Source organism: Cololabis saira, chromosome 4 (assembly GCF_033807715.1).
Source record: "Cololabis saira isolate AMF1-May2022 chromosome 4, fColSai1.1, whole genome shotgun sequence".
Taxonomy (NCBI): Eukaryota; Metazoa; Chordata; class Actinopteri; order Beloniformes; family Belonidae; genus Cololabis; species Cololabis saira.
Window position 1 is genome coordinate 42,790,146 of NC_084590.1, and position 72,089 is coordinate 42,862,234.

Below are 72,089 nucleotides of genomic sequence, written 5' to 3' on the forward strand. Positions count from 1 at the left end.
ACCTAAATATTCACATGTTCTGCATTGCATCATTTTAAAAGACGGAAACTGCTTATTCACACAACTCACATAAGAATGATCTGGGTCGGTGGTATCGGTCTGAATTCCCAGAACGGTTCGGCTCCCGTATCGCACAAGAAACACAGTTATCTGAAACGAGTGAAGAGAGAGTTTGATCTGAAGTGTTTCAGGAAGCAGGTGACAGTTTCTTCTTTTTAGCTTTTTTTTAAAATATCAAACAGTGTAAACTAAAAATATTTAATAAGTGTGATAAAAGTTATAACCAAACAACAAAACTTACCGAAACACCTTCAAGGGTAGTATAACTCATTTGCACGGAGCAGCTCATTTCTCCTTCCATAGTGGGTATTTTGCTCTGTACTTTGTTCTCAAGAGCGACGTCACGTTGTGTCCTTTGGAAAGTAACTTTTCCAGAGGCGGAAGGACCACTCATTTTCTCCAGGCAGTCGGCGCTGAAACAGAAAGAAGTCCTACCGGAGCCGTCCACGTCCACCTGTTGAAAATCAAAGGCACAAATCAAATCGAGAAGTTTCGTCTGAAAGTTTCCTGCAGAGACTAATTGGATCCATGTCTGCTGCACACAAAACGGAACAGTCCTGCAAGTCAGAGATTCACTTTCAAACATGTTGATAGTTGAAGGACACGCCTCCGGCTGATGTGAGGGGAGTTTGTTGTAGTTTTGTGGAGTTGAATATATGTGTGGTGATCGCAGGACCTTCATGGGTGGAAATATGTGCACGCGGCAGTCTGAGCATCTTTAATCTCTAATGGGACGTGGTTTCAACTCTGAATCCACGATGTTACAAAAGAATTGATGAATCAGCATTTACTGTATGAGCTATGTTTATTGTTCTGATGTAACTTGAACTAGTTTCCTTAGGAACAGTTACGATCTTTACATTCCCACTGTCGTCTGCTTGTTAAATCTGGACACCAGCAGGTGGAGGATTAAAACGTGCCAAGATCATCTTCATCCTACTCACTTTGAGAGTGCGGTAGACCACCTCAAAGAAGGTGATGGGACATGAGCTGAAGTCGTACGTATGTGGCAGAGGAAAACTCCCAGAAGCATCTGGACTCTCCGCCTCGGCACCTGCAGAGATGAAGACACAAACGGGAAGTGGTCTGGGTCTGAGGACGACAAGTAAAGCTGCAGAAACAAACTTTAGCAGAAGTTAACTTTCTCCATGTAAGAGTAGTTGCTTTAACGGAGGACTTGTAGGACTTTTACTGAAGGGAAGTGTTGGATATTTCTGTCTCCAGCAGTAGGCGAGTGTCTGACTTACCTGTCCCTATCACACTGATGTCCATGAAGTTGACTTTTCGTTCAGAATCCACTTCTACCATCCCCAAACTTTCATATCGGTAAGACTCAGGAGCAATGGACTAAACGGGAACAAACACAATCAATTAATCACAACCATGAAGCTGAATCAACAGATTTTAGGCAAAAGTTTTAACTTTCATTCAGAAAGTAATTTGTTATGCTCTCCTGTTAACTGCAGTGGAAAGAACACCAAATAAATCTGAGTCAACTTTAGATTAGACCTAAATATTCACATGTTCTGCATTGCATCATTTTAAAAGACGGAAACTGCTTATTCACACAACTCACATAAGAATGATCTGGGTCGGTGGTATCGGTCTGAATTCCCAGAACGGTTCGGCTCCCGTATCGCACAAGAAACACAGTTATCTGAAACGAGTGAAGAGAGAGTTTGATCTGAAGTGTTTCAGGAAGCAGGTGACAGTTTCTTCTTTTTAGCTTTTTTTAAAATATCAAACAGTGTAAACTAAAAACATTTAATAAGTGTGATAAAAGTTATAACCAAACAACAAAACTTACCGAAACACCTTCAAGGGTAGTATAACTCATTTGCACGGAGCAGCTCATTTCTCCTTCCATAGTGGGTATTTTGCTCTGTACTTTGTTCTCAAGAGCGACGTCACGTTGTGTCCTTTGGAAAGTAACTTTTCCAGAGGCGGAAGGACCACTCATTTTCTCCAGGCAGTCGGCGCTGAAACAGAAAGAAGTCCTACCGGAGCCGTCCACGTCCACCTGTTGAAAATCAAAGGCACAAATCAAATCGAGAAGTTTCGTCTGAAAGTTTCCTGCAGAGACTAATTGGATCCATGTCTGCTGCACACAAAACGGAACAGTCCTGCAAGTCAGAGATTCACTTTCAAACATGTTGATAGTTGAAGGACACGCCTCCGGCTGATGTGAGGGGAGTTTGTTGTAGTTTTGTGGAGTTGAATATATGTGTGGTGATCGCAGGACCTTCATGGGTGGAAATATGTGCACAAGGCAGTCTGAGCATCTTTAATCTCTAATGGAACGTGGTTTCAACTCTGAATCCACGATGTTACAAAAGAATTGATGAATCAGCATTTACTGTATGAGCTATGTTTATTGTTCTGATGTAACTTGAACCAGTTTCCTTAGGAACAGTTACGATCTTTACATTCCCACTGTCGTCTGCTTGTTAAATCTGGACACCAGCAGGTGGAGGATTAAAACGTGCCAAGATCATCTTCATCCTACTCACTTTGAGAGTGCGGTAGACCACCTCAAAGAAGGTGATGGGACATGAGCTGAAGTCGTACGTATGTGGCAGAGAAAAACTCCCAGAAGCATCTGGACTCTCCGCCTCGGCACCTGCAGAGATGAAGACACAAACGGGAAGTGGTCTGGGTCTGAGGACGACAAGTAAAGCTGCAGAAACAAACTTTAGCAGAAGTTAACTTTCTCCATGTAAGAGTAGTTGCTTTAACGGAGGACTTGTAGGACTTTTACTGAAGGGAAGTGTTGAATATTTCTGTCTCCAGCAGTAGGCGAGTGTCTGACTTACCTGTCCCTATCACACTGATGTCCATGAAGTTGACTTTTCGTTCAGAATCCACTTCTACCATCCCCAAACTTTCATATCGGTAAGACTCAGGAGCAATGGACTAAACGGGAACAAACACAATCAATTAATCACAACCATGAAGCTGAATCAACAGATTTTAGGCAAAAGTTTTAACTTTCATTCAGAAAGTAATTTGTTATGCTCTCCTGTTAACTGCAGTGGAAAGAACACCAAATAAATCTGAGTCAACTTTAGATTAGACCTAAATATTCACATGTTCTGCATTGCATCATTTTAAAAGACGGAAACTGCTTATTCACACAACTCACATAAGAATGATCTGGGTCGGTGGTATCGGTCTGAATTCCCAGAACGGTTCGGCTCCCGTATCGCACAAGAAACACAGTTATCTGAAACGAGTGAAGAGAGAGTTTGATCTGAAGTGTTTCAGGAAGCAGGTGACAATTTCTTCTTTTTAGCTTTTTTTAAAATATCAAACAGTGTAAACTAAAAATATTTAATAAGTGTGATAAAAGTTATAACCAAACAACAAAACTTACCGAAACACCTTCAAGGGTAGTATAACTCATTTGCACGGAGCAGCTCATTTCTCCTTCCATAGTGGGTATTTTGCTCTGTACTTTGTTCTCAAGAGCGACGTCACGTTGTGTCCTTTGGAAAGTAACTTTTCCAGAGGCGGAAGGACCACTCATTTTCTCCAGGCAGTCGGCGCTGAAACAGAAAGAAGTCCTACCGGAGCCGTCCACGTCCACCTGTTGAAAATCAAAGGCACAAATCAAATCGAGAAGTTTCGTCTGAAAGTTTCCTGCAGAGACTAATTGGATCCATGTCTGCTGCACACAAAACGGAACAGTCCTGCAAGTCAGAGATTCACTTTCAAACATGTTGATAGTTGAAGGACACGCCTCCGGCTGATGTGAGGGGAGTTTGTTGTAGTTTTGTGGAGTTGAATATATGTGTGGTGATCGCAGGACCTTCATGGGTGGAAATATGTGCACAAGGCAGTCTGAGCATCTTTAATCTCTAATGGGACGTGGTTTCAACTCTGAATCCACGATGTTACAAAAGAATTGATGAATCAGCATTTACTGTATGAGCTATGTTTATTGTTCTGATGTAACTTGAACCAGTTTCCTTAGGAACAGTTACGATCTTTACATTCCCACTGTCGTCTGCTTGTTAAATCTGGACACCAGCAGGTGGAGGATTAAAACGTGCCAAGATCATCTTCATCCTACTCACTTTGAGAGTGCGGTAGACCACCTCAAAGAAGGTGATGGGACATGAGCTGAAGTCGTACGTATGTGGCAGAGAAAAACTCTCAGAAGCATCTGGACTCTCCGCCTCGGCACCTGCAGAGATGAAGACACAAACGGGAAGTGGTCTGGGTCTGAGGACGACAAGTAAAGCTGCAGAAACAAACTTTAGCAGAAGTTAACTTTCTCCATGTAAGAGTAGTTGCTTTAACGGAGGACTTGTAGGACTTTTACTGAAGGGAAGTGTTGAATATTTCTGTCTCCAGCAGTAGGCGAGTGTCTGACTTACCTGTCCCTATCACACTGATGTCCATGAAGTTGACTTTTCGTTCAGAATCCACTTCTACCATCCCCAAACTTTCATATCGGTAAGACTCAGGAGCAATGGACTAAACGGGAACAAACACAATCAATTAATCACAACCATGAAGCTGAATCAACAGATTTTAGGCAAAAGTTTTAACTTTCATTCAGAAAGTAATTTGTTATGATCTCCTGTTAACTGCAGTGGAAAGAACACCAAATAAATCTGAGTCAACTTTAGATTAGACCTAAATATTCACATGTTCTGCATTGCATCATTTTAAAAGACGGAAACTGCTTATTCACACAACTCACATAAGAATGATCTGGGTCGGTGGTATCGGTCTGAATTCCCAGAACGGTTCGGCTCCCGTATCGCACAAGAAACACAGTTATCTGAAACGAGTGAAGAGAGAGTTTGATCTGAAGTGTTTCAGGAAGCAGGTGACAATTTCTTCTTTTTAGCTTTTTTTAAAATATCAAACAGTGTAAACTAAAAACATTTAATAAGTGTGATAAAAGTTATAACCAAACAACAAAACTTACCGAAACACCTTCAAGGGTAGTATAACTCATTTGCACGGAGCAGCTCATTTCTCCTTCCATAGTGGGTATTTTGCTCTGTACTTTGTTCTCAAGAGCGACGTCACGTTGTGTCCTTTGGAAAGTAACTTTTCCAGAGGCGGAAGGACCACTCATTTTCTCCAGGCAGTCGGCGCTGAAACAGAAAGAAGTCCTACCGGAGCCGTCCACGTCCACCTGTTGAAAATCAAAGGCACAAATCAAATCGAGAAGTTTCGTCTGAAAGTTTCCTGCAGAGACTAATTGGATCCATGTCTGCTGCACACAAAACGGAACAGTCCTGCAAGTCAGAGATTCACTTTCAAACATGTTGATAGTTGAAGGACACGCCTCCGGCTGATGTGAGGGGAGTTTGTTGTAGTTTTGTGGAGTTGAATATATGTGTGGTGATCGCAGGACCTTCATGGGTGGAAATATGTGCACAAGGCAGTCTGAGCATCTTTAATCTCTAATGGGACGTGGTTTCAACTCTGAATCCACGATGTTACAAAAGAATTGATGAATCAGCATTTACTGTATGAGCTATGTTTATTGTTCTGATGTAACTTGAACTAGTTTCCTTAGGAACAGTTACGATCTTTACATTCCCACTGTCGTCTGCTTGTTACATCTGGACACCAGCAGGTGGAGGATTAAAACGTGCCAAGATCATCTTCATCCTACTCACTTTGAGAGTGCGGTAGACCACCTCAAAGAAGGTGATGGGACATGAGCTGAAGTCGTACGTATGTGGCAGAGAAAAACTCCCAGAAGCATCTGGACTCTCCGCCTCGGCACCTGCAGAGATGAAGACACAAACGGGAAGTGGTCTGGGTCTGAGGACGACAAGTAAAGCTGCAGAAACAAACTTTAGCAGAAGTTAACTTTCTCCATGTAAGAGTAGTTGCTTTAACGGAGGACTTGTAGGACTTTTACTGAAGGGAAGTGTTGAATATTTCTGTCTCCAGCAGTAGGCGAGTGTCTGACTTACCTGTCCCTATCACACTGATGTCCATGAAGTTGACTTTTCGTTCAGAATCCACTTCTACCATCCCCAAACTTTCATATCGGTAAGACTCAGGAGCAATGGACTAAACGGGAACAAACACAATCAATGAATCACAACCATGAAGCTGAATCAACAGATTTTAGGCAAAAGTTTTAACTTTCATTCAGAAAGTAATTTGTTATGATCTCCTGTTAACTGCAGTGGAAAGAACACCAAATAAATCTGAGTCAACTTTAGATTAGACCTAAATATTCACATGTTCTGCATTGCATCATTTTAAAAGACGGAAACTGCTTATTCACACAACTCACATAAGAATGATCTGGGTCGGTGGTATCGGTCTGAATTCCCAGAACGGTTCGGCTCCCGTATCGCACAAGAAACACAGTTATCTGAAACGAGTGAAGAGAGAGTTTGATCTGAAGTGTTTCAGGAAGCAGGTGACAGTTTCTTCTTTTTAGCTTTTTTTAAAATATCAAACAGTGTAAACTAAAAATATTTAATAAGTGTGATAAAAGTTATAACCAAACAACAAAACTTACCGAAACACCTTCAAGGGTAGTATAACTCATTTGCACGGAGCAGCTCATTTCTCCTTCCATAGTGGGTATTTTGCTCTGTACTTTGTTCTCAAGAGCGACGTCACGTTGTGTCCTTTGGAAAGTAACTTTTCCAGAGGCGGAAGGACCACTCATTTTCTCCAGGCAGTCTGCGCTGAAACAGAAAGAAGTCCTACCGGAGCCGTCCACGTCCACCTGTTGAAAATCAAAGGCACAAATCAAATCGAGAAGTTTCGTCTGAAAGTTTCCTGCAGAGACTAATTGGATCCATGTCTGCTGCACACAAAACGGAACAGTCCTGCAAGTCAGAGATTCACTTTCAAACATGTTGATAGTTGAAGGACACGCCTCCGGCCGATGTGAGGGGAGTTTGTCGTAGTTTTGTGGAGTTGAATATATGTGTGGTGATCGCAGGACCTTCATGGGTGGAAATATGTGCACGCGGCAGTCTGAGCATCTTTAATCTCTAATGGGACGTGGTTTCAACTCTGAATCCACGATGTTACAAAAGAATTGATGAATCAGCATTTACTGTATGAGCTATGTTTATTGTTCTGATGTAACTTGAACTAGTTTCCTTAGGAACAGTTACGATCTTTACATTCCCACTGTCGTCTGCTTGTTAAATCTGGACACCAGCAGGTGGAGGATTAAAACGTGCCAAGATCATCTTCATCCTACTCACTTTGAGAGTGCGGTAGACCACCTCAAAGAAGGTGATGGGACATGAGCTGAAGTCGTACGTATGTGGCAGAGGAAAACTCCCAGAAGCATCTGGACTCTCCGCCTCGGCACCTGCAGAGATGAAGACACAAACGGGAAGTGGTCTGGGTCTGAGGACGACAAGTAAAGCTGCAGAAACAAACTTTAGCAGAAGTTAACTTTCTCCGTGTAAGAGTAGTTGCTTTAACGGAGGACTTGTAGGACTTTTACTGAAGGGAAGTGTTGAATATTTCTGTCTCCAGCAGTAGGCGAGTGTCTGACTTACCTGTCCCTATCACACTGATGTCCATGAAGTTGACTTTTCGTTCAGAATCCACTTCTACCATCCCCAAACTTTCATATCGGTAAGACTCAGGAGCAATGGACTAAACGGGAACAAACACAATCAATTAATCACAACCATGAAGCTGAATCAACAGATTTTAGGCAAAAGTTTTAACTTTCATTCAGAAAGTAATTTGTTATGATCTCCTGTTAACTGCAGTGGAAAGAACACCAAATAAATCTGAGTCAACTTTAGATTAGACCTAAATATTCACATGTTCTGCATTGCATCATTTTAAAAGACGGAAACTGCTTATTCACACAACTCACATAAGAATGATCTGGGTCGGTGGTATCGGTCTGAATTCCCAGAACGGTTCGGCTCCCGTATCGCACAAGAAACACAGTTATCTGAAACGAGTGAAGAGAGAGTTTGATCTGAAGTGTTTCAGGAAGCAGGTGACAGTTTCTTCTTTTTAGCTTTTTTTTAAAATATCAAACAGTGTAAACTAAAAATATTTAATAAGTGTGATAAAAGTTATAACCAAACAACAAAACTTACCGAAACACCTTCAAGGGTAGTATAACTCATTTGCACGGAGCAGCTCATTTCTCCTTCCATAGTGGGTATTTTGCTCTGTACTTTGTTCTCAAGAGCGACGTCACGTTGTGTCCTTTGGAAAGTAACTTTTCCAGAGGCGGAAGGACCACTCATTTTCTCGAGGCAGTCGGCGCTGAAACAGAAAGAAGTCCTACCGGAGCCATCCACGTCCACCTGTTGAAAATCAAAGGCACAAATCAAATCGAGAAGTTTCGTCTGAAAGCTTCCTGCAGAGACTAATTGGATCCATGTCTGCAGCACACAAAACGGAACAGTCCTGCAAGTCAGAGATTCACTTTCAAACATGTTGATAGTTGAAGGACACGGCTCCGGCTGATGTGAGGGGAGTTTGTTGTAGTTTTGTGGAGTTGAATATATGTGTGGTGATCGCAGGACCTTCATGGGTGGAAATATGTGCAGGCGGCAGTCTGAGCATCTTTAATCTCTAATGGAACGTGGTTTCAACTCTGAATCCACGATGTTACAAAAGAATTGATGAATCAGCATTTACTGTATGAGCTATGTTTATTGTTCTGATGTAACTTGAACTAGTTTCCTTAGGAACAGTTACGATCTTTACATTCCCACTGTCGTCTGCTTGTTAAATCTGGACACCAGCAGGTGGAGGATTAAAACGTGCCAAGATCATCTTCATCCTACTCACTTTGAGAGTGCGGTAGACCACCTCAAAGAAGGTGATGGGACATGAGCTGAAGTCGTACGTATGTGGCAGAGGAAAACTCCCAGAAGCATCTGGACTCTCCGCCTCGGCACCTGCAGAGATGAAGACACAAACGGGAAGTGGTCTGGGTCTGAGGACGACAAGTAAAGCTGCAGAAACAAACTTTAGCAGAAGTTAACTTTCTCCGTGTAAGAGTAGTTGCTTTAACGGAGGACTTGTAGGACTTTTACTGAAGGGAAGTGTTGAATATTTCTGTCTCCAGCAGTAGGCGAGTGTCTGACTTACCTGTCCCTATCGCACTGATGTCCATGAAGTTGACTTTTCGTTCAGAATCCACTTCTACCATCCCCAAACTTTCATATCGGTAAGACTCAGGAGCAATGGACTAAACGGGAACAAACACAATCAATTAATCACAACCATGAAGCTGAATCAACAGATTTTAGGCAAAAGTTTTAACTTTCATTCAGAAAGTAATTTGTTATGATCTCCTGTTAACTGCAGTGGAAAGAACACCAAATAAATCTGAGTCAACTTTAGATTAGACCTAAATATTCACGTGTTCTTCATTGCATCATTTTAAAAGACGGAAACTGCTTATTCACACAACTCACATAAGAATGATCTGGGTCGGTGGTATCGGTCTGAATTCCCAGAACGGTTCGGCTCCCGTATCGCACAAGAAACACAGTTATCTGAAACGAGTGAAGAGAGAGTTTGATCTGAAGTGTTTCAGGAAGCAGGTGACAGTTTCTTCTTTTTAGCTTTTTTTAAAATATCAAACAGTGTAAACTAAAAATATTTAATAAGTGTGATAAAAGTTATAACCAAACAACAAAACTTACCGAAACACCTTCAAGGGTAGTATAACTCATTTGCACGGAGCAGCTCATTTCTCCTTCCATAGTGGGTATTTTGCTCTGTACTTTGTTCTCAAGAGCGACGTCACGTTGTGTCCTTTGGAAAGTAACTTTTCCAGAGGCGGAAGGACCACTCATTTTCTCCAGGCAGTCGGCGCTGAAACAGAAAGAAGTCCTACCGGAGCCGTCCACGTCCACCTGTTGAAAATCAAAGGCACAAATCAAATCGAGAAGTTTCGTCTGAAAGTTTCCTGCAGAGACTAATTGGATCCATGTCTGCTGCACACAAAACGGAACAGTCCTGCAAGTCAGAGATTCACTTTCAAACATGTTGATAGTTGAAGGACACGCCTCCGGCTGATGTGAGGGGAGTTTGTTGTAGTTTTGTGGAGTTGAATATATGTGTGGTGATCGCAGGACCTTCATGGGTGGGAATATGTGCACGCGGCAGTCTGAGCATCTTTAATCTCTAATGGAACGTGGTTTCAACTCTGAATCCACGATGTTACAAAAGAATTGATGAATCAGCATTTACTGTATGAGCTATGTTTATTGTTCTGATGTAACTTGAACTAGTTTCCTTAGGAACAGTTACGATCTTTACATTCCCACTGTCGTCTGCTTGTTAAATCTGGACACCAGCAGGTGGAGGATTAAAACGTGCCAAGATCATCTTCATCCTACTCACTTTGAGAGTGCGGTAGACCACCTCAAAGAAGGTGATGGGACATGAGCTGAAGTCGTACGTATGTGGCAGAGGAAAACTCCCAGAAGCATCTGGACTCTCCGCCTCGGCACCTGCAGAGATGAAGACACAAACGGGAAGTGGTCTGGGTCTGAGGACGACGAGTAAAGCTGCAGAAACAAACTTTAGCAGAAGTTAACTTTCTCCATGTAAGAGTAGTTGCTTTAACGGAGGACTTGTAGGACTTTTACTGAAGGGAAGTGTTGAATATTTCTGTCTCCAGCAGTAGGCGAGTGTCTGACTTACCTGTCCCTATCACACTGATGTCCATGAAGTTGACTTTTCGTTCAGAATCCACTTCTACCATCCCCAAACTTTCATATCGGTAAGACTCAGGAGCAATGGACTAAACGGGAACAAACACAATCAATTAATCACAACCATGAAGCTGAATCAACAGATTTTAGGCAAAAGTTTTAACTTTCATTCAGAAAGTAATTTGTTATGCTCTCCTGTTAACTGCAGTGGAAAGAACACCAAATAAATCTGAGTCAACTTTAGATTAGACCTAAATATTCACATGTTCTGCATTGCATCATTTTAAAAGACGGAAACTGCTTATTCACACAACTCACATAAGAATGATCTGGGTCGGTGGTATCGGTCTGAATTCCCAGAACGGTTCGGCTCCCGTATCGCACAAGAAACACAGTTATCTGAAACGAGTGAAGAGAGAGTTTGATCTGAAGTGTTTCAGGAAGCAGGTGACAGTTTCTTCTTTTTAGCTTTTTTTAAAATATCAAACAGTGTAAACTAAAAATATTTAATAAGTGTGATAAAAGTTATAACCAAACAACAAAACTTACCGAAACACCTTCAAGGGTAGTATAACTCATTTGCACGGAGCAGCTCATTTCTCCTTCCATAGTGGGTATTTTGCTCTGTACTTTGTTCTCAAGAGCGACGTCACGTTGTGTCCTTTGGAAAGTAACTTTTCCAGAGGCGGAAGGACCACTCATTTTCTCCAGGCAGTCGGCGCTGAAACAGAAAGAAGTCCTACCGGAGCCGTCCACGTCCACCTGTTGAAAATCAAAGGCACAAATCAAATCGAGAAGTTTCGTCTGAAAGTTTCCTGCAGAGACTAATTGGATCCATGTCTGCTGCACACAAAACGGAACAGTCCTGCAAGTCAGAGATTCACTTTCAAACATGTTGATAGTTGAAGGACACGCCTCCGGCTGATGTGAGGGGAGTTTGTTGTAGTTTTGTGGAGTTGAATATATGTGTGGTGATCGCAGAACCTTCATGGGTGGAAATATGTGCACGCGGCAGTCTGAGCATCTTTAATCTCTAATGGAACGTGGTTTCAACTCTGAATCCACGATGTTACATAAGAATTGATGAATCAGCATTTACTGTATGAGCTATGTTTATTGTTCTGATGTAACTTGAACTAGTTTCCTTAGGAACAGTTACGATCTTTACATTCCCACTGTCGTCTGCTTGTTAAATCTGGACACCAGCAGGTGGAGGATTAAAACGTGCCAAGATCATCTTCATCCTACTCACTTTGAGAGTGCGGTAGACCACCTCAAAGAAGGTGATGGGACATGAGCTGAAGTCGTACGTATGTGGCAGAGAAAAACTCCCAGAAGCATCTGGACTCTCCGCCTCGGCACCTGCAGAGATGAAGACACAAACGGGAAGTGGTCTGGGTCTGAGGACGACAAGTAAAGCTGCAGAAACAAACTTTAGCAGAAGTTAACTTTCTCCATGTAAGAGTAGTTGCTTTAACGGAGGACTTGTAGGACTTTTACTGAAGGGAAGTGTTGAATATTTCTGTCTCCAGCAGTAGGCGAGTGTCTGACTTACCTGTCCCTATCACACTGATGTCCATGAAGTTGACTTTTCGTTCAGAATCCACTTCTACCGTCCCCAAACTTTCATATCGGTAAGACTCAGGAGCAATGGACTAAACGGGAACAAACACAATCAATTAATCACAACCATGAAGCTGAATCAACAGATTTTAGGCAAAAGTTTTAACTTTCATTCAGAAAGTAATTTGTTATGATCTCCTGTTAACTGCAGTGGAAAGAACACCAAATAAATCTGAGTCAACTTTAGATTAGACCTAAATATTCACATGTTCTGCATTGCATCATTTTAAAAGACGGAAACTGCTTATTCACACAACTCACATAAGAATGATCTGGGTCGGTGGTATCGGTTTGAATTCCCAGAACGGTTCGGCTCCCGTATCGCACAAGAAACACAGTTATCTGAAACGAGTGAAGAGAGAGTTTGATCTGAAGTGTTTCAGGAAGCAGGTGACAGTTTCTTCTTTTTAGCTTTTTTTAAAATATCAAACAGTGTAAACTAAAAATATTTAATAAGTGTGATAAAAGTTATAACCAAACAACAAAACTTACCGAAACACCTTCAAGGGTAGTATAACTCATTTGCACGGAGCAGCTCATTTCTCCTTCCATAGTGGGTATTTTGCTCTGTACTTTGTTCTCAAGAGCGACGTCACGTTGTGTCCTTTGGAAAGTAACTTTTCCAGAGGCGGAAGGACCACTCATTTTCTCCAGGCAGTCGGCGCTGAAACAGAAAGAAGTCCTACCGGAGCCGTCCACGTCCACCTGTTGAAAATCAAAGGCACAAATCAAATCGAGAAGTTTCGTCTGAAAGTTTCCTGCAGAGACTAATTGGATCCATGTCTGCTGCAAACAAAACGGAACAGTCCTGCAAGTCAGAGATTCACTTTCAAACACGTTGATAGTTGAAGGACACGCCTCCGGCTGATGTGAGGGGAGTTTGTTGGAGTTTTGTGGAGTTGAATATATGTGTGGTGATCGCAGGACCTTCATGGGTGGAAATATGTGCACGCGGCAGTCTGAGCATCTTTAATCTCTAATGGGACGTGGTTTCAACTCTGAATCCACGATGTTACAAAAGAATTGATGAATCAGCATTTACTGTATGAGCTATGTTTATTGTTCTGATGTAACTTGAACTAGTTTCCTTAGGAACAGTTACGATCTTTACATTCCCACTGTCGTCTGCTTGTTAAATCTGGACACCAGCAGGTGGAGGATTAAAACGTGCCAAGATCATCTTCATCCTACTCACTTTGAGAGTGCGGTAGACCACCTCAAAGAAGGTGATGGGACATGAGCTGAAGTCGTACGTATGTGGCAGAGGAAAACTCCCAGAAGCATCTGGACTCTCCGCCTCGGCACCTGCAGAGATGAAGACACAAACGGGAAGTGGTCTGGGTCTGAGGACGACAAGTAAAGCTGCAGAAACAAACTTTAGCAGAAGTTAACTTTCTCCATGTAAGAGTAGTTGCTTTAACGGAGGACTTGTAGGACTTTTACTGAAGGGAAGTGTTGAATATTTCTGTCTCCAGCAGTAGGCGAGTGTCTGACTTACCTGTCCCTATCACACTGATGTCCATGAAGTTGACTTTTCGTTCAGAATCCACTTCTACCATCCCCAAACTTTCATATCGGTAAGACTCAGGAGCAATGGACTAAACGGGAACAAACACAATCAATTAATCACAACCATGAAGCTGAATCAACAGATTTTAGGCAAAAGTTTTAACTTTCATTCAGAAAGTAATTTGTTATGATCTCCTGTTAACTGCAGTGGAAAGAACACCAAATAAATCTGAGTCAACTTTAGATTAGACCTAAATATTCACATGTTCTGCATTGCATCATTTTAAAAGACGGAAACTGCTTATTCACACAACTCACATAAGAATGATCTGGGTCGGTGGTATCGGTCTGAATTCCCAGAACGGTTCGGCTCCCGTATCGCACAAGAAACACAGTTATCTGAAACGAGTGAAGAGAGAGTTTGATCTGAAGTGTTTCAGGAAGCAGGTGACAGTTTCTTCTTTTTAGCTTTTTTTAAAATATCAAACAGTGTAAACTAAAAATATTTAATAAGTGTGATAAAAGTTATAACCAAACAACAAAACTTACCGAAACACCTTCAAGGGTAGTATAACTCATTTGCACGGAGCAGCTCATTTCTCCTTCCATAGTGGGTATTTTGCTCTGTACTTTGTTCTCAAGAGCGACGTCACGTTGTGTCCTTTGGAAAGTAACTTTTCCAGAGGCGGAAGGACCACTCATTTTCTCCAGGCAGTCGGCGCTGAAACAGAAAGAAGTCCTACCGGAGCCGTCCACGTCCACCTGTTGAAAATCAAAGGCACAAATCAAATCGAGAAGTTTCGTCTGAAAGTTTCCTGCAGAGACTAATTGGATCCATGTCTGCTGCACACAAAACGGAACAGTCCTGCAAGTCAGAGATTCACTTTCAAACATGTTGATAGTTGAAGGACACGCCTCCGGCTGATGTGAGGGGAGTTTGTTGTAGTTTTGTGGAGTTGAATATATGTGTGGTGATCGCAGGACCTTCATGGGTGGAAATATGTGCACGCGGCAGTCTGAGCATCTTTAATCTCTAATGGAACGTGGTTTACACTCTGAATCCACGATGTTACAAAAGAATTGATGAATCAGCATTTACTGTATGAGCTATGTTTATTGTTCTGATGTAACTTGAACTAGTTTCCTTAGGAACAGTTACGATCTTTACATTCCCACTGTCGTCTGCTTGTTAAATCTGGACACCAGAAGGTGGAGGATTAAAACGTGCCAAGATCATCTTCATCCTACTCACTTTGAGAGTGCGGTAGACCACCTCAAAGAAGGTGATGGGACATGAGCTGAAGTCGTACGTATGTGGCAGAGGAAAACTCCCAGAAGCATCTGGACTCTCCGCCTCGGCACCTGCAGAGATGAAGACACAAACGGGAAGTGTCCTGGGTCTGAGGACGACGAGTAAAGCTGCAGAAACAACGCCGAGGTGATCCGAGGACAGGCAGACGGATGAGATGGAAACAAGTTAAACGTGAGAAAATGAAGTTCAAACTCCAGCTAACAGAGTAAACCTTCACGTTTATTCTGTTGACGTTAGATGAAGTGGAACTGCAGGAAGGAAAGAAGACATTTATGGACCAACGCCAAACACAAAGGCACAAGAAAAACCCCAATATCTGACTTTAGAAATGGAAAACCTTTTGAAGGAAACGGAAATACAATTTTCTGAATTTCTTGGGTCTTTTACAATAAAAATGTTTTTAAAATGTTTGAAAATTCACGTGAAAAACATTTGAAAATTAAAATGTATTGCCATAATTTTGCAAATGTTGAACAAACCCTGAATATTTATTTAATACAAAAACTCAGATTTTCCTATTTTTATTAACATAAATTGAAAGAAAGACTCTTGGATCACAAGACAGATGTTAGATATCTGAGTGAAAAGTTAAGATCTCCACAGTGAAAGACTTTAATGCTCAAATATCATGAAATGAACAGTCATTTTATTTCTTCTCCAAAAGCTGCACGTGGAGGTTGGTCTTGTATCTGTACCGCCCCCTAGTGGCTTCAGAGGCTCGATGCATCTACATCAGAAACATCTGGCGGCAACAGTCACACCCGGCTCTTTTAAGAATGCTGGACGGATGATGGATAATATATGAAGTAGCTACATTTACTGTGGGATGTTGACAAACTTTAGCAGAAGTTAACTTTCTCCATGTAAGAATAGTTGCTTTAACGGAGGACTTGTAGGACTTTTACTGAAGGGAAGTGTTAAATATTTCTGTATCCAGCAGTAGGCGAGTGTCTGACTTACCTGTCCCTATCACACTGATGTCCATGAAGTTGACTTTTTGTTCAGAATCCACTTCTACCATCCCCAAACTTTCATATCGGTAAGACTCAGGAGCAATGGACTAAACGGGAACAAACACAATCAATTAATCACAACCATGAAGCTGAATCAACAGATTTTAGGCAAAAGTTTTAACTTTCATTCAGCAAGTAATTTGTTATGATCTCCTGTTAACTGCAGTGGAAAGAACACCAAATAAATCTGAGTCAACTTTAGATTAGACCTAAATATTCACATGTTCTGCATTGCATCATTTTAAAAGACGGAAACTGCTTATTCACACAACTCACATAAGAATGATCTGGGTCGGTGGTATCGGTCTGAATTCCCAGAACGGTTCGGCTCCCGTATCGCACAAGAAACACAGTTATCTGAAACGAGTGAAGAGAGAGTTTGATCTGAAGTGTTTCAGGAAGCAGGTCACAGTTTCTTCTTTTTAGCTTTTTTTAAAATATCAAACAGTGTAAACTAAAAATATTTAATAAGTGTGATAAAAGTTATAACCAAACAACAAAACTTACCGAAACACATCCAAGGGTAGTATAACTCATTTGCACGGAGCAACTCATTTCTCCTTCCATAGTGGGTATTTTGCTCCGTACTTTGTTCTCAAGAGCAACATCACGTTGTGTAATTTGAAAAGTAACATTCCCAAAGGCGAAAGGACCACTCATTTTCTCCAGGCAGTCGGCGCTGAAACATAGAGAAGTCATACCGGAGCAGTGCACATCCACCTGTTGAAAATCAAAGACACAAATCAAATCAAGAAGTTTCGTCTGAAAGTTTCCTGCAGTGACTAATTGGATCCATGTCTGCTGCACACAAAACGGAACAGTCCTGCAAGTCAGAGATTCACTTTCAAACATGTTGATAGTTGAAGGACACGCCTCCGGCTGATGTGAGGGGAGTTTGTTGTAGTTTTGTGGAGTTGAATATATGTGTGGTGATCGCAGAACCTTCATGGGTGGAAATATGTGCACAAGGCAGTCTGAGCATCTTTAATCTCTAATGAGATGTGGTTTCAACTCTGAATCCACGATGTTACAAAAGAATTGATGAATCAGCATTTACTGTATGAACTATTTTTATTGTTCTGATGTAACTTGAACTAGTTTCCTTAGCAACAGTTACGATCTTTACATTCCCACTGTCGTCTGCTTGTTAAATCTGGACACCAGCAGGTGGAGGATTAAAACGTGCCAAGATCATCTTCATCCTACTCACTTTGAGAGTGCGGTAGACCACCTCAAAGAAGGTGATGGGACATGAGCTGAAGTCGTACGTATGTGGCAGAGAAAAACTCCCAGAAGCATCTGGACTCTCCGCCTCGGCACCTGCAGAGATGGAGACACAAACAGGAAGTGGTCTGGGTCTGAGGACGACGAGTAAAGCTGCAGAAACAACGCCGAGGTGATCCGAGGACAGGCAGATGGATGAGATGGAAACAAGTTAAACGTGAGAAAATGAAGTTCAAACTCCAGCTAACAGAGTAAACCTTCACGTTTATTCTGTTGACGTTAGATGAAGTGGAACTGCAGGAAGAAAGAAGACATTTATGAACCAATGCCAAACACAAAGGTACAAGAAAAACCCCAATATCTGACTTTAGAAATGGAAAACCTTTTGAAGGAAACGGAAATACAATTTTCTGAATTTCTTGGGTCTTTTACAATAAAAATGTTTTTAAAATGTTTGAAAATTCATGTGAAAAACATTTAAAAATTAAAATGTATTGCCATAACTTTGCAAATGTTGAACAAACCCTGAATATTTATTTAATACAAAAACTCAGATTTTCCTATTTTTATTAACATAAATTGAAAGAAAGACTCTTGGAATACAAGACAGATGTTAGATATCTGAGTGAAAAGTTAAGATCTCCACAGTGAAAGACTTTAATGCTCAAATATCATGAAATGAACAGTCATTTTATTTCTTCTCCAAAAGCTGCACATCGAGGTTGGTCTTGTATCTGTATCGCCCCCTAGTGGCTCCAGAGGCTCGATGCATCTACATCAGAAACATCTGGCTGCAACAGTCACATCCGGCTCTTTTAAGAACGCTGGACCGATGATGGATAATATATGAAGTAGCTACATTTACTGTGGGATGCTGACAAACTTTAGCAGAAGTTAACTTTTCTCAATGTAAGAATAGTTGCTTTAACAGAGGACTTGTAGGACTTTTACTGAAGGGAAGTGTTGAATATTTCTGTCTCCAGCAGTAGGCGAGTGTCTGACTTACTTGTCAGGGCCACGAGCCAGCCCAGGTAGAACAGGGGAAGGAGCATGTTGGAGGGGGCGGATCAGCCGACAGAGGGCTGTTGGAAGAAAAAAAATTTCAGTTGGAGAGTGAAGCTCAGTGATGGTCAGATACTGAATTGTTCAGCAGCCAGAAGAAACACGATCAATTGCAGCTGCGCAGTTCTGATCTGTACGTCACACTCAAAAATATTAAACTGCTTTTGGCAAATCATTTGTAGACAGACGACAGTTAGAGCAGTGAAGACCTGACTTTCTGAACTCAGAAACTGTAAAACACATTAATGTTGGTGTAAAACAAACCTGTGTTGCCGATGAAGGTGAACCTCTTGATTCTGCAGGAAATAAGAACAACAATATCAGTTAATTGCAGCTCTTCATAAATCCACATTGGCCACGGGTTACATGATGTTTTTTAATTCGGAATTAATAATTCGGAATTAAATAATTCTGAATTAAACTATTTTCCTTTGAGTTTACATGGAAATATTAATTCTGAATTGAGGTTTACATGGAAAACACGTTTGATGGTCTTTATCCAATTCCTCTACAGGTCTGGGGGGTTGGGAAGGTTCTGATTGGATAGGGGGACCGTAAGTTACATCTACCGGAAGGAAAACAAGCTTAGCCGCTACAACTTTGAAAAGCTCACCATTTTGATGTTTCCTGTTTCCATCTGTTCTTTTAATTATTTCCAGGTCCTCCAAGCTATTTATTAAATAAATGGTCTCTGCTCTTGACCAGCGTTTACTGCGTGCTGCCATCTTGAAACTTTGTTTGGAAAACAAGCCCAGCGCAGAATATAAGCGTCATGGAGACAGACGGGGGAGGGAACGAGCAATGCAGAAAGACCGGAATTAATTTAAAGAGGAATGAGTGTTTACATGATCGCAGAATTATTTTATTCGGATTTAAAAACAGAATAAACCAGCCACTTACTTCGGAATTAAGATTAATTTGGAATGGCCATTTTCATTCAGAATTAGGTGTTTACATGGTAAATTTTACTCATTTTAAATCGGATTTAATTTTAATTCTGAATTAAAGAGGAATTAAATTTCCCATGTAAACGCACTCATTGGACAAACATGAGACCTGTAGGACATATTTAAACTTTCTCAACTCTGATCCTGGTTAGAAAATGATTTCTTGGTCCAGTGAGCTGATGTTAAAGAAGTCTAACCCAGTGGTTCTCAACTCCGGTCCTCGGGACCCCCTGCCCTGCATGTCTTAGATGTTTCCCTGCATCAACACACCTGATTCTAATTAACAGTCGTCACCAGCTTGTCATCAAAGTCTGGACAGTTCTGTTGATGACACAGCTCCTTGTATCACGGTGTGCTGAAGCAGGGAAACATCTAAGACATGCAGGGCAGGGGGTCCCGAGGACCGGAGTTGAGAACCACTGGTCTAACCCACAAACTTGTTTAAGTCAACTTTCAGCTGCCTCACCTTCTGCAGCTCTGATGAAAATGATGATCTTGCAGCTGTTGGAGAGATGTTCCCGCTGGTGTCTTGATGAAGGATGCCCCTCTGCCTTTCCGTCTCTGCCTGTCTGTTTTTAATGTATGACGATCAGCGCTCCTGTCCACGCCCTAAAGAAGTGATGAGGGGATTGAGTGCACTGTGGAGTTGCCTGGTGGGAACCGCCCTCTGCTGTAATGAATTTGCCTCTAGCATCTCGTTATATAACCTGGAGGACAGAAGATGTTCGGTGTAAACCGGAGTCAAGTTCTCTCGTGTGATTTCTGTCTGACCTGGCAATAAAGCTTTTCTGATTCTGATTCTGATTCTGAACTGGTGGGAATATCTGTATAAAAGTGCAGTTTCTGAATTTAACATGTTTTCGACGTTAATATGTTTTTTAGGGTGAAAAAAGCTTGATTCTTGATTTAAATATTTTCAGAGACACGTCAGCTAGAAAAGCTTTTCTGTTGCTGGTGCATTCCTCCACGTGGGAGAAGGTGCGGCAGGCCAGGTATGTACAGTGAATGTGTTTAATGACAGCTTTTGGATTCCGCATATGCCATTCTTTAGATTTGCATATTATCAATGGAACAAGTTATTTGGGTCATATCTAATTATGGTTTACCGAGGAAAACAGAAATGACAATTGAAATTAATGTCATTACTTACTTTTTTAAATTGTCCTAACTATCATGGTGATTACAAACAGTACCTCAGAGCAGGGGTGCAGATAGGATTTTTGAACTGGGGTGGACCAAGCTTGAACATTGGTAGACAAGGGCCTACCTGATCAACACTGGCCATACATGATCCCTGTCTTAAAGTATTTAGAGCAGTGTGGCTGCCCACTGGCAGATTCTCTCTCGCCTGACTAGGGCCTGCCTCACTGTCATCAGGAATTGCCTGCAGGCCATGAGGACAATGTTAACTTTTTAAATCTTGTAATTTGAGTTAAAAGTTGCTTACTAAAATAACATTAATAATACTATGATAAACAGCCTAAAAAGCTTGTTATTTCCCATTTAGCCTACTTCAGGTAAGGGCAAATGCCTGTCAGACTAGCTACTCAAAATTTCCAAAATGAATATCTGTCACATCTGTCATCAGTCACTACTTAATTTTTTTAATTGCCCTAACTATCATGGTGATTATGAACCAAACAGTACCGACACCTTTTGGTCTTTTTGAGTCTTTGGATGGTGGCTTGAGACTGGCCCTTTTGGGGACTCCCTTGTTGTGCTGGGGGACTTATGTGCAAACGTGGACAATGACAGTGACAGCTGTAAGGGTGTGACTGGGAGGAACCAACTCTCTGATATGAACCCCAGTGATGTTCTGGGATGTGGGCCTGGACCTTCGCATCGGGGGGCTGGCCTCTGCCTGGTCGGGGGGTGGCTGCCTGCACTGGGGGCGGGGGGGGGGGGGGGCAGGGCCAGGTTCGAGGGGCGGCTGTCCCCCAGTGGGGGGTACTCGGATGGGCGTGGCAGCTGGCGGACACATTTTTCAGGTATTGTTTTTTTTTGTGGGTGTGAATGGAGATCTGTTTGTACCATCTCCTGCTCTGCACTGGGGGCCCTGACAGCAGCGGGGGCACACTCCTCGGGGAGCGGCGTGGTGCTTGATGGAGGTGCCTCAAGCCAGGTATGTACTGTGAATGGGTTTGAATGACAGCTTTATCTTCTTTACATGCCATTCTGTAGATTTGCATATTGGCACTGGAACATTATGTAAGTTATTTGGGTCATAGTTAATTATGGTTTACCGAGTAAAACAGAAATGACAGTTGAAATTAATGTCATTACTTACTTTTTTAAATTGTCCTAACTATCATGGTGATTACAAACAGTACCTCAGAGCAGGGGTGCAGATAGGATTTTTGAACTGGGGTGGACCCAGCTTGAACATTGGTAGACAAGGGCCTACCTGATCAACACTGGCCATACATGATCCCTGTCTTAAAGTATTTAGAGCAGTGTGGCTGCCCACTGGCAGATCCTCTCTCGCCTGACTAGGGCCTGCCTCACTGTCATCAGGAATTGCCTGCAGGCCATGAGGACAATGTTAATATTTTAAATCTTGTAATTTGAGTTAAAAGTTGCTCACTAAAATAACATAAATAATACTATGAATAACAGCCTAAAAAGCTTGTTATTTCACATTTAGCCTACGGTACTTCAGGTAAGTGCAAATGCCTGTCAGACTAGCTACTCAACATTCCAAAATGAATATCTGTCACATCTGTCATCAGTCAACAGGCAATATGATACTTGCATTGGATGACCGGGGATGGGGGGGGGGGGCCGGGAACACAGGCCAGAACGCAGCTCCCGAGGCTCCGGCCTGCAAACATGCACAAAAGAGAAAAAAGGGGGGCCGGCACAAGAAACTACAGGAACGATGGACAAAAATGATAGCTATGCGATATTTATAATAAATAAAAATGGTAATGGAGAAGAGAGGAAGGGAAAAGGAGAGGAGAGGAAGGGTGAGAGGCACCGCCCAGCGGATCATGTCGGTGCCCCCCTGCAGCATAGGCCTATAGCAGCATATCTACCGCGAAGCTATATTTGAGACGAACTATTATAGTCTTGTTCTATAGCTGCAACTATGACTACTGACTCTAACATACTAGAGTTTACACTACCTAGAGATTTACCAACACCAGCTAGAGGTTTACTAAACACTAACTATACGCTTTACTAAACAGAAAGGTTTTAAGTTTAGTTTTAAAGGTGGAGGTGGTGTCAGCCTCCTTAACCCAGATTGGAAGTTGGTTCCAAAGTAATGGTGCCTGATAGCAGAACGCCCGCCCTCCAAATCTACATTTAGATACTCTATAATCATAATAAAATAAAACAGTCTATTTTCTTGGCATAAAAAAGAGGTTGAAGGTTAGCGAGCAGGGAGAACTAATTCAGACTCCTGTTCTAGGCAACAATATAAAAAATTATATTGATTATCTTTGAGTGCGATGACCCATTTATTTATAATTCTTTGCTCACCTTAGCACAGGTAGAGAGTTTGAGTTATATATCATCAAGGTTTCATTCATCACAAAGAGAAACTTACCTATATGCATTTCCAGTGCTATGCACCACCCACTGGTTCGAAAACAGAAAAATGACATATACACTGATATAATAAAGAAGCAAAAAATAAAACAAACAAAAAGTTCTACTATGGCTGCAACATCATTTATCCAAAAAACCCTCAAGTATTCTAAATATAGCAGTAAACATCTGCCCGATTAAATGGGGATTTCTTACCATGTTGTAATGTAATGCAATGTGTCACCTATGCTTGATTTAAAATTTGTTCATGCACATTTTACTAATGGAGAGCACATCTTATGTGGATGGCTTTGTTAACATATATATATTTTTTTTTTTTCTTGATTATCCTATACTGACTAACTTGCACTACTGGCAAGTTCAAATTTGAGAATTACAGGTATCTTATCTCATTAGCTAATTTGTTTGATCTCACCTTCTTCCACCAGTGTCATAGACGACTCCACCGTCTCCAACATAGAGGAGCTGTTCCTGGCAGCAGAGCAGCTGCCAACCATCACCCAAGCTCTCCAGGACCTGGGCCACTTTGCAATGGCCAATAAGCTAACAACAATCGCCTTGACAGATGAGCAGGTGGCGTCTGTCAAGGCCACATTTAAATGTGTTATCTGCAGAGGTGTGTAAGATAAAACATAAAAGAGGTTGTTTAAGATTTTGGCAAATTATTCTATTACAATAACCTCTATATCCAAATTGCGAATTTCCCCATTGTGGGACTAAAGAAGGAATATCTTATCTTATCTTATCTATAGTCACATGAGTAGGTTAATTTCCTGTAATTATCAGTATGTGTTGTTGTGTTCACTAAGCAGCTCACGTCTCAGTCTGTTGTTAAAACAACAGACTGATAATTAAAGTGTCTGTTGTACCTACTCATATAACAATAGGGATTAAGGGGATAAATGAATTTCCTATATTTTGAGGCATCCCTGCATGAATTTGTGTATTGTCTATGAAATATGTAATAAGCCCTGTAATGCAATAACGAGATTTCAGTGAATATTGACATGAAGATACTGATATACAATTTTCATGCTTCTTGCAGATCCAATGAAGGAGCCTGTAGTGGGCGCATGCTGCCGCAGCCTCATTGGTTGCAGAACATGTGTTGATGAGTGGCTGAATCATGAGCCCAGTTGCCCCAAATGCAGGGATGGGGAATTTCGGGTGAAAAGCTTCATCCTGACCGGCATTGAAGACACTCTGAATATTTTCAAAGACACTATTAGGGGATAAATAGTTTTTTCTTACATTTTTTTGGTTCATAATAGTTCATGTTTTATTTGGTTGTTTGGTTATTTTTGTTAATCTGTTAAGTTTATTCGTGTTCATATTAATAAATTAGAATTTGTTTGCACTCTTTTGTTTACTGAGTACTCTGTTTCCTGAGTGGTGTGTTTGGGTTGAAGTGCTAGTTGTATTGGTTTAACACATCCCACGCACACATACTGTACATACAGTTTTGTTTAAACACATTCAAACCATTGAAATGATTCTCTACTTTGTCAATACACCTGCAACCTTTTGGCTGTTTTCAAATTGGCAAAATGTAAGGTCACATTACAGGGTCGGACATATTAACGTTATGTCAGGGTGTATTTTACTGCAATCTGTACCAATCCACGGGCCGGCCCAACTGTGAGGAGGACCACCGCATTATCGGTCCAGAGTCCTGGCGAAGAACAGACACCAAACTGAAGACCTACCACTCTTGTATGGAGAGCCTGCTGGCATACGGTATGGCAGTATGGTATGGGACCTGCACTGAGGCCACCAGGAAGAGACTTCAGGGGGGAATCAAAGCAGCACAGAAGATTGTCGGGTGGCCTCTCCCCTCCCTGTCGAACTTTGGCACCTCCCGCTGCCTCAGCAGGGCACAGAATATCATTTAGGACGGACAGATCACATCTAGGTTCTGAAATGTTTGACCTGTTGCCCTCTGGCAGATGCTACAGGTGCATCACAGCACTCACAAACAGACTTAAAAACAGTTACTTCCCCAGAGCTATAATCACCCTCATCTCTAATATGCACTGACACAAATGTACACACACGTGCAATATATTGAACTGTGAATGCTGCTAAAATTATGTCTGAGTGAGGTTTATTGCTTTGTATTTATGTTTTTGCACTTTAAAGCCTCCAGAGATGCATAGCGGTAATAAAGACTATTCTATTGTCGTCTATTCTGAGCAGCCTAGTCTGGCTTAAAAACGAGCACATACAAAATGACAAAAACATATTACGCCTGTATCAGACTCATTTACTCAGACACTGTTGATCGATCCTCGTGCCCTGACACTGATCAGCTGTGTATCCCCTCTCTACCTGTCTACAATCCCCTGTCTACCTGTCTGTCTATAAACTATGCCATGTATTTCCTTCCTCAGCATTGCAACATAACAAACTGTGATATGAATCAATCCGAAATAATGAGAGATTAATCAAGAAAACCTTGCAAATTCATGCAAAAAAAATGTCATGGAAATGCTACTTCTCTGGCAGTCTAATACAACGTTGACCATTGTTAACATGCATAAACTAAACTTCGGTAGGCTATCTCTGTGGCATCTGCCCCAGAGAGCGGCATCAGCCGTGGCATCTCTGTGGCAGCCTGATCAGCTGTATCACCTGTCTACCTGTCACTAATCATCACGTGTCTACCTATCACTAATCATCACATGTCTACCTGTCACTAATCATCACCTGTCTACCTGTCACTAATCATCACCTGTCTACCTGTCACTAATCATCACGTGTCTACCTATCACTAATCATCACATGTCTACCTGTCACTAATCATCACCTGTCTACCTGTCACTAATCATCACGTGTCTACCTATCACTAATCATCACATGTCTACCTGTCACTAATCATCACGTGTCTACCTATCACTAATCATCACCTGTCTACCTGTCACTAATCATAACATGTCTACCTGTCACTAATCATCACCTGTCTACCTATCACTAATCATCACCTGTCTACCTGTCAGTAATCATGACACACACCCACATTCACGCAAACACACAACAGTTGTAATGTTATGTTGTGACGTCGTGCTACTGTTAAACTGTAGCATTTTTGAGTGGACTTCCTCTTGAGTACAGCACATACACAATGAATGGGAAAGCCGGCGGCAGCCGCCGCTGTGGTCGCCATGACAACGGAGCAAACTGTGGCAGTGAGCATTAAACAATTTAAAACTATACAAACATCATAAAACAACTAAGCAATAGTATCATGCTCACAGGTTAAGTCTATAAAGCCATATAAGGCTGTATACTAAGATATTATCAGGCATCAGAATGGCTTGTCCTAAAAAAAGAGGAAAATTCTCGATGTGGATAAGTGAGGGCGCAACGAGCCCGAACCCTCTAGGGGGGTCCGGGGGCATGCCCCCCCGTAAAATTTTGAAAAATAGACTCAAAATGATGCATTCTGGTGGTCTCAAAGCTCCATAATCACATCTTTTATCAATGCAAGAATACGCACAAAAAATCAGAATTTTTGCAAAGAATGATGCATTTTGATAACATAATAACACGCATTCATCATCATGGGTAATTCTTCATGCATGAATAAATCTTGAAATGAAGATAATTATATCTTAAACTTCTAAAATGGCCAGAATCCCCCTTTCCCACCGAAAAAACTAGGGATGCACCGAAATGAAAATTGGAGGCCGAACCTGAAGCCGAATAAAATTTAAAGACTTGGCTGAATACTGAGTACCGAATAGCCTACGGAATGCGGTTGTTCACAGTTTTTCATTTATTTTGCCATTTTTTTCACAATTGCATAGATAATAACAACAAAAACAGTAAACTAATGAGTTGAGCCACTGTCAAGCAGCTGGCGATGCGGTTGCTTAAATTGACCAAAAGGTGGCTCTCTAACATCACAGTTTGTGTACTGTGCGTGACTCTGACGCTGGTTAGTAATTAAGGAGTTAAAACTCACTCGCCACTTAGGGGACTCAGTAGCCAGCAGAAACGGCAGTAGGAGCATTTATTACATTTATTAACTGTAGTACCGCTATTATGAGAGGTTATTTCTCACAGTATTAGCCTAAAGGGACTTAAGTCTGATTTATGGTCCCGCGTTACACCAACGCAGAGCCTACGGCGTAGGGTACGCGACGGTACGCACCGTACTGCGCGCGTCGCCTCGTAGCCTACGCCGTAGGCTCTGCGTCGATTTAACGCAGAACCATAATTCAGGCTTCACTCACTGCAGCAACGTGTTGCCTCCAGTCATTTCAATGAGAAGCACACCGCAAAACTGCATTGCATATTCAGCGCAGCACAGAGGCTCCCAAATGGAAATGATTTTTGATTTCTGAATGAATGGATAGTCGCTTATTTTTTGCATATTATTTTTTTCTTTTCTGGCCTGGCGCATCGCGTTTTCGAGTCCGTTGTTTGGGGATTTTCTTTTTTTTTTTCCCCGTTCCGTGGAAGCCGCGGAAAGTTTTTGCTGAGACCAAAATCTGCGGAATTCCGCGGATCCGCTGAAGATTCTGATGCCTGTATTATAAATATAATATGTACGAAAATAAGTTTGTATTATTTTGACGGTATTACACTGTACTTCCGCTTCCGGTCTGTCTGCCGTCATATTCATACAAAAATTAAAAAAGGAATTTACAAAAACTAAATTTCGGCCGTTATTTGATTTGGTTGTTTGGTTTTTTCAGAAACGGTTTTCCCGTTTTGAATTTAAAAGGAAAAAATTAAAATGGGGGCGCTGTTTCGGGTCCGTGTACCTTCCGTTCATTCTATTTCCAATTTTGAAACGCAAATCAAAAAACAAATTTAGGGCCATTTTTTCTATTTCCATTTCTGAAACAAAATTCGGACAACCAATTTAATGAAGTTTTTAAAAAAACTATTGCATTTTCTGACCCCAAATTTAGTTTTTGGGGAAAGGCCTCGAATTTCTGTATTTCCATTTTCAATTTTTACGCTTTTCAGTCTGTGGCCCGGAAATAAAATAAATAACCGCGCGGATTGATCCACATGTGGCAGGACACGCAGGAAGCAGCGCGGACTGCGCGGTAGCCAATTAACTTCAGTGTGGTGTCGGTCTGCATCCTTATCCTCGTGTCGGTGCGGTAACAAATCATCGTGCACAATGGACTCGAGTTATATTCTTTTTAAAGGAAACAAAAGGCTAACGCTTAAGGAGGACGACATGATTGGAGATAAAATCGCCAGAATATTCCAGGTAAGTAACACTTTTTTTGTTTGCTTGGAGAACATGCTAAGGATGCATAGCAGGTCCGGGTATCATCGGACCCGGTTTATAAAGCACACAGCTAGCCGACTCATTAAGGCTCCTCAATGTAAGATAATTGAACATTAAAAACAATAACTAATTTTCAATTATCTTACATTGAGGAGCCTTAATGAGGCTTATAGTATAAGCCTATTTACAAAATAAAGTGCTGTGCGTGCGTGCGTGCGTGCGTGCGTGCGTGCGTGCGTGCGTGCGTGCGTGCGCGCGCGCCGGGGGATGCTATAGTGAAACGACTTTGAAACTATCGTGAGGGCAAATTAAACTGTTGAGTTTTAACATTAATGTGAAACCCTGCTGAAGCAACATGTTGTTCTCTAGACATTCCTGTGTGCGTGTGTGTGTGAGAGAGAGAGAGAGAGACGATGGGGTGTGTGTGTTTGTGTGTGTGTGTGTGTGTGTGTGTGTGTGTGTGTGTGTGTGTGTGTGTGTGTGTGTGTGTGTGTGTGTGTGTGTGAGCTGGGGGGGAACAATAGAATATTATAATAATAGAATAGCAATAAATGTAATTAACATTTAGCTGATGCTTTTCTTTCAAAGGTATATGCTCCTAGCCTGTATATAACTGATGATGACAATGTGGCGATATTCCCGGGATCAGCTGGACATTTCAGCTGCTTGGACCTGAGACCTCGTGGCCACTATGAGGTTCATGGGGATGATATTGGTCTACCAGTCGCTGAGCAGACTCATCCATTGTCAGGCCAGAACCGTTTCCAGTTCCAGCGTACAGCACAGCCCACTGCTGCTCTAGGGTCACCTGCTCAGGCCATGGCTCCCACTCCCCCCCGAGCAAGCATGAGTAACACCTTCCAAAGGTACCTCCAGTCATCAGTTCACAGCCCCTACAATTGACTAGCAAGCTACATATGAATAAATCAACATAATTGTATTTGTTTTCGTAATTCTTAAGATCCTTTGTAACCAAGATAATTTAAAAACTTGAATCAATTGTAATTGGATCAATTGTAATGTAGACTTTGTGTTTGAGATGGAATTAATTGATTTGACTTGATGTAAACCACTCCCACAACAATCTTTCTAGCCTAAGCCTTAGAGGTTAAAGGAAAATAATAAAATATACATTATATCCACAACCAACTTGTCTTTATTTGAAATGTTCATGCATATTGTTGCATAATGTTTATCAGATACAACAATGCATCCTGAAAAGGTACAAAGTTATAGTTTACCACATTGTTAATTCAAACTGAAATATCAGGGTACTCCTCAGCAAAATGTTGTTCTGCTGATATTTTGTCCTCCTCAGTTGAGAAGGGGTCAGTTCCAAAGCAGGAGACTCTAGTCAGTGAAGAGCCAACATCCTGCTGGTACATGTCTGCTGCTTGGGAGGCATGTGGCAACAACTCCTCTCCTACTTTTTTTGGACATCCTCCTCCTGCCAAACGATTGGGTGTTCCTTTGCCTGTGAAGCAAAGCATAGGTCACAAAATGGCAGCTACTGTTTGAATTCACTGTCAACTTTAAAATGAAGAAAAAGTTCACAAAAAAGGACTGGACTGGATTGTGTGATGTTTTTTTATGTAACTCACCTGGGATTCTGTGTGCATTCCATGCAAGTACAGCTCTTTTTATGCCAATCTTGCACAGCTCAGCAGTAAGGTTAGATGTACAGTATCTGGTGACGTTGTCGTCCATGTTGAGGACTTCCTGATCCTGCAGCTGCACGAGGGCCTCCTTCAATGGGTAATTTACCCGGTTGTTGATCTCTACCCACATTCGCTCTACTGTATGATTCTGTAGACAAGAAAAGGGTAGTTTTTTTTTTAACTTAAAAAGGTGGATAATATAAAACCAACACTCAAAAAAATCCCCACTCAATTTAGTCTGCAAAATCAATATGGTGAGAGGAAACAGGATTATATCAGATGTAAAAAAGTTAAGACAATATAAAGAGGGTTGATTGGGAGTCCAAGGAGCAGGACCATTGATGTGTACGGGTACCTACAAGCACATTTTGTACATTAAGGACCTCACCTTTGTTGACTGAGTTTGCAGATATGGTTGCCTTTGCAAGTTGTGTCTGTGGTTAGACAGCATCTCCTGCATGTAGAGGCACAAGTAAAATTCCCGGCCATGGTCCACCCTGACCTGGTCCCACATCCCATATTCAAGAACTGCTGATCTATAAAATAGTGAAACATGACTCAATCAAATGTTGACTCATCAAATGTTAAGTCTGCAATGTAGGATAGACCAAGAATATTGCAATGTACTAGGGCATTGTGTGCACAATTACAGGTGAAACTCAATAAATTAGAATAAATATATGCTAATTTATTGAGATGACATACCTAAATAAATTGTGCAACAGAAGCCTGCAGATGACTATAGATGTGATTTATTGTTCTCAAATTTGTAGTGGAACTGTGTGAGGCTTCAGGCTATATCCTTATTGTATTTCCCAGCTAATAAATCACATCTATAGTCAAAGTTGCATAAAAAGGATTCAGAAATCCGAGAAAGGGGGTATTGAAGCCAAAAAAAGGTTGAGAAGCACTGTACTAACCTGTAAACATCTTCATAGATTGTGAGGTTATTTTTGACAGGCATGGTTGCATGGGCAACAACCTTACTGCTGTACCCATCTATTGCGAGAACATGTGTCACTCCAAACATGACCAATTTCTCGTTCTGGTCGATGTGGACTTTGTGTCCCATGTATGCAGCACTGTAGGGGACGGGGTTAAGGTTACGTGCGCCCTTTGGGAGAAAAAGTAAGTAAAAGTCAGCTAGTAAAATACATTATACCATATACTACAACATTAAAGGCTTGCAAAAGATACTTACACGTTTGCGCATTTCGTGATAGGGACAATGAGTTGTTCTCAAAATCTTCCCCACTCGGCGTTCACCAGCAACCACTCCCATCGCAGACAGATACCCGGTCATCATCTTTCGGCCATATGTTGACCCTGTCTGATGAATCAATATAAGGCGTGACATGTAGGCCTAGTCTACATGAAATATAAAATATAAAACAGAGGTGGGTAGAGTAGCCAAAAATTGTAAGATTATTGTTACTTCAGAATAATATGACTCAATTAGAAGTAAAAATTAGTCATCCAAATAATACTTGAGTAAGAGTAAAAAAGTACTTGGTTAAAAAACTACTCAAGTACTGAGTAACTGTTGAGTAATGTCTGATTTATTTGTGAAGATGTAGCGTGGTGCAGAAGGAAACTGTCCTCCACTACATATTTAATTTAAAGTTTTTAATTTGTTCTTGAAAGAGCAAATATCACGGTTTACAACCATCAAAGTTCGCTACAAAACAGGTAACTTTCTCCTCGAGTCCGTACTCTTCCTCTCCCGAGTCTTCACGCCAGACTTCCGTCGTTCCTCCACGCTCCGTGGAGCGTCTGCGCCCCCTACTGGTGAGACTTGGACATGGCGCACGGCGGACAAAACTACATTTTTTAACAATAAACCAAACCTCTTACTTAGCAGAAAACACTCAGAAAACATCACCTGAACTGGACCTGAGCTGCATCAAACAAAATGCAAATTAAACAAGCAAATATTATAACTGTGGCATATCCTTCCCCTGATTACTCTGTGTGCCACACTCTCCCCCTCAATAATAAATGTCTCCGGACATTTCAGTTATCCAAAGTGTACTTTCCCAACACATTGAATTTCACTGAATTCACTGAAACAATGGTATTACTTATTTCAAAATGGCACTTGACATTCAATTCAATTAGGACCCATTTATCAAAGTATTTGGCACATTTAAACCTATACCATTACACATCAGTTACTGTACTCTGGATCCCAATCAGATCAACTCTCCAATTTAACAGAACTCATATCGGCCTCACTTCTTTTAGTCTGTTACCAGTCTCTTCATTTGTTACAGTATCAGTTCAATATGTTCTCCCAGAATTGTATTTTTTTTTTTTTTTTCCCCACATTAAACAGTCCATACAATCCCACCACTCTATTTCCCAGAGTCCATTTTTTTTTTCTCTTAATGAGAACAATGTGAGTCTAATGTGAGTTCAACCCATTATCTCAATGTCTGGTGATGTCCACGGTCGCCACATGACCGGTGGTCCACAGGCTGATGACATACTCACGACGTGCAGGCTCTCGGCACCAGCTTCCACCCACGTCGGCTCACCCAAGGCGTCGTAAGTCAGCATTCTGGAACGGTGCCTGTGTCGCCGCGGATAGCTGGATGCTGGCGGAGGGTCGGGATTATCTTCCTCTGATGACTCTAGCACCCTTTCCCCAGGCTCTGCAGTGTCGTTCTCACCATCTTCATCAGCTGTGATGTCTCTATCATCAGTCTCTGCAGCCACTGCCTCTTCAAGACCTGGTACTCGGCCTTGCCCCATCAAAGCTGGTGCAAATGGCTCTGCGTCTGGATTCAAATCTGCCGCCCTCTGACTTACTTCTTGGTTGTACGGGAAACGACACACCAGCTCAATTTCATCACTATTTTCACTGTCTGAGTCTTCCACTGATTTGTTGATTTGGTGCTGCCTTGTTCTTGTCCGTGTCTGTATTTTCCTCTCTTGTTTTGCAGGGGCTGGTTCTGCTTTCTCCAAGGGCAGACTGTCACAAGGGAGTAAGAGGTTCCTGTGCAACACACGACTTTTACCTCCTCCCTCTGGTGCTACTTCATACACTGGACTGTCACTGCTCCTTCTCTTCACCACCACATGCACTTTACTTTCCCAGTAGGACCGCAGTTTACCAGGGCCGCCTCTTTCTGACAGGTTACGCACAAGCACCCGTCCACCAGGTTGTAGGTCGGCTCCATGTATTCTTTTGTCATAGCCTTTCTTGCCCCGTAGAGCTTCTCGGGCCGCTGTTTTGGATGCGATCTCATACGCTTGTCGCATTCTGTTTTGCCAGTTTTGCACATATTCAGAGTAAGTCTCTCTTGCCTCTCTGGGCTGTAGGTTGAAAAGCAGGTCTACTGGTAAGCGGGGGGACCTTCCGAAGAGTAAGTAGTAGGGGGAGAACCCTGTGACCCCACTGCGAGTGCAGTTGTATGCATGCACCATTTTTGTTAATGAGCTCTTCCAGTCAGTCTTTTGTTCACTTGTGAGGGTGCGGAGCATTGATAATATTGTTCTATTGAACCGTTCACACTTCCCGTTGCCTTGGGGGTGATAACAAGTTGTGTGGGACCCTCGCACACCACAGCTCTTTTGTAGTTGGTCCATCAGCTGATTTTGAAATTCTCTCCCCATGTCATGGTGAATTCTCTCTGGAAATCCGACGCGTAGTGCAAAATCATTGAAAAGTTTGTCAACAACAGTTTTGGCAGACTTGTTTTTCGTGGCGTAAGCTTGAGCAAAACCAGTGAAATGGTCTATCACAATCAGAATGTACTCGAACCCCTGTTTGCACGTCTCCAAGTGTAGAAAGTCAATGCATACTAGTTCACCCGGGCGTGTTGTGACAATGGTTGTCATGGCAGCCCTGGTTGCTTTGTGGGGTCGCTTTGCTTTGAGACACTCACACTCCTGGGTTACAAAGTGTTCTATGTCAGAGTACATACGTGTCCAATAGAATCGGTCCTGGATCAGGTTCAAAGTCCTCTCGACCCCGAGATGTCCCATTTCTCTGTGAAGCTCGTGGAACACTGTTTGGTGATGCTCTTTTGGGAGGACAAGCTGTTGTTTATCTCCTGCTTTCCTGTAAAGGATTCCATCATCATTCACATACAACTTTGTCCACTGTCTCATTAACACTCTGACGTCAGCCGGCTCCGCTTTAAGAGCTCTCCTGGACAGGTGCTGATTCTCCCTCTTGTATCGTAGGACTTGGCCTATGACAGGGTCTCTTTCCTGACTGTCTCGTATCTGTTCGGTTGTCAGGGGCTTAGCTCGGGGGGGGGCCGTCGCATCTCTCACTAAGTCTACTGCCTCTATGGGGACTGTTGCTGCCCAGACTGAGGGGGTGTCTCCCTGTACACTGATTCCCTGCACTGCTGCACTGAAAACTTCCTGACCCACTTCTTCTATACACTGTGCCATGTACTCACTTATGTCCAATGGCATCCGGGATAAGCCATCCGCATCTGCGTTACTCTTTCCTGGTCTATATTTAATAGAAAAGTCAAATTCAGACAGTTCACCCACCCACCTATGACCTGTAGCATTAAGCTTGGCTGTTGCGAGGATATAGGTTAGGGGATTATTATCTGTATACACTACGAAGTGTGGGGCGTGGTACAGATAATCTCGAAAACGTTCACATATTGCCCATTTAAGTGCTAGAAACTCTAATTTCCCCGAATGCATGTGATAGTTCTTTTCAGGTGGTGTGAGAGTTCTGGAACCATAGCCTATAACTATCATCTTGCTGTTCTGTCTCTGATAAAGTACCGCTCCCAAGCCCTCCTGAGAGGCATCTGTGTGGAGGACGAATGGTTGGGTCATATCTGGGTATCCCAGAATGGGAGGCTCTATCAGCTTGTCTATGAGAGTGTTCAATGTCTTTTGGTTACTGTCTGTCCACTGTATCGGAGTGTTAGGTGGGAGGTTACCTGTTTTCCTAGTGGTGACCTTGATCTTCTCTCTGTTCCTTTGATCAGATGGTGTGGAGAGCAGCTGGTAGAGGGGCTGGGCTATTCTGGAGAAGTTTGGGATGTACGTTCGGTAATATGAGAGAAATCCCATCACTCTTCTCAGCTCTCCCACTGTTGTTGGTGCTTTCTCCTTTAAGGCTTGGACTGGGGCCACTTCAGCTGGGTCCATGGTGTAGCCTTCTCCCGACACCAACCGTCCCAGAAATCTCACTTTCCTCTTCAACACCTCACACTTGCGGGGGCTGAGTTTAACCCCGTGCTTCTGATATCTCTGTAATACAGTTCTCAGGTTCTCAATGTGGTCCTCAAAGCTCGGGCTATGGACCAGATTGTCATCCAGATACGGTTGACACATGACATCTCTCAAACCATGTAAACAGCTTTCCATGTTCCTCTGGAATTCTGCAGGCGCTGCACTCAGCCCAAATGGGATTCGGACCCACTGGTACAGGCCCCAGGGGGTTATGAAAGCTGTCAGGGGCTGGCTTTCCTTGTCCAGGAATCCCTGGTGATACGCCTTCCCCTGGTCCAGTACAGAGAACCAAGAACTACCAGTGAGAGAGTCAAGCATGTCCTGTATTCTGGGGATGGGGTGGCGATCAGGGACTGACTTTTTGTTCAGCTCTCTGTAGTCACAACACAGTCTTAGAGTCCCATCTTTCTTTCGCACGCACACGACCGGTGAGGCGTACGGGGAGCGTGAAGGAGTAATCCAGCCTCGGTTCAACAAATCCTGAATATACTCTTTGACTTCCTGGTGCAATGGTTTTGGGACCGCCATGTACGTTTTCCTTACTGGAGTGGTGTCATGCAGCGTGATGTGGAGTTTCAGTGAGGGGATTGAGCCGATGTCCTCATCATTGTACGCAAAGGCGTGACACTCCTCTCTCAGCAGCTGTTTCGTAATCCTCCTTTGCTCATCATTTAGGTGACTAAGGTCGACCGAAGGGTCCCACCAGGCTGGTTTCTGTGTTTTTGAGTTGTCACCGTCTGGGGCTGATACTGTGTTAATCAGTGGCTTTAATTCCTCTCCTCCGTTCATCTGCTTAACGCTGGCCGTGTAAGCAGTCTTGACTGTTTGTAGGTGGCCCAGAACGGTGCGCTGGGGCAGGGTTACACTGTGTTTGTTTGTGTTTGCGATGGGGACTGGTACATAATCTGACCTTTTACTGGGGACACTGACTAGACCCTCCTCTATCATTACACCATCTGGTAGTGTCGGCTCTTCACTAGGGACTAGGAGCAGGTCTTCACCATGATACTGAGCCCCAGTGTTGGCGTTAACATACACTGTGGTGACTTGTTCAGCGGCTAGAGTGAATGTTCTTTTTCCTGTGTGTACAATTCCTACATCTTCCTCACTAGCAGGTGCATGGATCAGTTGAAACACTGCTCGTGCTGTTTTAGCTGTTATCTGAAAGGCTTGACACATAGTGTGGATAGTCTCTGTATTTGCAGCCTGGCTGCCCTCTCCTGTTATTTCCTCTATCACATTATAGCCAATTATGGGCTCTGCTGCCACCTGTGGGTCACTCGACACTAAAATAGGTACTAAGATTGGCTCTGTCGTGGCGGAATCTCTTCCTAGTCTAAATTCTACCTCCACCCAGCCCATGAAGGGGATTTCAGTCTGATTCGCTGCCACTCCCACCAGAACGTCCGAGTCTAACAAGTCACTAATAGGTCGCACCGTGCTGTGTGGTAAGTGCAGCTTTCTCCATTCCTCATTGATGATGGTCGCCTGAGCACCTGAGTCCCATAACGCTACTACTGGAACTGTATCCAGTATGCAATGGACGGTGTGTCTCTTTGCAATCAACTTTATGAGTCGTTCCTTACGTCGTGGTGGAAGGTAGTTGACTGATGAGGTTTTAAACAGTGTGTGAGGTGGGACAGGTTTCTGCATACTGAGACTGGATGATTCACGGGCTACCGAGGGTCCCAGCTCGGCAGCCCGGTCTCGTTTCCCTGCTGCTCTCTGGTCCGTCGACATCCCCTGGAGAGATGACCTTCTTGCCCACACTTAAAGCAATGTCTACAAGAGTCACCTATCTGAGCTTCCTGACACGCCCTACAACCCCTGGGCCGACTACGGCTGGGTGCGAATGTTTTCTCTGTTAGCCTGGCTTTTGTGGCCTCCACTGTCTGTAACAACAGCTTTTTCATTTCTACAACCTCAGCCCTGAGTACTTCTATTGGGTCTGTCTCTGTGTTGGGTCCCAGACATTTCTTACTCTTCCCCCCTGCTTCACGGTTTGTGTCAACTGCTGCCACCGAGGTGCCAAGTGGATACCCCTCAGCCTGCACTTCACTGATTTTTGGAGGCTTATTTATGACTGTCTTTCTCAACTTTTGTTGTCTTTCCTGTTCTAGGTTTGCAGCCTCACTAATCCGCTCAATTAACACCTCATCTGTGACAGTACGGTTACTGAGATACGGCTTGAGCTGGAACTTAACCGCATCACTGTAAAGACCGGTCTCTATTGAGCGGAGGAATTTTCTCTGAATCAGTTCGGGGCTAAACTGCTCACCTTCCTCACCCGCATCATCATCACTGGAAATTCTCATTAACTTCTCTTTCAGTTCTATTGCTCTGAACAGGAAATTCTGTGCTGACTCTTTCGAATCCTGCGTCATGTTCATCAGGCGATGCAATAGGTCAGAAGGAGAGTCTACCTTGTAATGGCCCTTAAGTATGGTCTTGAGGGTCTGCAGCGTCACGTCTCGCTTGATTTCCAGCATCTCCCGCAGATGAAGACCTGGGCTCACAGCACGTGTGACAGCTTCAACGATCTCCCATTCTCCATGTCCTTTACGCTGTCCAGCCTCTATCTGGTTTATGAGGCTCGTATAGGACAATTTGTCCTTTTGGCCGGCTTCACCAATCTGTCCAATGATCCTGAACTCCCGCCTCAACGTTACCTCTGGCAGTCTGGTTTGTGTTGTGGTGGCAGTCCTTGTGTCCTCTCCCTTTGCAGTCCTAATGGCGGGCACGGTGTCTCCTCCTTTTGCTTGTGTTTTTCCCTTTATCTTCTCCTCCAAAGCCCCAATTTCCTCTTCCATCTGCTGTTGTAATTTCTGGTAGTGCATTTTCAAGTTTTCTAACTCACTTTTTTCCTGAATTACAATCTCAGCCTCAGTTTCCCCCTGTTCTTGCTTCAGAGAGGCCAGATAGGACAGTACACGCTGCAGATACTGCTGGTATGACTCTGTGGACTCTTCACCCTCCTCTATTTCATCTAATGTTGTCTCCACCAACCTGATGAGGGCGCGTCTTGGTCTTTTGACAAAACCCTCGACCGGTGCATTACACTTTAGATGCTCACATAGGGAAATGAGATCCGTCATTGCCAGCTCCAGAATTATCCTGCTTACTTCATCCCTTGCTTCCTCCATGGTCCTCTGCTGCTCTGTTCTTCTTTTCTTTTATGCGACTGGGCCGTGGGCTGAATCAACCATCCTCTGCTACCAAAATATGTAGCGTGGTGCAGAAGGAAACTGTCCTCCACTACATATTTAATTTAAAGTTTTTAATTTGTTCTTGAAAGAGCAAATATCACGGTTTACAACCATCAAAGTTCGCTACAAAACAGGTAACTTTCTCCTCGAGTCCGTACTCTTCCTCTCCCGAGTCTTCACGCCAGACTTCCGTCGTTCCTCCACGCTCCGTGGAGCGTCTGCGCCCCCTACTGGTGAGACTTGGACATGGCGCACGGCGGACAAAACTACATTTTTTAACAATAAACCAAACCTCTTACTTAGCAGAAAACACTCAGAAAACATCACCTGAACTGGACCTGAGCTGCATCAAACAAAATGCAAATTAAACAAGCAAATATTATAACTGTGGCATATCCTTCCCCTGATTACTCTGTGTGCCACAAAGACATTTAATCAGACAAAAATACAAAATTATAATCTTCAGGTAAATTCAAGTCCCTCCAATCAAAAAAATAATAGAATAAATAAAAGTGAAACATAAATTAAATATTTACAAACTAAATTACGGCACAAGAAACACAAATTTGATTGGTGAAACACAGTCACGTGGTAGAACCTTTGGCGGAAGTCCCTCTCTCTGACAAAATAAAACTTTAAATAGATGCATAGGGGGGAAAATATTATTATGATGCATAGAATACTGAACGGGTAAACGGGTAGAATAAGAGTATATTCTTCTCCATAAATATACTCAAGTAAAAGTTAAAAGTATGGAGATGATCGGAGTAAATGTAACTCGTTACTACCCACCTCTGTAAATCGAAGAAAACCAAAATAACCTACCTGATTTATTGCTCTGCTGATAGCGACCTCCAATTTTGTGTCGGATACATGTCCCCTCCTGGAAATGTTGTGATGTGCACAAAATCTCCTGACACTCATTTCAGAACATCCTTGCTGCACACCTAATTGTAATAAGTTCGTCGAAATGTCCGCGTGCGAGAGATTTTGCGAGATCATTTCTCTTATTAAATTCCCATAAGGCTCGAGGGACACCATCTCGTCGTCTTCTGCCTCCTGTCATCCGAATCTGCTACTGTTGTGCTGAAGACGCGCTAATCACGGAAAAAAGGATAAAATACTGCTTCCGGTTCACCTTGTAATAATACAGATGTTAAAAAATCCCCGCATTTTTGCATTTTGGATTAACATATATTGGATTCTTCGTGTTTATCTGGGAATGTAAAAATCAATAATAGGAAAACACAAAATCCATTTTTATGGCTATATTTTAATGGAAAACGGCTCTTCTTTGTGTTTTTTAAAACCTGCTACATATATTGAAAAAAGAAAAATGCCTTTTTTTTCGTTTTCCGATTTGCGTTTCAAAATTGGAAATAGAATGAACGGAAGGTACACGGACCCACACGGATTCACAGGACTGAATTTGATTTTAATATTTAATTGGTCGAGTTTACGTGACCCGGAAATGGCTCTGTACGGGGCAGTTCGGGTAACCATGGCTACCATGGCGGCGCTGGAACAACAGGTTAAGGATAATTTTTTAAAGATTGATTAAGGACTTGTTCCACAGCAGTTTGACGCACAAACACATTTCCTGCATGTTGCAGCAGATGGATCTCCTGCAAGGCTCAGAAATGATCGTCAGAAGATTCTGTGCTCGGCATTATCTGAGGAGAAAAAGTCATATATCAGACGCAGAGCTGGAGAGCGCTTTGATTCAATCTATTTATGAGTTAAGTTTTTATTCAGATGTCCACAGTATATTGCAAATATTATATATTATATAGCAAACACTGACAGTAAATGTGTAATCCCGTGACAGACGGGACCATCATATGGCCGAAAGAAGAGAAGTGTTCAGAACAGCGCACAGAGCGCACACTAGAGGCTGATTTATGGTTCCGCGTTACAGCCTGTCCTAACTGCATGCGAGCGTCCGACTGTCGCGCTGAACTGCTTGGCATCGGACGCGCTCTGTCCACACTGAACGCGTTATCGGCCCCGACGTTCTACCACATTCTTTTGATTGACAGCTGAGACTCGCCTTTTAAAAGGCTGATTTATGGTTCCGCGTTACACCAACGCAGACCTTACGGCGTAGGGTACGCGGCGCACTCACCGAACGGGGCGCGTCGCCGCGTACCCTTGCTATATAATATATAATATTTGCAATATACTGTGGACATCTGAATAAAAACTTACCTCATAAATAGATTGAATCAAAGCGCTCTCCAGCTCTGCGTCTTTTTCTCCTCAGATAATGCCGAGCACAGAATCTTCTGACGATCATTTCTGAGCCTTGCAGGAGATCCATCTGCTGCAAAGTGCAGGAAATGTGTTTGTGCGTCAAACCGCTGTGGAACGAGTCCTTAATCAATCTTTAAAAAATTATCCTTAATGTGTTGTCCATGGTAGCCATGGTTACCCGAACTGCCGCCTACCGTGGATGTAGAACCGCCGGGTCACGTAAACCCATCCATCCATCCATTATCTTACCCGCTTTATCCCTTGCGGGGTCACGGGGGTCTGCTGGAGCCTATCCCAGCTCATTTCAGGTGAGAGGCAGGGGTTACACCCTGGACAGGTCACCAGTCCATCACAGGGCCACATATAAACACACAAACCACGCTCACACCTACGGGCAATTTTAGAATCATCAATTAACCTAATATGCATGTTTTTGGACTGTGGGAGGAAGCCGGAGTACCCGGAGAGAACCCACGCAAGCACGGGGAGAACATGCAAACTCCACACAGAAAGGCCCCTGCCGGGCCTGGGAGTCGAACCGGGGACCTTCTTGCTGTGAGGCAACAGTGCTAACCACTAAGCCACCGTGCTGCTCACGTAAACCCGAAATATTAAAATCAAATTCAGTCCTGTGGCCCGTTTTTCTATTTCGTATTTTTGATGTGTGCCTAAAATTGAAATATAAAAAACCAGACGGTTTTCCGTTTTTTGTGTTATAATAAAAAAACAAATAACAAAATAACCAGTCACTTTTTCATGTTTTGGTTTTTGATTGGCAATTGAAAATGGAAAGAACGAATGATACACAGATTCAGATTGTTTAGAAGGTTCTTATTTTGTTTGTTGGTTGTTTTTTTTGTTTTGTTTTTGGCTTTTTTTAAAGTGTTTAATCAAGTAAAGTATTTTTTTTTAAGTGTTTAAACAGGAGCGAGGAAACCGGAGCGACCGGAGAAAACCCACCCAACACGGGGAGAACTCGACTCCACCCAGAACCAGAACCAGGGTGGACCTGTTTCTGTGAGGGGGTGTTATGTGTGTCCAGGTATGGGTTTCTTCACACCTAGGCGTTAATGCTGCTGTCTTCTCCCCCTCTCCTTCCTCTTGGTTCCCTCCTCCACAGGCTGGCAGTCAGTTAGCAATCAGGAGGTTGGGGATAAAGCAAGACGCGAGAGCCTGCACAGGAAGAGGCCTGACGCGAGAGGTCTGCAGCCTGGCTTGCTTTAGGATAAAGACACAATAGATACCTGGAGTCCCTCTGAAGAGTACTAGGCCTACATGAACACATCAATCTATGTACATTTGTTCAGAGACTTAAAAACTCATGCATAACATTTATATAAGGTAAATGCTTTATTTTTTTTTCCATTTCTATTGTATTAAATTATTCGACTTTTGTCTTCAAAGACATTAAGATCTTAAGAGGCCAATTAGGTTAACTATGCTTAAATACGAAATTGTCAACATTTAGGGAGGACAGGAAAAGATAAAACTACATTCTATTGAAATGCAATAACTCACCTGTGATCTTCATCGTATAACAAAAGCAAATAAATACATATATAATAATTAATATACTATATAAATATATAATATATTTAATGCAATAAGGAAAACAGATAAAAGTACACAAATAAAAAAAAAAAAACACAAAATCACTTGGTTCTATTCAGCTTTTTATTACACAACCCATCCTATTACCCTACTCCTTCACTTGAGCTTCGTAGGTAGGTTGAGTAGGTTGAGTATCCTCTGTTATCAACAATCTCCCCACAAAATACCCACATGTCTTCAACACTTTCGAATTTGAATTTGGAATTGTCCAGGATGTCTCTTTCTCCTGTTCATCAAGCTGGCCAAATTCTGCATCATCCCAAAACCTTCGGTACTCCCCCAGAACCTCTTCCACTTGTTCCTCTCCCATGGTGAGGACTATTGGAAACTCCACCACCCCTGAAAACAAATTTTGGTTGGTTTCAACCCACTCTGCGGCCTTTTTGCAGTGGTATCCTGGCCGCCACTTCATCCTATGAAAAAGATAGAAAAAAAAGGTAGTTTTGCTATAGCAAAACTGCTGTACAAACTCTGTTATTCTCATGGAAATAACAATGCATATAAATTAGAAAAATTAGACTTCAAATAGAACTTTTTGCAAAGAATAACTTAGTTTAAAACAGAGAATCATGCATACCACATCCATTGGCATCTCGACGGCTCTTTCAGTGCAAGATTACTCGCTCTCAGATTGCTGACGCTTTGAATCAGGTTGTGGCTGCTCCTCTGTCTAAAAGGTGTGTGGGGTGGGAGCTGAGGGTGAGGAACACACAAATCTTTTTATTCAATATTCAAAATAATGCAATGACTATAGCTGGCGTTGTAAGGACAACATGTTGATGCATCAAAATACTGATGAATATGCACACCCAACATTGTTCATTCCAGCTTTCTCTAATACTTCGACTAGTATAACATGAGCCCTTCTTCCAATGGGTGAGAAATCACTGGTGGCACCTCATCTCGCACACCCTTTGCAATGTCTGTCCAGTGGGCAAACACTTTGCCATAGCTCAAATAAAAAGAAAAACAAATATGCTCATAAATGTGCTGTTAATATTTTCAACACAATTAAATGTCAATTTTTTGTGCTCTTACCTTCCAAAGCTGGCATGTCCACCTGAAAAGAATTTTTATAAGAATCGCAACGCTTTTTAAAGGAGCATGAGGTTCTTTTTAAGAAATGAGACTCATTAGCGCCACCCTTCGCCACGACGGTCGTCGGGGGTACTGCAGCCAACAGCGAAGCCGGCACGGGAGAACGGGGAGAACGCGCATGCAGCGTCATTTGACGTCACATCCGCAGGACAGCGCGGGAAATTCCGGTCACCATTGCAGCACATTTTGCAGCACACAGCCTGTTCAAGGCAACGGAGAGATAGGCTAGAGGGCTCATTCGTTTTGGTTTGGAACGCTTCATCTGACATTATTACTAGAAAACTTAAAACGTATACGATTTTTTTCCATAAATCCTGCCTCATGCTCCTTTAAATACATACCAGTTGCTGTTGGGAGGAATGCATGTGTAATGTCCAACTCAACTACAACAAATCGGACATGCTCATCATCGGCCCCAAATCCCTCACCAAAACCGCTCACAACTTCACCCTCCCCATTTAGTAAGGGAAGCGTCTGAAAATCTGGGAACTAAATCGTTACCAAGAAATCTCTTCACCAATGTGTTTCTAAAGGTGTCTAATAACATGTCCTAAAAAGTTGAAATTCAACTCCTGGGGGAAACCTCATAAAAAACTACCCAAAGTCAGGGTACCAATAACCGATTTTTGAAAAATCGAAAATGCTTAATTTGGCCTTAATCAACTTGTGAGGGGTCAAACTAGGGGTTTTTTATGATTCTGAGTTCATTTATAGCATTTGTTTTTCACTACAACAATTCCTTAGTGGAAAAACTGCCACACCATTTTTTGCATTTACATAAGATTGCATTTATTACAATTCGTTTCACACGAGCCTTCTCTGTTGCTGCCCCCAAGTTGTGGAACATTTTACCTCTCCACATCAGACAGGCCTCCTCACTGTCTGCTTTTAAAACTGACCTCAAGACCCATTTTTACGCATTGGCTTTTAACCCAGTATGAGACCTCGCTCTGTTTTTAGTGGTTTTATGTAATTTTATTTGTTTATTTAATTGTTTTTATTGTCTTTTATCGTTGCTTGTGTGTCCTCTCATGTACAGCACTTTGTTATAGCTGTGGTTATTTTAAAGCGCTTTATAAATAAAGTTGAGTTGAGTTGAGTTGAGATTAGTCAGAGCAAACAGTGATCCCCCTTGTAGAATGCCTTATGAGTCAATGTCTGAGTATTCCTCATCGATGCCATCACTTTTAAAGTAGTCATAGCTATCCATCCATCGTCCGCCGCTTATCTGTTCCCAGGTCGCGGGGGCAGCAGTCTCAACAGAGATGCCCAGACTTCCTTCCCCCCAGACACTTCCTCCGGCTCTTCCTCCGGCTCTTCCTCCAGCTCTTCCTCCATCTCTTCCTCCAGCTCTTCCTCCAGCTCTTCCGAGGGGAGTCCGAGGCGTTCCCAGGCCAGCCGAGAGACATAGTCTCTCCAGCGTGTCCTGGGTCTTCCCCGGGGTCTCCTCCCGGAGGGACATGCCTGGAACACCTCCCTAAGGAGGAGGGACATGCCTGGAACACCTCCCTAGGGAGGCGTCCAGGAGGATCCGGTACAGATGTCCAAGCCACCTCAGCTGACTCCTCTTAATGTGAAGGAGCAGCGGCTCGACTCCGAGCTCCTCCCGGGTGACAGAACTCCTCACCCTATCTCTAAGGGAGCGTCCTGCCACCCTGCGGAGGAAACTCATCTCGGCCGCTTGTGTCCTTTCGGTCACTACCCAAAGTTCATGACCATAGGTGAGGGTAGGTGCGTAGATTGATCGGTAAATCGAGAGCTTCGCCTTTCGACTCAGCTCCTTCTTCACCACGATGGTCCGGTACACCGACTGCATAACTGCGGACGCTGCATAACTCGTAGTGGTCATGATCTTTTGGCGATCTGTTATAGCCATCAAAGACCACAATGATCTTTTGACAGTTACGGCCGAGATGCTGCAGGTAGCTTAGGTAACTGTTGGCAATCTCCTGCCAAGTCTGATCTTGAAGTTCCCACTTCACCATGTAAAGAAGCCACCCACCTTCAACCACCAAAGTGGAGCAGGGTTGTTTAGTGAGGTCAAGGGGATCAGTCAATTCCTTCAGGCTAGACTTGGAAAAGCCTGCTTTGTTTGCCTTGTTCATTTTATGATCTCTGTTACTGAAAAGGGACAATGGGACAGGCGTCAGCTCATACTTCAAGCTTGTCTCAACCGTCATATCCCGTTGGACAAAAATGATTAGTCGGTTAAACAACTTCAGTGAGTCAAGGTTCTTCTTTTCGTTGATCTTAGGGATCTTTCTCAGAGAAGAAAGGGCTTGCACCTTTGACTTCACCTCCATTGTTGATGTCGCTGACTGTCCATCCAGCTTCTTCTGCATCTTTCTCCCTACTTCAGCTGCTCTCTCAGCATAGACTGGGTCATCTGCTGTGCTTGTGAATCCTGTAGAGAAAGATACAGGCATCTCTTTGTCGCGTCCATGGTCAAATGGGTTGTTCTCCTCAAACCATTGGAGGGCAAGTTTAACTGCCTCTGCATCACGCTTCATCTGGGTTTTCCCAAGGTCTATGTAGAGTGGAGCATGTTGGTTTACACTTTCCTCCATATTCTTGATGATATTACAGAAGTGGCTGAGTGTGAGCACCCAGCACTTGTGGCCAGAATCACTGCTTCTCATCCTCCCTCTGCTCAGTCCACCTGATTTGGCCGCCTACATTAAAGGTATAGTCTGTAATCGTATTCAAAAACATTTATTGTTATACTGGGTGAAATGGTCCTTCCATCCTGAGAGTAGCCAGTGAATAATGTGTTCAGAAAAAGGAAAGGAAAAAATCCAACCTCTCTGAAAGCTTTAATCCTGTAAAAACTCTGACAAATCTGTTTTTTGCACAGATATGGCACGGATTGGTCAGAGGACCAGAGGATTGGCAGGGGGGAAAGAACCAATCAGATGCCTTCATTTTAAGTTTTAAGTCCCGCCCAAGCCCCCCTCTTTCCCATGCGCGCACTCTGCTTCCAGCCCCTGTGTCCACGTCCCACGGGTCCTCCTCGGCTCAGAGTGTCCCAGTGTAACCCCCCCCCCGCTCCTCCAGACCGACTGGCAACCGCGGCCTGACCGCTCTTGGCTTCAACGCCGGCTCACGGTCGGGCGGTCACATCGATGTAACGTCTCGCCCTGCTAAAAAGGCTAAAAAAAGAAAGCGAAAGTGCGATTCTGCGGTGCAGGTTGTTTGCTACTGGGGATCTGCCACGGACCCCCAGTATGGGGGTCCGTGGCAGATGAGGATGGAGGTGTCTCCATCCCGGTTAAGGGGGAGAGCGCTGGTGCGGGTGGCGGTGCGGGTGGCGGTGCGGGTGGCGGTGCGCTGCGGTGCTGTACAGGCTCTTGAGCCACGGCTACGGCGTAGGGTACGCGGCGACGCGCACCATTCTGCGTTGGTGTAACGCAGAACCATAAATCAGCCTTACGGCGTACCCTACGCCGTAGACTCTGCGTTGGTGTAATGCGGAACCATAAATCAGCCTTCAGTGTGTGCTCTGTCTGCTGTTCTGAACACTTCTGTGTTGTGCTCATTTTGCTGGGACGTCGGGTCCCTCCGCCAAGACACAACTTTTGCGGTATGCGTTCATTGTTGTGTCTAAAAAATGATGCGCAGTGCCCACCCAATCAGAAACGGTACAGATATTCTGTGATATTTTTTTATATTTATAAAAAAAATAAAGGATCCCCATAACTTTGATTGGGTGGGCAGGACGCACGTTTGGGTGGGCACAGCCCACCCCTGCCCCCCCCTAAAACCGGCCTCACTTACAGGTGAATGAGACATGGGGTAGTTTTGTTGAAAATGTGCTGTCCAAAATGTCCTGGAAAACTCGACTCCTGCAAATGCGCGTTCCCCAAAGTTTGTGGGGGCGTGGCTTTGTACGGAGCACTGACGGGAGGGGGAGGAGGGGGCGGGGCTTAGAGGAGGTGCCACTTTCAAATCTTGCTAGCTCTGCAACATCACGGACTATACCTTTAAGGTCTACTCAATGCAGATGTAACACCAGGTGCCAGACCAATCGTGGCTGGAATACCGGACAACATGGTTCCCATGGGCAGTGAAACGTTCAATGGTCTCTTTGTAACCAGGCAAAGTTTCCAGTTCCTTCATCAGTTCACAGTACAGCCATGCACCTTTGGCATACTGATGATGGCCTGCAGCTGCAAAAGATGTCCAGCATCCAGGTAAAAGCAGTATATTAGGTCCATCCATGATCAACAAAGAAAAGGGATGCAAATGGATCCAGCATGTTTGGTCCTAATGTTAACTCAAAACGTCCTCACGTTGAATGCAAAAACAACTACAGCAACCATCACTAAACACTGACTTGGCCTATTCATCATGTCAAACAATAAAGAATAAACTATTATCTTTTTTTCTTTTTTTACATATGCTATGTGTGAGTGTGGGGCATTGCCGGGATGAACAATGACCTGGGAAAGTGGGCGTGGCCGTTTTTCCACTAAGGAATGGTTGTAGTGAAAAATAAATACTTGCAATGAACTCAGAATATTGAAAAACCCCTAGTTTGATCCCTCGCAAGTTATTTAAGGCCAAATTAAGCATTTTGAAAATTTTCGAAAATTGGTTATTGGTACCCCGACTTTGTGCAGTTTTTTACAAAGTTTCCCCCAGGAGTTGAATTTCAACTTTTTAGGACATGTTATTAGACACTTTTAGAAACACATTGGTGAAGAGATTTCTTGGTAACGATTTAGTTCCCAGATTTGCCAAATATCCCATAAGATGACCTTACTAATTGACAACTCCATTCTGTCCCCCTCCACTCACATCCGCAACCTCAGATTTATTCTGGACAATAACCTCTCCTTCCAACACCATGTCAACCACATCACAAGAACTGCCTTCTTCCACCTCAAAAATATTGCCCGTCTCCGTCTATCACTCTCCTTGTCTACCGCTGAAACCTTGATCCACGCCTTCATCACCTCAAGACTCGACTACTGCAATAGCATCCTCTACGGTTCAACTTCCAAGGTCCTCAATAAACTCCAATATATTCAAAACTCTGCCGCCCGCCTGCTCACCCACACCCGCTCCCGTGACCACATCACCCCAGTCCTCCAGAAGCTCCACTGGCTCCCCATCCCTCAACGGATCCACTTCAAAATCCTTCTCCTCACCCACAAAGCCCTCCACAATCAGGCCTCCGCTCCTCTGACGCCAACCTCCTGTCCCTTCTTGTCAGAACCAAGCACCGGACCTGGGGCGACAGAGCCTTCTCCATCGCTGCTCCCACCCTCTGGAACTCCCTCCCCAAACACATCCGTGACTGTACAGACCTCCCAGCATTCAAATCCCATCTCCAAACTCACCTTTACATAACAGCTTTTAATGTGTGATTAATGTCCTGTGTCATGTCGTGTCCTTATGTACTGTCCTGTGTATTGTAATTGTACTATGTGTTTTGTTATTAATGTAAAGCGTCTTTGAGTGCCTTGAAAAGCGCTATATAAATAAAATGTATTATAATAATAATAATATGTCCATGACGACCGGCTTGGTTGTATGTTCTCACATTTAGTGATGTTTTCACAGTGTGGTCCACATGTGTAACCATCTTTACAGGAAAATCCAAGTTTTAAAAAAAGGCTAAATAAATTTATGTGATGATGATGATTTGAGAAGCTGCTACATACCTTTGTGTGTGTCAGTGTGAAGACTTTGTGGCTGCAAAGGGGCTCCAACTGGTGATGGCAGATGTTGATGCTGTGCCGAGATCTTTGATGGTAGGATTCCCAAGGCTTTAGAAAAGACATGGTTTAGTACAAGTATTATATTTCACATTTCAAGTATAACATTAAAAATCCCATATTTCATATTTACCCAACACTGCTTGTCCATTTTCACTTAGAGCGATGTCATGCAGAGACTGTGAATCTCCTCCTCTCTTGAGCAGGTTTTTCAGGATATTTTTGTTCGTTTTTGTGTTTCGATGATGTACCAGGTTTCTCATTGTAAAAATGTGCGTTGAAGGTGACATGTTATTGAGGAAGTAATTGTTTTTCCTTAGAGTTAAAAACAGCTGCTCAGCAACCTGGCTATTCAGGGAACCCTGGAGTTCTGGGACCAGGTTGATCCTCCTTAAAACCTCTTTTGGATCCTTGGTGTTGGCCTGATGAAATTTGTCATAAAGGACATAATGGTCTGAAGACCCAGTGCAAGGATGCCCATCAACATCAGGATTTTGTAACTTTTCAGTCAACCAGGGAAGAGGGGTTCTGAGTTTTCCCTGGTGAGCAGCTGTGATATTTTCGTTGGTTGTTTCAGCCAGTCTCCTTTCATGTGGCATGATAGGTAGTGTGGTTGGGACACAGAGGTTGACGTGGGTTGCCAAACCACGAGCAAAATCATAAACAGAAACATTTGGCAGGGACTTCCAGGAGAGAAGCAGATCAGCAAAATCTCTTGGCGATTCTGCCCTCAGGTTAAACGTTACACTGTATATAACACCATGAGGGCAGAGAATCACATCAGACCAGCCCCCTATAAAAGTAAGTTCAAAGTGTCTTTAGTTAATGTTAATAACACATTTCAGATTGTTTTTAAGATTGTTGTTAACAATGTTTGACCCATACCTGAAGCTCCCCAGATTTTTTGGAAGATTTTGTCATATGTATGTCTGGTTTTCATCTCGTCTCTTAGTCTATTGATGAGGTCATTCCTTGGTCCATTTGAGTGTAGAGCTCCTACCTGACAGTCCTGGGCATTGCCATCCTCTACCAACCGGGAGGGCCCTGCACTGAGCTCCTTCTTAATCTGAGGAGTGAGCAGGCCACATCTTTTCACCAGGCAGGGTGGGGCTTCTCCGGCCGGACGTAGCGCGTGGAAGGAGGCCAGAGGGGGCATGTGTAGCCCAGGACTGTGTGCATGTTTTTGCGAGGGTAGCTCACATTGCTACCCAAGGTAACACGGGGAACATGCAAACTCCACACAGAAAGGCCCTTTTGCCAACCCCACCCAGGGTGTGGGCACTGAAGTCATGGGGGAACTAACACACACTTCAGCGCCCACAGCATCCCCGGCGGGAATCGAACCCAGGACCTTCTTGCTGTGAGACGGCTGCACTACCTGCTGCGCCACCGTGCCCCCTAAACACCCCTTTCTTATGGAGGTCCATCACAACCACTGGGGATGGTAGCCACAGCAGACACAGGAATAGGAATAATGTGGTTTGTCAATGCCTCGAAGTGGAGGTATGCATGGAGGATTGTATTTTTGGATGGAAATTTTACTTTCCTTAGGCCTTCCAGTGACTCGATTACCTTGGAGACTGAAACATTGTTCTTAAAGAGAAAAATACATTGTACAAAATTACAGCCAGGGGAGGAACAAACATGTACCAATAAACATTATCATGAAAGTGAAATTGTACTGACCTGTAAATTCAGCCTCAAATATAGACACAGCTCCAGGTTCAATATGACATGATCATCAAAATTGTGAAGGCTGTCCATCCATTCCTGATAACGGTACACCATGTGGCACTGTGGGCATCGCCGGAAATAGGTTGATACATCTGTTTAAGAAAGAAAAAACAAAACACATTTTTTAAAAAAAATTATATTTTGTGAAAACGTGTGGTGTTACAAGTTTTTGAGTAATTAACAATGTTACAATCACATTTTAAAAATACTTACGCTCAATTACACCATTCATAGTGATTATCTGTGCATTTTTGGAAATTAAAGTTGATTTTTCAAGATGCACAGACCCTGGACAGATGGTGCACATTGTATCAGATGGATGCATCTCTGTAATGTAACTTGCAGATGGTTTTGGTTTAATAATGTCATCTGGCAAGGTGTCTGGAAGCCGTTTATGTTTGTAAATGTAGTGAACAAGTTTCTCCAAGATGTCTGCAGATGGCGGATAGAGACTATTTTGTTGTAGCTGAGGTGTACTTGCTACAGGTCTCTGTTCTGAATATTTCTGGGGTTTTCTGAAATAGATGCCACTTGCCGATGTTTTTGTGGACACAGGATGTTCTTGGTTTGGCACAAGGACAATGCCAGGTGTGAGCTGTGGAGTTGTATGTCACCATCACCCTCCCAAGCCGACTGTAGTGGTGCAAAGCTGGCTCGTGTACAGACAAACTGTGTAGGATTTTTTTGAAATGAAACCTCTACACAGAGAGGGACGTGGTTCTTCTGTGCCTGTTGTTGCCTTTTTTTGCAGGTTGCCTTTTTTGCCTCACCAAAGAATTTCAAGTTAACCATTTCCTCCAGGGTCTCCTCCTTTAGCCATTCCTCTGTGGCTATTTCTCTGCAATATTTCAGTGAGCGGATGTGCTCACACTGGCTAAAAGTTAACCCACTCCTCAGTGCCATTAAGTGATACTGCCTGCATTCTTCAAGTTCACACTGCACCTTATGCAGGTGGCCCCAGGGTTTTTTTTGCACATGAATAGGCACTGAAAATCCATGGGATGCTTTTTGTACAGCAGATATCCCATTTGTTGCATCCACACAGATAGCCCTCAACACACTGTCACAGGTTTTTTTTCTTTCTGTGTTTCCTGTGAATGTGATTGTTCAAAGTTTTTGCAAGGCAGATTAGGCTGCAATGAGAACATTTTGCCTTCTTATAACTTGTAGTGTGCTGGATAGAGGAGGTGGTGGTAGGCTGGGCAGCGGAGGAGGTGGTAGGTGGGGCACAGGGAACATCTTGTGGAAGAGTGGATGGTGGAAGAAGGAGGGGGTTGGGTGCAGCAGATGTGTTCAAAATTTGACAAGTCTCCAGATGTTTCTCCATGTCCGCTCTTCTTATGATGGTTTTGTCACAAATGGGACAATGGAAATGTGAGTTGCTTCTGCAGTTTAAACTGCATTTGCAGATCTTTTGCTCTAGGAGGAAGTCAACAAAAGGTTAAATTTGCCAATGATTAAAAGGATATATGAGCACATGAAAACACAGACACATTCACATACACATACCTTTGAATGTGATGGCATTTTTGAAATGTACATCCAGATGTTTATGGAGCCTTCCTCTTTGGCTGGGTTTATATTTTGGGCAAAGGGGGCAATGAAAAAGCTTGCAACAAACTGTGCAGCGCTCCACTTTATAGCCCTCACTCGATGGAAAAATGGAGTGATGCATTTTTTTTATATTTGAAAAGAAATGGTAAAAATGTATACCGTGTGAAGCAAGTTAAACAGCTTCGGACTGATTGTGATGTTACATACAGTAGGCTATTTTGCAAAAACTTTGCAAAAAGTGTCATATCGCTAACACCACGGCACAAACGCGCCTCATAATAAGTCATACCTTGTTTATGACAGGTAACACTACACAAATATCGTAACACCTATAGGATAATCAACCGAGCTACAATTGATTTATCAACGGTATAATGCACACGACCAGGAGGAGGCGGGTCAGCAAAACCGCGGAGAAGCGGATCTTGCAGATCTGAAAGCTATATGCTGAATCCAATTTAGCCTATAAAACTTGTATTTTGTTCAACATTTAGCTATGTCTCAAATTAATTATTTAACGCATTACAAATAAACCCCCTTCATTAATTATATCAGGGTTTAATTATCCACAACAACGCCCTCACCAATTATTCCTTACTGTGCTTAACACAGCTCACTAATAAACTTAATTAGGTAGTAACGTGCAAACATAACTCATGCACCTTCATTTTTTAAAGTTTCACTTACTGTCACAACTGTAGCTCAGGCATCACTGAAAGCTCGTAAGCGATGTAAATGTCGGAGTCCCCGCCTTCTGTTTTCTCTGGCGTTGGTGGTCGGTCAAAATGTCTGACTGTCACTGGAGGCGTGGCATTTTTTTTAAATTTCCGGGCCTCACGCTGGAGGTAGGCCTGAGACGAGAGCCTGCACCATGGATCTATTATAAAACTGGATGGGAGATTGAAAATGGCCGCCCATTCATTTCAATGCATTCTGCTCAGCCAGCGCATACGCCAAAAAAATCTCTGACTTCCGGGTTTACTTCCGCATACACGGGCCCATAGAGCATGCGCAGTTGAGTCACCTCCCATGATGCTCTGGGGCCTCCCATCATGCCCCGGGGCAATGACGCGAATATTAATATAATATGTATTAATATAATATATAAATTAATGTACATTATTACATGTATAGTATTACATATATTATTAATGTATTAATATAATATAATTATATAATATATATTAATATAAACATCCGTGGAATGCACGGACACGGCTGTGACGTCAGCCGTGACGTCACGCCCAGAAAGAGACTTTTCTTTGACTTTTCTGGCCGTTATAAAACATTTTTGACGGATATAAAGTCCATGACTTAAAAATATAGAATACAAAGATTAGTAATTGCCGGTGATTACAGCTGGAGGTTCCTGTGAACAGTTTTAGAGGCTTTTCTTTTACTATTGCGGTCTATGGGAAAAAAGCTTTTTGGGCCCCATGGGATTTTTGGTTGCAGTACCGCGGCTGGCCACTGGAAAAAAATCGGCGCGCCTTCTGACTGCGAGACCCGGGGGCTGGCCGGCACAGGGAGAGGTCTGACGCGAGAGGTCTGCAGCCAGGTTTTCTGTATGTAAAGTGTAAAAAATTTGCAAGGGAATTATGCTTTTTTTAATGTTTTATATAAGTTTGTTATATGTCATCTAATTAAAATGACTAAAACCAGTATAAAAAACATATATGAGTATGTAGCATTACATATAAGTTTTTTGTATGTTATGGGATATAATGTCATCGTAAACTATATTTTCTCTACAATAATTCTTATATTAGTCTATGAAACTTACAATAGCAGTATATAAAATACATACTTTTTATGTATGAATTTATACAAAATCATACATGTGTCCATAGCCAAAAACATATAAATCACATATTCATTTGACACTATACTGACACTGAAATAGGATCAAACTAAATTACAAACTGATGTCATGCTGAGGTTAACCTCAGCATGACAGTGCACAATTAGCTCGCGGCTAATGCTATTAGCTCGCAACTAGCGCGCTTAGCTCGATGCTAACGTAATTAGCGATCTTTTTTACACTCATTTATCACAGCTAAAATTATCTGTATCTGTATCTGTGTAGTCTCTCGTACTCTTGGCGACAGTATCACAGCTCCAATTGGTTTTTATTCATGGCTCAAGAGTAACACAATCACAAGGAGTCCTGATAGCCAAGATGGCGCATTTAGCATTTCTTACCGGAGCTAAGGCCTGCTAACAGAGGCTCTCCATTCCAGCTGAATCCTCACACAATGTAACACCCTGGCGAACGAATAACATGTTAACAGTCTGTACCAGGCGAATTATGGTAAATTCTGGTGTGAGGAGTGTTTATTTGTTACCGGGAGTTCTCAGTTTGTAGCTGTGTGCTCTTGGCAATGACTTCTGCCGAAAAGAGAGTGAACGCAGGCTGACCGTTTACTCATAGCGGATGCGCCACCCTCTGGTCGGCCAGGGAACTGAACCGTTCCACAACAAGTTCGTTCAGGACATGGATAATATTAAGTGGGTTACCCTACGGAAGAGTGTTAGGGCCACTTAAAAAAAAATAAAAAGAATTCTGAGAAAAAAGTCAGAATTCTGACTTTTTTCTCAGAATTCTGAGATTAAAGTCAGAATTCTGAGATTAAAGTCAGAATTCTGAGATTAAAGTCAGAATTCTGACTTTTTTCTCAGAATTCTGTAGAAGTAAAAAGTAAAAGTAAAAGTAAAAAGTACAAAGTACTAAAATGTTTTCCCAACATTGTCATGCTGTCGAAAGTGGCTTTATTCCAAGAATTTGCTTACAACTCTAAATAATGGTGATATTATTCTGACCCCTTTAGCTTTTGTCTCCATTACCCCATTTTAATGTCTCCCTTTGCTCATCACTGCTGCTGTAGCCCATTGGCCCCGCTGACAGGTACACCCCCAGCCTGTAGTATGCAGTGACAAAATTAAGCAACCCCAGCTGAAGGAGGATGAAGGAGACTCTTGAACTGACTGAACTTGTAAATGCCAAAACCACCTTAGAAGGGGTGGAATGAAAGAATAGTGCCCATGGACACTCCCTGGGATGATGACGGTGGAATAGGTGGAAGAACACAAAAAAAACACTACAATTTTTACATATGGCTGTTGACGAAAACAACTGAGAAACCATACTGTAACTATAGGAAATAAAGTTTTAAACCAACTCTTTTTAAACCAAATGACAATCTCCACAGAGTGCTATACTGAATTATGAATTATCTTTTTTTATCCTTTTAAGCAATAATAATGGATAGGTTCCTGTATCTATTCTGTACTATATTTTTAACTAACACGTAGGCTAAGATTATTTATGAACGATCTAAACCCATCCATTTTCAAACTTCACAATGTAATTTATGCTTGAATGTATCGGGTCGGAATATATTCTTTGCTGAGTTTGCTTTTCTTCTGAGAGCGTGTGTCGTTCCTCCTCCATTTTCAGCACTGCTTGTGTCTTCAAAGTAGCCCCGCTGTGCTGTTCTCACCGCAATAGCCTACATTTTCATTTAATGTAAGACTTTAATTTGTAGCGAGTAACGACGTGTCCAATTTTAAATATAGCTGATTAAAAGTACGATTTTTTCCTTGAAAATGTAACGAAGTAAAAGTAAAAGTACAGAAAAATAAAAGTATCAATAAAAGTAAAAATTCTCAAAAATCTTACTTAAGTACAGTAATGAAGTACTTGTACTTCGTTACTTTACACCACTGTGGGTTACATATAGGTCTACCTGGTTTTTCTTATTTAGTGGGGAAGGTGCAGGGTCCGACGGCCCATCTCACCCATCTTTTGTTCTTTTTGGCCGGGATCTCCATCTCCTTTTGGTTCATTAATTTTGGGTTAACCCTTTTGCTTGTTTGTTTTTTCTCCCCAGCAATTTAAAAACAACAAATCAATACAATTTGATTTCAACCCCTTGAAATCTTTGGGTACGTTCACACTGCAGTTCCCAAGTGACCCAAATCCGATTTTTTGCTCATATGTTACTCAGATCTGATTTGTTTATGACAGTCAGTACGTTTACATGCAGCAGTTCAATCGATGTTACTGATCGTATCAGATAACGACATGCAGAAGATCGGATCACTTGTCTGAGTATACATGCTGTTCAGAGATCAGATAACTGAATAACTTAACGCGTTCCTACTTTTACGCCCATGCATGAACCTCAAAATGTTTAACTCCTCTATCTGCCGTACCAGGAAACGGGTCTCCTCGTACGACCAAAAATGAGTTGCTCTTCCTGAAGACATGTTTGTGTTTGAAGAATAAAAGAATTACTGAACACGTGCCGCCTCTTTTTCAAGTACTGAGCACGCGCCGTCTCCTTTCACTTCCGGGTGAAACCCCACCGGGGGAAATTCTCGAGCATGCGCAGACTGCAATATCCGATGTCCCCGTATACATGGCGTTAACAACCCGATTGCGACTGGGTTATCTAGGTGCTCCAACCCGATTACTAAATGTCCGACATAGGTCCAAACTAGATCGGGTTCAGGTGTTTACATGCAGTTTAAAAGTCCGAACGATGTCTTATACGATCAGTAACCCGATTGAATTGCTGCATGTAAACGTACTGAGTGTAAACAGCACAAGTCACATGGAATCTGATTTTTTCAAATCAGATTCAGGTCGCTTCCATATGTGGTTCTAAATCAGATACAGGTCTGATGTTTTTCAATGCGACCTCAGTGTGAACAGCCAGGTCGGAATTAATGCGACTTTGACGTCACTTGAGAGCGACCGTTGTCATAATACTGCGTTGGCGAGGGCAGGAGTCACTCGGAAGCGATCGGAATTAGGTCAAGACAAACATGGAGGATAGCGGCGACAGAGCTAATCAGTGGAGGGACGCCCGGTCGCAACGTGCGGGACCCGCCCGGGGACCTCCGCACCCTCGCAGAAACCGCTACCCCCAAACGGCAGCTCTCACCCGCGGGGGTGAGAGGCCGAACTGAAAGGGAGTGCCGTCTCCGTCGAGCCCCCCGCTTGTGCGGTGGGCGCGGCTGCCGGTTGACTCAGGTCTCCGCGCTGACCGCGTACCACTCGCGCCTGCGAGGCCAGCGGAGGCGGACGCACGCCCCCACGGGGGGTTGGCGGGGGACGTGTGGGGTGACGGAGCTCCGGCTCGTCCCCTCGCCGCGCCGGCGCGCCCGGCAATCACACACACGCAGAGCCCAGAGCCGCGGGGGAGATACACGAGAGTCTTGTGGAGAGGCGCTGACAGATGTATTGGAAGGTAGCCCTCGACATCCTGAAATTCTGGATGAAATCTGTCTCTGAGGCAGCCATCGCTCCACAAAAAGCCATTATTAAAAATGCGGCTTTCTTTCTCCTCCTTCTCCTCTTCATTAACACTTGCTCACAGTTTCGTCGGCTTCCACCACACAACAACTTCAAAATATACCCATGTATGCTCACTTCTGTTGCCTCCATGTTTACCGCCGTATGACGGCGTGCTGCGTGTGACGTCTTTGTTATTGTTCCTCTGCGCATGCGGGTCAGTTCAGGGCCGCGAGTCTGATATAGGACACATTTTAAAAGATAATGTGAACAGCCACACAAAAAAATCGGATATGGGAAAAAATCGGAATTGAGCATTAAGGCCTGCAGTGTGAACGTAGTCTGAGTGTGGTGTCCTTAATATGGTCTCAAATGGCAACTTTATTGTTAAAAAAATAAAATATGAGTTGTATATAAATAACATTTAAGATAAGATAAGATATCCTTTATTTTCTCCCTCAGTGGGGAAACTTATTTTGTTGTCAGCAGTACACTTAGCACACACATGTAGGGGAGGGGTAAAAAGACTGAAAAGTCAGAAATAAAAAATATATAAAAAATACAAAAAGATACGTATAAAATATGTATAAACACAGGATATGAACAGTATAGTTAAGAAACAGTGCAGAAAAGCAGGTGGAGTGTTGTGAGGTAGACTGGCAGATTGACAGATATTGCACATCTTATATTATTGCACATGTTATATTATCGCACATCTTATTGTCCACTGGCTACTGAGAGCAGGCCTGGTTATACAGTCTGATGGCAGCGGGGAGGAAGGACCTGCGATTCCTCTCGGTGGTGCATCGTGGGTGACGAAGCCGGTCGCTGATGGAGCTCTCCAGGGCTCTGACAGTCTCATGAAGGGGGTGGGAGACATTGTCCATGATGGAGGACAGCTTAGACACCATCCTCCTCTCCCCCACCACCTCCACCCGGTCCAGACTGCAGCCCAGGACAGAGCCGGCTTTCCTCACCACCTTGTCCAGTCTCTTCCTCTCTGCTGCAGTGATGCTGCTGCTCCAGCAGACCACCCCATAAAAGATGGCTGACGCCACCACAGAGTCATAAAAGGTCCTCAGGAGGCCGTCCCTCACTCCAAAGGACCTCAGTCTGCGCAGCAGGTGGAGTCGGCTTTGGCCCTTTTTGTATAGGGCCTGGGTGTTTACAGTCCAGTCCAGTTTATTGTTCAGGTGAACACCCAGGTACTTATAGGAGTCCACAATCTCTATGTCCGTTCCCTGGATGTTCACCGGCGAGGGGGGGACTTTGCGCCGGCGGAAGTCCGCCACCAGCTCCTTCGTTTTTCCAGAGTTAATCTGGAGGCGGTTCCGCTGGCACCAGTCCACGAATCTGTGATTCAGTTCTCGGTACTCCGTCTCGTCTCCATTGTTAATGAGACCGACGATGGCGGAGTCATCCGAGAACTTCTGGAGGTGGCAGGTTGATGTGTGGTGGGTGAAGTCGGCTGTGTAGACGGTGAAGAGGAGGGGGGCCAGGACGGTCCCCTGTGGAGCTCCGGTGTTGCAGACCACCGTGTCAGACACACAGCCTCCTGTCCTCACAAACTAATAATAGTGCATAATTTATGCACTATTTCAGCCGGATCTGCCCGGCGGATGCTGAACGCTGGCCCCGCAACCCCACGGCGGGCGCCCGGCGCATGGCTCCGGGGCGCATTGCCCGTTACCGGTGATCAAACCGACAGATTTCGCTGAAAATCTCGGAGGGTGAAGCTGATCCAGCCTGGGACGTACCCCAGAAATCCCTGCTCCCAAAGCGGCTGGGAACTTGGAGAATTTAGTCGGGAACCAGGAAGTAGGCTGAAAAAGCAGCCTCACCCGGAGAGCCAGGCCGTTGCTGCTTTGACCTTTCTGTGTGTGGCTCCGGCTCCTTCGTCCGAATGGGCACAGAGGCGATGGTTCTTTGTGGCTGTAGTGGCCAGTTGGACCGTTGCTGCGGCCATCTGGAGTACAGCCACGGGAGAATCTGCTTGTGCTTTCTTACCAGCAAGTTCCTGGAGGTCCACATAAGGTCTTTTCTGGCGGTCAGGGCGAGCCACTGTTTGGCAAAGTCTTTTCCTTTCAGGTTAACCCTCTGGCTCACCCCATACAGCACTAGCTGTGCTGTTAGGACCTCCCTTGCTGGTAAGTACGGGCATTACAAGGAGCCGTCCATTGCCCACTGGTCTACGGCAGCGCTGCACTCCCAGAACAGGTGCCTCACCGACTCAGGTGCGCTACAGCCTTGTCGGGGGCAGGTGGAGATCACCGACATTCCTCGGGAGTGCATGACGACCTGACAGGTAGGATCTCATGAACCATCATCGATGACAGGTCCCGGAGTCTGTTTGGGATGGCGGAACGGTCCACATTGCGCCAAACTGTGGAGGGCTCACCAAATGTGAGCCGCCGCACTGGACACACTGGTTTCCGCTCCTGCACAAACGAGGTCAGACAGCGGTGATTAGACAAAATATGTAACACTCTGGGCTCTAACTCTCGATTCCCATTTCTAAACTTTATTGTTAAGATGAGTGTCATGAGTATGGTTTAAAAAAAAACAAAGCAATAGGTATGAAGTTTTAAAAGACTAAAACTGTGATTTAACACATTAGAAAAAAATGTAAGAGGAATCGTTATCCAATTTCATGTGAATTGAGCTCCTCCTTCACTTCTATGGGTGAGAAGTGCAGGGGTCGAGCTCGATTCCCCACTCGGACTCTGGGCGTTGGCCTCTGCTGTAAGGTATGGTTAAGTTTTGTGTCCCTAGGGGTTGCAGAGCTAATGTTAAAAAGTAGACCTCATTTGGGGAATTGGGGGGGAAAACTCTGGGTTCCTCCACAATAGAATTGTCTGAGGATATTCTCTGAAACAATTGGCGAATCAGAGGACAATTCTGATGCAGGCCTCTTGGTTTGCTGGGCCCCGGGGAGGGAGGCATCATTGCCATCATCCTGTGATTGGACTTCTCCACATTCTGAACTAGCTCCGCCTTCTGCCTGCATCACCTCATCTTCCTCGGAACTCTCCATTGGTGTGGGTGTTGCAGGCCCCTCCCCTGCTCCCGCCACACCTGATCCCTCTCCTCCAATCACAGGATTTGGCGGGAGATTTGAATTTTCCTGCCCAGCTTCTTCAATTAGCTCAATTACCGGTTCCTCTCGTCCATTTTGTTTGTCCTTTTCTGTGTCCTTTCCCTTTACAGCCTTCAGTTTGTTGGCAAAAGATTTTGGGCAACACAATGTGTTGGAGGAAACTTCCCCATTCCCGACACCCTCGTTTAAACTCACGGTTTGGAATTTAAATAAACTTTTTTAAATCCTTCTTAAAACAATTATTACCAATGTACATTCTTCAATATCATATCAACAGTTTTATCTGTGTTTCCTAATACGGTAAAATTATTTTAACGAAACTCTACAAATGAGCTGAAGGCAAATTTTCCTGGTCACGTGATACGCTTTGGCCCAATAGGACGTGGAGACGCAGAACACAAAAATGTCTGCACGTTTATGTTGATATATCACGTTTGTGTGGAGAATAGCATTGTTTGCACGTATGTCATGATTATATATACGTGTTTGCGATCTTACGTTGTCTTATATGCGCACTTGTGGAGGAAACCGATGTCTCCTCGACGCATGCGCAGAACCCACCTCCTCCAGCGACCTCTAATGGAGACCTGATGGAGACACACCACACAACACCTTTCCTGAAATACTTCAGGGGAGCTAAACATTAAAAATACACGAATACAAATACACAAATACAAATAGCTACAAACCTGCTCTTGGTATTAGTTACTAAAATGTTTGACACTATAGTTTGTGACAAAAGAAATGGTATATAGTATATAGTTCGGTCAGATTATCAATCATATCTATGGAAACATTGGTATGGGTGCCTTTTAAGACTCTCATGAATAAGAGTATGTTTTTATGTGTTTATGTAGTTGTTGTTTATTTTTTATGTTGTATGTCTTGCTGTTGGGTCTAGAGCCCATAATAAAGTTTATATATATATATATAGTAGGCTCCAAACAGTCGTCCTCCACACATACAGACAAACAACCACACACACTCGCACACACAAGTGTGTAGGAGTGCGGTTGATGTAGGCAGAGAAACGACGGAGATTAATTCCTCTTTGGAGAGCACTCCATTTAATTCAATTAACACAGAGAGTAACCAAAAACCACACTCAGAAAACTGTTGCGCAGGTAAAGACGTCAGCACCTCTGAGGTGTGTCTCTACTCTTAAAGTAGCACGTATAATTAAAGGAAAGAATATCCCTTGTAAAAGGAACAACAAGGCATGTTTGTCCTGTGTGTGTATATCCACCACAAGTGCATGTTTTTGGACTGTGGGAGGAAGCCAGAAGGAACCAACCCAAGCTGAGTAAAAACAATAACTGAAAAATACACAATTTAGTTGCGATGCACATGTGTTGGCTATATTATGAAGAAATGACAGTAATAGAGTCATAGTCTCATGCGATAGGCTACCATACGAGATGAACCGAGACAAGAATCTGTGAATTACCTGTATTCAATTCAATTTTATCTAGCGTCTATTACAAGACAAGTTGTCTCTAGGATCTTTCCAGAGACCCAGAACATGACAGCCGAGCAATTATTACATAAATAACGGCAAAAAAAACTCCCCTTTAGGAGGGAAGAAATCTGGACTTGGATCATAAGGGGGGGCCCTCCTGCTGAAGACCAGCTGGATAGAGGAATAAAAGACAACAGGAAAGGAAACTGAAGAACAGAGAGACACAGACACAATGGGTAGCTGGTGTGCTACAGATATGACAATATAAACAGATGTAGACAGCAGACACTGAGGTGCTCAGAGTGGTGGGAGGGGGGACAGCAGGTCAGCATGCAGCTCCTGAGGCTCTGGCCTGCAGACACGCACAAAAATAAGAAAGGAGGGGGCAGACCAGCACAACAAACTGCAAGAAAAATGGAGAACGATGATGGTGATGAGATACTTCTAATTAATAACTGAGGGTTGATCTAAAGAAAGAGAAGAAGAGGAGAGAAGAAGGGGTGATGGGCACCCCTCAGTGGATCATGTCGGAGCCCCCCTGCAGTGTAGCTCTACAGCAGCATACAGGACTGTCTCAAAAAATGTGAATATTGGGATTTTCGGTAATGCAATTACAAAAACGTCATACATTCTGGATTCATTACAAATCAACTGAAATATTGCAAGCCTTTTATTATTTTAATATTGCTGATCATGGCTTACAGCTTAAAAAAATATCCTATCTCAGAAAATTAGAATATTCTGGGAATCTTAATCTTAAACCGTAAGCCATAATCAGAAATATCAAAATAATAAAAGGCTTGCAATATTTTAGTTGATTTGTAATGAATCCAGAATGTATGACATTTTTGTTTTTTTAAATTGCATTACAGAAAATAAATAACTTTATCACAATATTCTAATTTTCTGAGACAGTCCTGTATGTAGGATGAAGCACTGTTTTAGACCAGCTGCTCTAGTCTGGTCCTGCAGCTGGAGCTAACACACTTGTGTTTACACTAAATAGAGGTTGAATAAACACCAACTAAAAGTTTAATAAACACTAACTAGAGGTTTAATAAACACTAACTAGAGGTTTACCAAACACTAACTAGAGGCTTTACTAAACACTAACTAGAGGTTTACTAAACACTAACTAGAAGATTTATTAACACTAACTAGAAGCTTTACTAAACACTAGGTAGAGATTTACTAACACTAACTAGAGGTTTACTAAACACTAAGTAGAGGTTTACTAACACTAACTAGAGGCTTTACTGAACACTAACTAGGTGAAGTACTCACCAACCTTCAAGCCGCAGAGCTCCTCTAATGATGACTGGAACAAAGGTTTGTGAGATCCAACGTCATTTAAGCATTTAGGGAATCAAAAATCATTATGTGCCTCCAGCAGCGCAAAAGTATCTAACGATTATTATACATCTGATTAATGTAACAATATAAAACAGACAATCAGGGCGACACGTAGCTGCATCCACTGCTACCAACATGGCAGGGTTCCCATGGTGACATGATCCCAGCTAGTACAGTTGGATTAAAGATCTATGCAGTTGTCAGGCTAAAAGAAAACATTAATACATGTTATGATTAAACAATGAAATGATAAAAGAAGCTGGATGTCAAAGCCTTAAACTTATTGATATCTGAACCTGTCCCCCACTCAGAGCTGAATAAACGGCACACGTTGATAAACGAGCAGAACCACGTATGAATCAAAAACCTTTATTTAAAATCATTTCTGGACAAAGGAGGAGGATGTGATGAAGAGTGCCGGGGTACTGCTGCGGTGCCCTCCGACATTCACCGTGACAACCACCTCTGAAATCACTCCACACAGTGGAAATCAACCGGGTTACTGCTGATTTACGGCCTGCAAGCCTGCTGGAAGCCCCGCAGACAGAGTTCACTTCAAACCCATCCGGGAGGCTCGAGCATCAGGTGTAGAAAGGCCACCACATCCCAGAATAAGCACAGCACACTGCTCTGATCATCAATTACACCAGACAATCAAGCTAAAATGATGATTTAAGAAAACACTCAGACTTCCCTGAGATGAACTGGGGTACCAACTCCCCTATGAAGGTAGATTTGTGTTTATTTATTATTCAATCAAATCAAAAAACATGTTCAGTAATAAAAGCCTTCACTTCAATTAAAAAAAGCATTTTCAACCAAATAATAAAATGTTTGAATGCAAAAAAATATTTAAACGCTCCTTTTCTTTGATTGAAAAAGGTTTTTTTTATTGAAAAATAAAGACACAAGTCTACCTTCATACTCCCGCCGAGGCTGATGTCGTGTACGACGACGAGAACGACGTTATGGCAGGAAAGTTATTCAAGAACATGATTGGTTCATGAGTCCACTCTCTCCCACGCTGGAACAGCGGCAACTGTGTTAATCGGTTTTTAATAAAACATTTACATAATCGCAACTGATGGCTTGTGTTTTTGTTGGGACCTGAAGATACATCCAAAACAGAAATCTAGTTACTAAATAAAACCCACATCACACCCGGTTATCGTTGAATAAAAACTGGACTGAAATGCGGATCAGTGCGGAAGAACTAAAACGCGCTGCTATTCAGCAGCTTGTAGAGAAGTTAAAGTTTTTTTTTTATGATGTTAACAGCTTCTCACATCATTGTGAAAGAGATTCGGCCCAGACTTCCTGAATAGCTCTGGTTCACTGAGTTTCACATTCATTCACAGAACACTTTCAGTATTTCTTTTCTTTGACCTTGTGGGTGAACTCCTGGGAACTATTTCTAATGGTTTTCACTCGTCAATAATCTCTCTAACTCTGAACTTTGAATTGTTTGAAAATTACCTCTAATCCTTCCTAGATTGATAGGCAGCAACATTTGCTTAATTAAGATCCAGCCTGATATATTTCCTCACTACCATTTATGTGTTATGTGTACACACACCTGAATACTGCAGACCGGCAGGTCCGTTTTGGGCCAGATGATTTACTCCAATCGTGTCCTATTATGTTAATTTAGAAGTGAATGAGACTGGACTCCCTTTCCTGGACTATTCTCTGAGACGATCAGAGCTGATGACATAATTCTGTGAAAAGACAAGTTTAAACGAGAGCATTCAACCTCTAAACTCTGGATAACGAGGAAAGTCCACTTCGCCACGATGTTTCCAGCAGCTCTTTTCCACGTCATTGTGAGAGCGACAGTTAGTGTCACGAGAGGAACACGGATGAAAGTCTGATTACTGCACATGTGTGCTGATATTAAAGTGTGGTTGCTGAAATCAACAAAGGTCTCTGTGGTCGGAGTCGTGCGTGAGCGGAGTGCTGTAGGCCGAGTTCCAGTCCCGCTCAAAGACGTCCGTCAGCTGCGACTGGACCGTGGACTCCGGGGTCTGGGATGTCGACTGGTCGATGACCAGCGCCGAGCCGGCGGTCTGCACGAAGTAGTCGCCCGACCAGTTGGACGTACCTGACGGGGGAAACGTGCAGTTTATACTCCAGTTCATTGAACAGTTTGTCCTCAAAGACGAGGATCACTTTATTTATTTATTTAGCCTTTATTTATCCAGGAAATGTCCCATTGAGATGCAAGATCTCTTCTTCCAGGGAGTCCGGGTCAAGACAGCATAAATACGTTTCATATAGACAATAAAACATATACGATGAAGACATAAAATACATAAACTCAACAGTAAAGGACAATCTTAAATGTGCATTGATTTAAAAATGGCTACATGTTTCCTGAAGGGCTGATTTTAAAATACCTTTAAACACATTTACAGGGGGGAGGGGGCTGTAGGTTAATGTTATCTTGCAACTCATCCCATAATGAAGGGGCATAAAAGGAAAATTAGGTTTGACAAGGACCTGACTGCATCTGGGGGACATTTAAAAGCATCCCATTTGCTGCTCGCCTAATATTAGAGGTGTTTGTACAAAAAGACAGAAGTCTGGAGATGTAAAACGGCCATTTAACAATTAATGCTTTAAAAGTAAATGTCAACATGTGGGCTTCTAAGTCTAAGTGATGGTTGCTAAGCAGCAGCGTGTGCAGCCTCACCTATGTAGGCCGTCTTGTCCGTCACCATGTACTTGTTGTGGTTGACTCGAGCATAAGGAATCTTTCTCTGTTGGGGGTTGGCAGGAACCACAAACAGCCGCTGGAGGAAAAACCAAAGCCAGGTCCTCATGTTGTCATTATTAACCATCATCCATCAGCACGTGTGTGAGCAGTTCTCTCAGCGGGAAATGAGGGCAGATGATGAGCAGAGGAGGGCAACTCACCACCTGGATGTCCAGCTTGCTCTTGGGGTCGTAAACCGAGGCAAGGGACTTGAGGAAGGGAAACATGATGGGCTGAGTGCTGCCCCAGCAGCTGATCAGAAGACGCACCTTGACCCGCCTCTCGTACGCCACTCGCCTCAGCTGGGTGTCGATGTCCGTCCAGTACCTGCAGGGTGAAGACACCGGACATCAACTCCAGAGGTCAGTGGTTCCCTAAGTGTGTGTGTGTGTGTGTGTGTGTGTGTGTGTGTGTGTGTGTGTGTGTGTGTGTGTGTGGGGGGGTCATTTATCAGGGAAATGTATTAAAGATATCATCGTTGTATTTAGCTATTTTATAATAGAAAAAAACGCAAAAAAATGAGTGTAGATCTTAGCTTTTTAGACTAAATGGTGACTTTTATTGTGTATTTGAAGTGAGTTGAACTACAGAGCGTTTTTAAAGGAATGGAGGGATACTAAGAGGGTGAGGAAGGTGGTCACGACGTGTCTGGAGAGCTCCAGCTCTTCTTGGGAGGGAAGGATGAAGAGGAGAGGAGTTGTCCTCTTAAACGCTGCGTTTCTATGTCTTCACACCTACCCCTAGCGTGAGAACGGTTGGAGGTGACGAGCCAAAGAGGTAGAGTTTTAATAATTAATTAGTGCAGATATCTAAACAGATTCAGCTCAGAGCAGCTCGGTCTGTCCCGCTAATGTTGACCGCGCAGCATTTTATTTTCAAATAATACAAACGTGCACTATTTAAAAATATGTTTTTCTTTTACTTTTTCCATTAGTGTCAGATTATTTACTACGTAAAGGTTGATTAATTAGCTGGAGGGGCCCTCATGGAGGCTTTAGAACCGGCCCTGAGCATAATGAATTTTTGACGGGGAGTCAAACATATTCTTACAAACCAAAGGAGCGCCCACCAGAAAATGTTTGGGAACCACTGCCATGAGTCTCAGGCCAAACAAACGGCAATTCTGCCTTATACCACTTTAGCATAATAGTACTTGTTTAAAGTAGTTTGACCAAACCACAGAACGAAGGAGAAATAGAGCTGATTCAATAAAAAGCACAACAGTCAGGCCTTTTCTTTCTTCTTCTTCCGTCACACAATCAATCAATCACATACTGCGCATCTGGGTAAATGTGGGGCTTGGTGTCCAGCCCACAGACACGTCACCATGTGAACCCGGCAGCCAGGAAGTCTCCCCGTGGTTTCCTCTTACCTTTTGGGATAAGAAAACTCCATGGTGGGCAGGTAGTTCATGACGGCGATGTAGATGTAGCTCTGAGCCTCCTCCATCACGCCCAGGATGGACGCCAGATCTCCCGTCCTGCCGGCGGCGCAGAAGGACGGAGGGGAACTCTGAGAAGAGGGACAGGGAGAGAGATGTGGTCAACTCATTCTATCAAAGGTCAAACGGATAAAACTGTCTCTTTTTTTAGGATACAAACAGAAAATAAAGTGATTATTGGGCATTTTTTTAAATGATGAACCCCAATGTTCACTTTGCATCGCAGAGATATTGAAAAATAAATGTGGATGTGATTAAAACATAAAACATAAAACTGTGGGAACCTATTCAGCTGATTTCTACGGTTTCTCACCGACAGATAAACGCTGGACGGCGTGTCGTTGAGCGACAGCTGGAGGGGCGTGTCCATGTTGTACGGGGTGGAGAAACTGGACGGCCACGGAGACGGGATGGAGTGGCTCCCCCCGACAAACCAGTACGCCTCAAAGATCTTCCCCAGGTCCGTGGCCAGGCAGCTGCAGTTGTAGACCACCGCGCCCAGCTCCTTCACCTGGGGACCGGCAGCAGGACGTTAACCACATTAACAACACGAAACGGTCTCAGATCTGAGTCGTAATCAGGATTCACTGTGAACTCTGAGACTTATTTTCATAGTTGCACTATAAAAATAAGGTTGAACATTATTTATTGGTGCAGCTGAGGTCGACTCAGTCAATTCAGTCATCCATTTAATAAAATAATTAGGAATAGATAAAAGCCAGATCTACAGGACTGTCTCAGAAAATTAGAATATTGTGATAAAGTTCTTTATTTTCTGTAATGCAATTAAAAAAAACAAAAATGTCATACATTCTGGATTCATTACAAATCAACTGAAATATTGCAAGCCTTTTATTATTTTAATATTGCTGATTATGGTTTACAGTTTAAGATTAAGATTCCCAGAATATTCTAATTTTTTGAGATAGGATATTTGAGTTTTCTTAAACTGTAAACCATGATCAGCAATATCAAAATAATAAAAGGCTTGCAATATTTCAGTTGATTTGTAATGAATCCAGAATGTATGACATTTTTGTAATTGCATTACAGAAAATCACAATATTCTAATTTTCTGAGACAGTCCTGTACACTATTCTTACATCTTGAGATGAGACCAAAGTTCATCTTAAAAATCAGAAGAAATTTGTTGTGTAACTTATTTATTTATTTCTAATCTCCTCTCATTGTCCCGTAAATCAAACAGCATAACTTTTCCCCCTGCAGCGAGTCTGAAACCTCCGAGAGAGTGTTCCCACCTGCGTGAGGGACCTCCAGTCCATGTTGGCGCTGCCGATGTAGATGTGCTTCTTGTCAACCACCCAGAACTTGGTGTGAAGGACCCCTGAGGTGAGCGCTTTCATGTCCACCGCCCGGATATCGGCTCCTGCAGCACACAAGCACATCGGTTTCTGCCTGAACACCCAGCAGAGCTCATGCGCTTCACACCTGCACATTGCATCTTTATGGATGTTTTAGGCAAAAGATGCCAAAACCAAACACTTTTGACAGTTTCCAGTCTAAATTAAAAGTGTCTGACGTTCATGTGAATGCAACAAACCTCTGAAAAGGCGCCAGGTAGATTTCTGCAGGTGTCATTTATAACAGCAGGAATAAAATATGTCACGTAAGTGACGCCACATTAAAAAGACGACAGTTAACTGAGGCATGAAGCAAACAGCTGTTTTTAGAGACGTTTGGCTCCGGATAAAGGGAGAGTCCCGACAACATTTTTGCCCTAAAGTTGTGCAGATTTCATATGCATCAAATCTTCAAAACATCGGTATCGGCCAAAAAAGTATCAAGACATACCTAGTTATTAATGTTTTTAATATATATTAAATCGTTTTATATATCGTTGCATTTAATGTCACTTCTGGCCGACGAAGTAAGCAAAACTAACATGGTTTACATGTTTGAATTGTGAAATTTTATACATGTTCATGTTGCATTAAGCTGCTGCTATTCATTTCATGCCATTCAGAATGTTGCACTAAGGTTAAGCCAAAAAGTATTTTAATTTTCTTGTGTTTGTGAGTTTGACTGGACCTCTTTTGAAGTTAAATTTATTTATTTTTGTTATTGCACTATTCTGCACTTTTTGTTTTAGTTTACAATTTCATGTTTTTACATTTTGTGGCACCAGTGCTGATAAGCTTTGTTGAAATATATGTCCATTTTGTTCTCTTATGGACAATAAAAGAAACTTGGGATAATTTGAGTTTTAGTCCTCTTTTCTTTTTTTTTTATTAATTCATTGCTAAAATGTATCTGATCGGGAAAAGGTATCGGAAGCCAAAAAAAGTGATCGGATCGGGAAAAATCGGGATTGGCAGATACTCAAACTCAAGTGATCGGATGTTAAAAAATCCTGATCTCCCATGATCAGCAATATTAAAATAATAAAAGGCTTGCAATATTTCAGTTGATTTGTATATATATATATATATATATATATATATATATATATATATATATATATATACAAACGTATGTATATATATATATATATATATATATATATATATATATATATATATATATATATATATATATATATATATATATATATATATATATATATATATTAATTAAACTACTAGACTGAAGTTATCGTGAACCCCGGCCCCCTCACATCCACCCGGTACACCTAAAAGTAAAGGAAGCGGTTTCCTACCAGAGTCGTTGAGAAGTCGCAGGTCGTCGCGGGGCGTTCGCGCCTGCGGTGTGTTCACTGCAATCCGAACTTGCAACTTCCCCGATAGTTCAGCCAGCCTGTTCAGAACGGCCTCGCCCTGCACCGACGGGTGGAAACACACTTGTAAGGATGCATGTGGTGATCCGACAGGTTTACCGTTCTGTGGTTCCGGCTCGACTGACCTGGTCGGCCGTGGGCTCCTGAGTGCCGGTGTCTTTGTTTGTGAGCGTCCAGTAGAAGGACGAGATGTCGATGCTGCTCTGGGCCTCGCTCATCAGATTCATCCAGGCCTGGAAGATGGAGGGGTGGGTGGGGCTGGACTTGAACTCCAATCCTTCGGGGATGCTCTCCACCAGAATGATCCTGACGGAGGAAGAGAGGAAGACATGTTCACTGGCGTCCTGCTACTTCCTGTTACTGCAGCAGCAGACAAGCAGCATCCTGCCACAGCTCAGAAATGCTTTTTATTTATGGAAATTGTATTTTGGAGTTTATATATTTCAAATAATAACATCTCGCTCTCAGTAGTTGCAGCACTCTAGTCTTCGAGTCGACAAGCGGATGCTTCCTTACTTGCAGGGATCTGAGCAGGACTCAGGTCTGGTTATCGCCTTCGGGCTGGAGGTGACTGGGGAGGAGGACGAGCTCGGGGACAGGAGGCTATAGATGCCCATAGCCGTCAGGAGAACACAGGCCACCGTGGCCAGAGCGATCAAACACCCGGAATACTGTCAGAGATGGAAAAAAAACACCCCTCCGGTTCAAATTTGCAGTATTTCTGTGAGGATTTCCTCTTTTGCATCAACTGAAAACAACATCATGATGTGTTACGTGGTTATGCTGCCACTTACCAGGTGAGCTTTCTGGCTGGACCCTCGTCTCGTCCAGCCGGTGTCCAGCAGCTACAAGCAGCAGAGCAGCACATCAACACAACCACCAGACTACTTCACATCAAACCGATCAATAAACCAATGCTATAATGAGGATTCGGCCCTTGAAAACTAATGAGCATCAATTAAAAAAAAAGAGGCAGTTTTGACACTTTCTGAGTTTTATGGAACTGAAACCTGAAAAATGTCATAACAAAACTAATTACTACACTTTCTCATGTGATCCATCAAACCCCATTACTTCTAACTGATGGTCAATAACTGCAAAAAAATAAAATCAGCTGAGGACAAAACATCATCTATCCATCCATCCATCCATCCATCCATCCATCCATCCAATTCTCTCCTGGATAACTGATCTGATCTGATCTGGTCGGATCTGGTCTGATCTGGGGCCTCATGTACTAAGAGTGCGTGGATTCCAACGTGAAACCGTGCGTGGAATTTACACAAACGCAAAAATTCAGATGTACAAAACCCTGCGTACGCCCAAATCCACGCAGGTTTCTCTGTACATCCCAATCAGCGTGGATTTGAGCGCACATGCGGGAGCACAACACTCCGCCTCGTCTCCTCCCTCAAATATATGTTTGAATATGATAAAGAAGATAATTATCCATTAAAAACTGCTCATCCTAACAAGAAATGTGCAAAAATAGGTAAAACATATATAAAAAAAAAAACATCGGCTCTGAGCTGGAATGAATCATTTATTTGGGGGCATTTCTTCCAATTTCCGCTGCATAATGCTGTTCTTTGCTTTGCGTTGCGTTCCGTGAAGAGTTGTGGTTTTATTATGATCGTACGGGTTCGTGAATGTTTATGGGCGGCGTTAGTGCAT

General features: G+C 43.0%; 1 protein-coding gene and 1 pseudogene across 3 annotated transcripts in view; both read right to left on the bottom strand.

The window, feature by feature from the left end:
* Window positions 1-29,377: 29,377 nt before the first annotated feature.
* Window positions 29,378-39,327, bottom strand: LOC133442575 (uncharacterized; annotated as a pseudogene).
* Window positions 39,328-63,817: 24,490 nt separating this feature from the next.
* The window catches only part of pld3 (phospholipase D family member 3), a 13,106-nt gene continuing 4,834 nt past the window's right edge, over window positions 63,818-72,089 (bottom strand). For 2 of the 3 annotated variants that reach the window (XM_061719849.1, XM_061719850.1), the window contains exons 3-12: window positions 71,210-71,260; window positions 70,932-71,086; window positions 70,541-70,721; window positions 70,338-70,455; window positions 68,920-69,047; window positions 67,974-68,171; window positions 67,592-67,731; window positions 66,381-66,546; window positions 66,157-66,256; window positions 63,818-65,565 (exon numbers count right to left, since the gene is read on the bottom strand). In XM_061719849.1, the coding sequence (XP_061575833.1) occupies window positions 65,378-65,565; window positions 66,157-66,256; window positions 66,381-66,546; window positions 67,592-67,731; window positions 67,974-68,171; window positions 68,920-69,047; window positions 70,338-70,455; window positions 70,541-70,721; window positions 70,932-71,086; window positions 71,210-71,260 (1,425 nt within the window). In that variant the 3' untranslated portion in view covers window positions 63,818-65,377. The remainder of the gene's footprint in view (window positions 65,566-66,156; window positions 66,257-66,380; window positions 66,547-67,591; window positions 67,732-67,973; window positions 68,172-68,919; window positions 69,048-70,337; window positions 70,456-70,540; window positions 70,722-70,931; window positions 71,087-71,209; window positions 71,261-72,089) is intronic. The other variant, XM_061719851.1, reaches the window with a different exon arrangement.